The sequence below is a fragment of the Parambassis ranga genome, unplaced genomic scaffold, assembly GCF_900634625.1.
Source record: "Parambassis ranga unplaced genomic scaffold, fParRan2.1 scaffold_21_arrow_ctg1, whole genome shotgun sequence".
Taxonomy (NCBI): domain Eukaryota; kingdom Metazoa; phylum Chordata; class Actinopteri; family Ambassidae; genus Parambassis; species Parambassis ranga.
This window is the reverse complement of record NW_021144767.1, coordinates 5,432,660-5,504,748: the sequence shown is the minus strand read 5'-3', so window position 1 is coordinate 5,504,748 and position 72,089 is coordinate 5,432,660. Positions and strand designations below refer to the sequence as shown.

Here is a 72,089-nt window from a genome sequence, read left to right as displayed (position 1 = left end):
CACTGGAATCTCCAGAACTGACTTCTTGTTGTGGTTTCTTGGAAGGTGGAACTTTGGTTGCACCTCATGTTTGGCAGGGTATCTAGAGTCCTCTGTGGCTCTTGCGATGGAGATCATATCAGTCATAGTGTTTCTTATGAGTCGGCAAAAGAGCTCCTTGGATAAGGTCACATTGTGCTCAGTTCCCAGTCCTTTCTGCTCGAAGTAGGAGCGTCGCACCTGTTCAAGCTCACTGTCCGTGAACACCATGTATTCTGGGTTGGACATAGTCACAAATTTAGAAGTATTTGCCTCCTCTTTTGAAAGGTCACTGCCTCCAGTGGGGGGAGATTGATGAATTTCCGGAGCAGTATCCACCTAAAACACATTAACACAAACATTTATTGAGCATTTTTGTCATAGTCACATTATCATTTTGGGGAATGAAAAAAACACTTATAACTTTTGAAAAATGTATTTGAAACAGATAGTGATATTGAACCATGTGCTGTTTATCAGTCCTGTTATACTGTGACAGACAGATCTGACCTTTTCATTTTGATTCACTACAAGCCATATAGCCCGGCGCCTCCAGAAATGTTCAGGACCAGGAAAGAGGTCTTTAACGTCATCTCGGGAAAGCGATGGGATCAAGTCTTCTCCAATATTAGCAGCTGTAAAATAGAAAAGTTAGTCGGGGCCAAGAAACAGAGGTTATCATTAAATACCTTCAGATTTTTACATAGTAGGTGAGGATATTTTGTCAGCACCTGTTTCCACATTTTTTATTTCTTGCTACTTCTACTTCAAGAGTAGTATGTGAACTTAACATCATGTATTCATGTCTTACAAATGACCAGTTGTTGCTGTATTTTCAGTGTTTACAGTCCTTGACATTGAGAGAATGGCCCCACAGCTCAATGAGACATAAGCTATTACTAGATTAGCCCGTTTTATGTGTTTTAGCTGCTAAACTTTAGCCGCGAATCCACAACTTGTTAAGCTAGGCTAACTACATTAACTCACCATTAACACCAGCACAACATCAAAGTAACCCTTGTAGCATACCTCTGACTGTGGCAGGTGTAACCTCGTCCAGTTTGTCCATTTTATGAGTCTGACATCCACAGTTTGTTGAGAATTATGATTTCACAGCAGCAGCAGGTAACCTCTAGCTTAAAGTTTAGCTTCACGGACTCCAAGTGGAAAAAAACGCGACAGGTGGAATGTACCATATTCCAAGAGGGAGCGGGGAGGGGCTCTAAGCCTAAATACGTTTAATTTGCATTTGTACAAACTATATTTACGTAAATAAGGTCATATTGCTTCATAATATATCGGCATATCTGGATAATTGATAAATAGTAAGTGGTTTCTGTTGTTATAAGACATGGAATTGTGGTACGTACCTTCATCATGACGTGTCAGCAGGTCGGCTTCATGCAGAGCAGGCAGCTAGCTGCTAGCTAAGGCTAAAAACAGGGAATGATTTGGCGCTGTGTTATCTGCTTTGTGTTTGTAGCTCTCACTCTCAAGTCTTTACTGAGTCATATAAATACTGCTCATAGTCGTAGTCCGGACTTTGTTTGTGGAATTGATGGATGCACCAAAGAATATGGAGTCTACAACTCACTATGGTCACATTGGAAGAAACCACCGCGAACACCTTGAACATGGCAGCAACCATTCACAGGGAGAGAAGACAACAGCAGCTTCATCAGGTGAACAGAACCGTGTGGGCATACAGTCCAGCTGAGCGACGGGGGAAACCAGTGAGCGAACGGATGAAGCAGTGCTGGAAACAGGGGGTCATGTCTTCCTGTAGACTCTCTGCATCAAGTCAGTCAGAGGTGAGTCCTGTCCAGTTTAATAACAGCATCATGTTTTGTGTGGAGGAACAGTGATTTTCTTTTTAAGGAGGACATCAGGTGTAACCGTCTGACCAGACAAGCTACTGCTGTTATGTTGACTGCAAGAGAAAGCACCATCTTTCACAGGTCTGTCTACATACAACATTATTACATCTGTTTTGATTTGTGGCTCTGTTGATTATCTGCATGTCAAGGACAAGCCTAACTCTCACTGAATGGTGCACATCTGGGCTGATGCCTGCAATTGAAAACATTGTGTTTCAAATATTGTGTATATATATTGAAAATAAAAAATACATTTACAGTGACCCTATTAGTCAATGAGCTGCAGCATATGTCTCTATGAGATGTGATGTTTAATAATTCCTTGTATTTGCTCTCTGCTATCTAATTAGGATTTGAATGTACTTTGAATGCCTTAATAATGAGTTAAATAGCATCATTGTGTGGATGTTAATATAATACACTTTGTAATAGAGATTGCAGGCTAATAAATTAAAAACATGGACTGCTTGTATTTAATTTGCTCTTATTTCTTGTCTGTTCTGCAGAGGTGTGAATGATGTCTTGGCAGCAATGCAGCAATATCAAGCTCTGTTGGTGACTAGTCTGAGGAGTCAGCTACAAACTGTATTTCAACATCAGGGAAGTGAACTTGAAAAGGAAGCGTTGGCAGTATTGGACCGGATTGAGGATCCATTCACATCTGTTTGGACAGCATACAGGCAGGACAATGTGATTAAGAACAATGTCAAGTGTGTGGAGTCAGAGGAGCTTTCTGTTGGCTATACCGCCTGCTGCAGGAAAAAGGGACAAAAAGGGTTCTTGCCACAGTTCCTGAATGTTTTCATTACATACCTCTGATTACAAGTTCAGAACAGTTATTGTCCCATCCAAAAGTGTTAGAACTGACAGATGAGCCACCAAAATACAGAAGTGGCTCTCTCTATGACATCATAGATGGAGAGCTCATGAAATCACAGCCTTTATTTTCAGCCCCACCTTCTGCTTTACAGATCATTATTTGAAATCTGCAATGCACTTGGATCTCATGCTTCCCAGAATAAGTTGCTGATGTTTTATTATACATTAGGAAACATTCATCCAAAATATAGATCAAAACCTGCTGCAATCCGTCTACTGGCTGTTGCAAAGAAGAGTGAGTTGTCTGATTGTGGAGTGGATGGAATTTTGGGCAGGTTGTATGAGGACTTGAAAATGCTATATGATGGTGTTAATATTCAGACTGCAGCTGGTGAACGTGAAATATCTGGAGCATTAGTGTCGATATGTGGAGACACCTTAGCACAACACGAGCTTTGTGGATTTAAAGAGGCTGTTGGTTTCGCCTAGAGTAAGTGCCGGCAGTGTGAATGTTCATTTAAGGACACGCAAATGTATTTTGACCAAGACAACTTTGAACTAAGGACACTAGAAAGACATGTTCGGCAGTGCAGTGACATTGAGAAGCAAATACAGAGGATCTTAGGAACAGTTTAAAGACTACATTTGGCATCAACAGGAAGAGCAAGCTGGTAGAATTTCCAGCCTTTAACTTGATTGAACAAACACCTCAGGATATGATGCATGTAATTCTTGAAGTCATTGCTCCATTAGAAATAAAGTGTGTGTTAAACATTCAGTTCTTTTAGGTCAACTAGACTTGGATGCCCTCAATACTGCATTAACTGGATTTCCCTACTCTCTGCTTGATGTCAGAGACAAACCAAGCCCTATAGCTTACAGCACATTAGCTTCAAGTGACAGTAAACTGAAGCAATCCTCAGGCCCAATGACTGTTCATTTATTATTGATACAGCTACAGATACTGAGTACTACAAATTCATCCTTGAACTCATAGAAAGTGTTCAGATGGTGTTTGCTCCTGTCATTGGTCTACAGACAATTAGCAGGTTAAAGAGACTGAACAGCATTTAAAACATCTGAAATGTCTTTTCCCTGATAACAATATTTATATCTGATTCATGCTCCATCGCAGATAGAACTCCTGGGACCGATGGTCCGTCACATGTGCATGAGGTTTGAATCAATACATTGTTTTTTCAAACAGTGGGCTGCAAAGGTCTTTAGTAAGGCATAATCAAATGTATGAGTGTTGTCAAAATGTAAGTCATCCTGAACACCCAATGTTTTTCAATGAGTGTGCATCGGGACCAGATTCAGAAATACGCAGCATGTCATATTTGAAAGAAAAACAAGGGCTTTCCTCGGAGATGATGACACAAACAATGCAGTGTCTGTTGAATGGATTCATCTAAATGGTCATAAATATGTACGGAGAAGACATTACTTGTAACTGCTGTTAATTCCAGTGATTTACCTGAGTTTGGACTCGTGAGCAACATCTATGTAATTAACTGGTGGTTATATTGTTTTGAGCTGCAGCAGCATAATACTGTCTGCTAGGATAATAATAAAAAGTTCATTGTTCTTGTTTAGTTTTTCTTAAATTGAGGAGTTGTGTGAATGCTCTTACTCTTATAATAAGTCTTGTTGCTCCACTGGGATTTATTATGAAACATGTTTTCATCTGTTTCTGGTTCTTTTTACCTCTAAATTAGCTGAAATATCAAGAAAAACTTACCATACCTTCCTAAAATGAGATATAAAATCTAATGTAAAACAAGCTTGATGAGATTAATATTCTTTCTGGACAAACATTAAGACTCATTTCCTTGATACTTTCCTGAAATTCCTTTTTTGCAGTGTAAGAAGGTATATATATATATATATATATATATATATATATATATATATATATATATATATATATATATATATATATATATATATATATGGTATAGCTGTATATAGAACACAATATGGCTGCATGAATATGAGATTGGGACGACATTTTGCCACACAAGTGGCTGGCATAGATGTAAGTATTTACCATATCTGTCATGGTTTCAGCCAGGTCTTTTATTTTGTAGTTCATTTTCTGTTTGTATTAGTTTTAGTTTTACTAGTCACTTCCTGTTTTATTTTGAAACTCGATCTTCCCCCTGTGTTTCAGTTCTGTTTACTTCCCCTTCCTCATGTGTACTCCCTTCCCCCACCTGTGATTACCTGCTCCGCCCTAATGTGCTTCACCTGTGTCCAATTGTCTTCCCGCCCTCCTGTGTATAAAGCCTGCGTGTTTCCTGCCCCTTGTTGCCAGTTTGTCTTGTGAGTCTTCCATGCAACACAGCCGTCCAAGTAGCCTTTCTGCTCTTGTGATTATCCCTACGTGTTCTGGAGTAAGTTTTGGATTCTCTTGTGTGTGACTTGTTTTTTTGGATTTGACTACTGCTTTTTGCCTTTGCCTTTTTGGATACCTTTGCCACGTTGACTGATCACCCGTGTACCGAACCCTGGTTTATATTAAAGGAACTGAGTTTGTTTTCACCTCCGGCTAAGTCTGCATTTGTGTCCGCCATCTCACAACCCCTGACAATAACTCAATAACACGCTTCATACCGATGAAGTGTGATGGGCTCATTCCACACGGCACACCTGATGAAGGGTTCAGAGCTCCAGTGAACAGCTACCAAATGTAAATGTAGCACTCAGAACCACCTCCAGGACTTTGATCTGCTGGATTAGTCATGGAGGAACCAGGAACAGGACTCACCTGGACATGCAGCTGCTTGTCAGCCCTTTGTTCCATTATATATGAGCCAGCAGAAATGTGTGTGTATGAAAATGTCTACAGCTCCCGAATGGTTAATGCCACACTTTTGTCCAAACACTTGAATTAAAGCAGAAAGTCTGGACTTCACTCACATCTTGACTGTTTCATTTCAGCTTCAATCAGGAGGACTTCTCTGGCCTCCAGAGCTCAGCTCTGGTCCTCTGGTTCCAGCCTTGGTCCTCCACTCACTGTGATCCTTTGTTGTACCAGGTGTAGTTTTGGTGGCTACACATGTGTTCACAAACTGTTCTGTTGTAGCAGCTGAGCTTTACTCCAATCCACTGTCACCACAAACACTTTCCCCTCTCTGTTCTTCTTCTTCCTCTGCCTCTTCTTCTTCTTCTTCTGTGGTGTTTTCTGGCAGCTGACATCTACACAGTGACATTTCTGCCTCCTCCTGTCTTCAGTCAGACTGTTTCTCTCACAGTCTGTAGAGAGAAGCTGACATTGTTGCACTGATTAACCTCAACCACACACACCTGTGTGAGCCGCACCATCATTCTAACAGTTCCATTGTTACACTGAGTGACAGCAAAGCAGTGAGCCCCCTGCTGGTGATCAGCTGCATGTACCAGAAGCAGACAGAGATTTCTGATATGATGTTAAAGGTGTCACAGAGGAGGATCCGACTGTCTGACCTCTGATTCTTCTGTCAGCATCAGACACATCACAGTTTGATCAGTTTTCAGATCACACACAGCAGCATCAGTAACACTGAGCAGACATTACACACTCCATCAAACACACACACACACTGCTCACTTATAACAGGGATAATAAGTAAAGTTCTTTACAATAAATTCACATTCACATTTTATTATCACTTCACACATGGCACAGTATATATGGCAGAGAGTTAAAGGTGGAATATGTAGTCAGAGTTAATACCAAATATTGACACTAGGTGGCAGCACTTCAGCCTCCATCCACTGCTGCACTACCAGCACCACTCTCAGTGCTTTTTGTTTCCATTGACTGTACAACATGATTCAATCCATGTTATTTATATGACAAACTATGTGTAGTGTTTCTATGTGTGTAGCTGACATGTTGCTCAGCTTCCATTGGACACATATACTAGATGGAAGCTGCAGCAGGATTGGCTGATGACTGATCACAGGTGTGAACAATCAGCCGGTGACGAGTGGAGCAGGAGCAGCTGCCCATGCTGCAGAGACACAAACAGCAGCAGCACTCTGTGACCCATGTCCACTCTGTGTGTCCTCCAGACAGTCTTAAGATTAAGATTAAGAAACCTTTATTAGTCCCACAATGGGGAAATTGCATTTTTGCAACAGCAGGTACAGACAGCAAAGGATAAGTTAAGAAAAGATATATATGATAAAATAAACTACCAATAAAATATAGAATAGAATCATCAACAGTTTACATATGAACAGTTATTGCACAGGTGAGTGGAGGGAGAAGTGGTCTGTAAGAAAACTGTACATTAGTACAGTGGTTATTATACAGTCTGACACCAGCAGAGGTTGTGTGTAATGACGCGGCTCACCAGCAGAGGGCGTGTGACGGAGCAACAAGCAGAAACTACAGAGGAGAAGAGACACAACAAAGATCAGAACAGACACACTCAGCTCTTCTCTCTGAGACCATGATGATACCGTCACATATCATCACTGCACATGTTTTTGGCTGCACGTCTGGAAATGAGAGGAGACAGAACATTATCATACATGTTGCATAAGTAAAGTCACATGACATGCACCACTGTAAATAAAGGAAACCACATATTTTTAAGACACTTAGAGCATAGAGCCCAAGAAATAATATAATCTAAAGCTCACAAGACACAAGACGAACAGAACAGAACAGAACAAATACTTTATTTATCCCAAACTGGGAAATGTTTTCTATTGCAGCAGCAATGTACAGGGTCAGTATCATCCTATCTGCTGGTAAAAGTCTTTCTCCCCGTCGGGGAATCGAACCACGGTCTTCCGCGTGACAGGCGGAGATACTATCCACTATACTAACGAGGAATGCTGATGACCACCATCTGTCATAGCAGCAGCCACCTGGTGCGGTCATGTGTCAGCTGGGGTGTGACGGAGTGGCTACGTCAGTAACTGTGGGCAGACTGCAGGTGTGTGTGCACCCAGACACACACAGGTCCCAGCTGAGACAGCCGGACCTTCCTGTCCTCCTGTCCATCGCTGTCCAAGGTGAACCGACACCACCAGACCACAGGGCCATTATTTATTTAGCAGGAAAGAAGAAGATGCTCTGCAGCATTCAGGTGTGTTAACACAGTGCAGAGAGAGGAAGACATGAACAATGGTGTCAGAGCAGCAGCTGTTGCTGCATCAACCTGGAAATCAAACTGTTTATATATATGCACAAACTGTACGTTCATAAGTCACATGACATGCACACTGTAAATAAAAAGGAAACCACATATTTTTAAGACTCTTAGAACACAGACAGAAGTATGAATTATATATGGTTACAATCAAAAATAATTGAATGCAAATAAATGATTTTGTGAAATTTAAATCAAAACCTAAAAACACCAGAATCAGCAAATCACATGTTTGCATTACAGTGGTCCCTCCTATAACCAGTTCACCTCTCACCTTGTTTTTCTCTTACAGCTCATTGAGTTCTGGTCCGGATAGTCCGTAGACCAGTGTCAGTCCATCTCCAGAATGCAGAATGCTGCTGAAAACAGGTTTGATCTTTGGTTTCATTCTGTAATACTGGACTTATTTCCTACGAAGGTTTGAACTCTGACAGTGTTTAAACAGAGAGAACGGAGTTTAAAGTGTGCAGTGAGGGGTTCACAGCCTTAAAGCATCTAGAATAATCAAACATGGAGCTGACTACTTCCAGAGCTCCGCTGTCATGGCTCTGCAGGAGGCCAGCACCTGGTCGGCCTGTTCGAGGACACCAACCTGTGCGCCATCCACGCCAAGAGGCTCACCATCACGCCCAAAGACATCCAGCTGGCCCGCTGCATCCACGGAGAGAGAGCTTGAAGTGTCCGCGGCTCCTCAAACCGGTCAGTGGACAATGACTAGCAAGGCTATTACTATTGTAATATTATGCTATTCAAAATGTTTTTACAACTTCTACTAACAGTCTTTAATATAAACTGTCCTTCGATGAGCATAACTCATTCACTGTAATCACCATACTGCAAAGACCCATCAAACCAAGGTTAACAACTCTTTACTTAACTCTGTCTTACTCATATTCAACCCTAAACATTTTATTCACAACTCATTTGGCGAAACAACTCATAACCAAGTGGGAGCAAACTTATACGGAGCTCACTTGCACACACTGCGCGGAGGGATATGTGTGTGCCAAGCTAACAAAGTATCTCAGGCTCAGCCTGCTCGTCACGGAGCACAGCAACTAATTAAACCCATGTTTCTACAGAGCTATTTGGCCAACATAACTCACTCAACTCTTAAACACATTTTCACATCGTTTTATCCTTATTCTGTGTCATTTTACACATCACTAACCTGAAATTCAGGAAAGAAATGATGAGGCAGGACGACAGCGCGTCAGTTCACAGTGCGCTCTCTGCAGTAATGAGGAAAATCCACCTGTAGCGCAGAGAAACCCAGCACTCGACGCTGCCCCCTGCTGTTCTGGAGTGGTTATTACAGACCCATTTTTTTAAAGGAAAACCCTTACAAAACACACACTTTACGTTTCTCAAGTATATACCTATTCCAAAAACAAACAATACATTACAAACGTGTTATTCCCAAAACACAAATGTGACACTTTTGTGGCCGTCACAAATGCCATGGCAGATAAAATCACAGTCATTTACTTTTTGTAGGACCGTGTAAGGGCCAGTGTAACAAGCCTGCAGAACTGACCCTGGATACATGCTTGTACATAAAGTCTGCACTATATGCTTGAAAGGGAGTGGAAGGAAGTAGAACTGATCTGACTCCACCCGTCTCCATCATTCATAGAACATAACCTGTAGCTGCTTCCTGTCATACTGTAAGCACATACATAACAACAGCACAGGATGAATCTATGCATAGAAACAGAGAATCACACAATATACTATAATCATCCATAATTTAATATAACTGATTATTAGTATTAACCCTTTGACTCCACATACAGACACACAGACTCTTCCTGGTGCTTCTCACCATCAGGACTTTAAAGTTGCCATAACCTCTCAGACTGTTAGACTTCTCTCTCAGAGTGAAGAGTTTCTGGATGGTACCAGGTAAGAAGTTATTATATGCTTTAAACAGGATCTGTGCTGTGCAGAATGTAGCAAGAAGGACCTAATACTGACCCCTGGTGGACAGCACAAGCAATGCTAAGACACCTAGAAGCAAACTGCCATCTGCACATATTGTACTCTATCAGTTAAACCACTTTGACCCAGTTCCAGGCAGATTTCTTTATTGTGCAGCTCATTTGAGATTTCTTCTGCTGCATCAGTTGTTGCCATTGAGGTTGATCTTTTCAGTCTAGATCCATGTTGGCTTTCATTTAATAACTGATGTTCTTCAATAAATGTTTCTAAGCGATCATTAGTGTTTCAAGGACTTTAGAGAAGTGAGGCAGCAGTGAGGCTGGTCTGTAGTGTGTGAAGTTGTTAGGAATAAAACCCAAAATATCAGCTGTTCATCACTCAAGTGCTTTTATTCCTGCAGGAAGGAGCAGGTCCTGTTTTTATCTGATGTCTTGATGTGTGGCTCACCTGAACATCTGATAAGAGACTAAAACTATCAGGAGGACGCTGCCAAACCACCACAGACAGTCAGTCCTGCAGCAACAAGTGTTTGTCCTCACAAGTGTGTGAACTGCAGGAGAAGCACGCTCGTGATAAGCACTGCAAAACATGCCCCATGATCTGCATGAGCCTCTGACTTCTGTGACCGGGCCAGTGGTTTGCACTTTTGTCCACTAGGTGGAGCCACATGCTCAGACAGGCTCAGGTCTGCCTCCTTTCCCATCCACACAGCATGCTTTAAAAACATATGTATGTGTATAAATATGTATGAGTAGTAGTTTATAACACAACATGTGTGGGTGTGTGATGACACAGTTTTCAGTCTGGTTAGTAAAAAGTCATTAATAAGTCCAATTAGTCCAAACCCTCATCTCTCCTGTTCTCCAGCCTTCCTCACCACCACACACACACACACACAACAAACTGTGGTGACAGGATGATACCAGATATCATGGCACTATTCTTCATAAGAATTCTTTTCTTTTCTATTAGCAGTGATCAGTCTCATCTGAAGCTCCTCCTTAATGGTGTGGTTACAAACCACAGCACTCAGCAGTCTTATCTGGGGGCAGCAGGGGCTGATGGGAGTTTTGAGCAGCTCGTCCTCGTTTGGCCTCAGCTGCATCAGAGCGTCACTTCTCTGTGAGTTCACCAGAGGAAACATGCTTCTCCTGCCGGCTGCTGCTCTCTGCTGGCTGTGTTCAGGTGAGTGTTTCCAGCCAATCAGGCGCCGACGAGCCGCACCTGTAACAAACACTGACCTCCACCTGTCTCTGCAGCGCTGGTTTCCATGGCAGCAGATCTGACCCAGGACGATGCCTCGCTGACCAGGAGAGTCGGTGGACATGTGTCCTTCAGCTGTGGAGGGCTTCAACAGTGTAGTGACAGCTTTGTATTCTGGTACCAGAAGAAAGACCAGGACACATTCAGACTGATTCTCTATATTGATAATGATAATGGTGACATCTATGGAGGTTACAGTCATCCTCAGAAAGATGATTTCTCAGCTGTACAAACACAGAAGGGCTGGAGCTGGAGCTCAAGACAGTTAAAGAGGATCATTCAGCCACCTACTGCTCCTGTTGGTGGAGTGGAAGGTCCCACAGTGAGAGATTATGGGAGCAGCCTGAACAAAAACCAGCAGAGAACAGAAAACCACATCAGCTTCATGTTTCACCTCCATCTCAGACTCAAACACACGCAAAGAGCTCTGAAGCATCGAAAGCTGCACAAATGCATGTTTGATCCCAACAAAGGAAGGAATGAGTCCATGTGACCAGAGGGGGCGCTGACTGGGAGTCTTCCAGTCGGAGCTTCACATGTTAACAGAGGACGTTTAGAACCAGCAGGAAAAAGCTATGATGAGGACGCTGTGGTGCTTTTTACAAACATGGAGATTTTCAGTGTCTCTGTTTTACACAGACGTTCCTGCAACATGGAATTCTGACAGAATCCTGCCTCCTGATTGGATGCTTCACTCAGCAGGTTTTTGTATGAGCCTGTTTCACTGTGTGAGGATCTTTGGTCCTGGAACTAAACTGATAGTAACAGGTAAGAACTAACATTTGTTTTTACTGTTGGAATGTTGAAGCTGTTTAAAGTCACTTTCTTCATGGACTGTTTCTACTGAATCAAAATTATACAATATATAAAATACATATTTTGGTTTTAAAGTAAATGATGGTAAATAGACATCAATATGTAATAATTATAATATATAATAACTCATCATAATATGTTAAATGTGATCTGGTAAATATTTTATCTAGCATGTCCATCAATAATATTTCATGAACAGAAATGTATAATATTTGACATATCCACACATACTGCCCGTGTCTGTTAAATCAATATTTTTGTTATCATGACTATTATAGTAAAATATTGAGACATAACTTCAAATATGTAATATGAGGACTTGAATCATATTTCATACATAAATCTGACCAATTAAAACAGATTAAAACAGAAGTGATTAAATAACATGAATTATATGTGACAGATTCATTATAAAGCAGTTTGGTTATTTGTTACATGTGTGTAAACTTTATATATAACCTCATATTATAACAGTGTATTTTTCATAGTAACCAGTTGTAGGTCAGCTACAGTTTATAGTTCAATGTCAGAAGCTCTGTCATAAATTGATGTTTTATTTGCTTTTAGCTTCCTTAAAGTTCAGGATTTTTTATGTGCTTGTTCTTATATTTAGTCATCAGATGCGTCATGTGACATGTCCTCCAACATTCCAAGACGTGCATGTTAGGTTCATTGTCTTTGTCTTTCTGTGGCAGCCCTGTGATAGACTGGCCACCCATCAAGGCCTGTCTCCCACTGACAACTACTATAGACTCCAGCCAGAGGTGAGAAACCATTTTGAAACCAAACATGTGGCAAATGTTTTAGTCAAAATAACGATTTAACTGTTCACATCAGAACCCGTACAGGTGAGAAGCCTTTATCTAGCACAATATGAGGGAACTGTTTCAGTTGTTTTTAAAATTGAATTTGTCACATGAAGGATGCATAGATAAGAAGCCATGTTTGCCAAAGAGGAAAATGTTCTGAAACATCTGTGTGGAAAAGTTCCTTTGGGGAGTTTTGCTTGAGTCAATGATGTTATATCCAAATGTTTCTGAAACGGGTGAAAGGACAAAGAGACTAAACTGGACAGAGTAGCAAAGTTCAGTCTGCACACAGCTGACAAGAGAAAAACACTCTACAAGCGATCTCAGGAACAGGTGCAGTTTTGTGAGGAGTGTGAAAAGCGATGTCTGCAACGTAAGATGAGGTGGGAGATTGCTATGCATAAACGGGGATCTGCTCGTGCAGTTGATGGCTGTATGCACAGTTTTTGAACAAAATGAACCCGGAACCTCTCGCACCCAAACCGACAATGATTCCCCCACACCAGCATCCAGCTTTGTTCTCCGCCGCAAATGCTTTAATTGTGTTAAACATTTTAATCGGATTAATCATGATGATCACTTCAAATGTAACTTTGTATACAAATTTTGTGCAGTGAAAGTGAAAGTTTAATGTATTTTATTGTGTCAGCCTGAAACCATTCAACCATGTAGTGTAGTCAAACGAGACTGTGCGGCGATTCAAATCCCAAACAATCCATGAACCAATAACACGCACCACAGTTCATTTTATCCACCACTAGATGTCCTACTGGAGCACTGTGTCAATGAAGCCTCGAGTAATGAACCTTTTTCTTGAATCGTGTGTCGAAGCTTCAACACAGAACACTGTGCAGTGACACAGCTCCCCATCAGCTTCAAGTAATGTCCTCACTCTGAGCAGCAGCCAGGTTCAAAGTCTTTAATGCAGCCATAAAATGGTGGAAACCTGTGCAGTAACATGTTATCATCCATCACTGATTAACAAGCAGAGATCCAATGCAGCTGTAGAGATTGAGTTATGATGCACAGATGGTGTTCAGGAATCATAAGAACACTTCTAACAGCATTATGAGGCCGTCTCTTAAAATGAAGTGTTTCCAGAAGTGATGAGCTGCAGCAGAGAGCTGCATGTTTTCATGGATCTGTGAAAACTCTCAGCTGTTTTTTAAAGCTTGGAGAAAGATGGAGGTCCTGCTTATAAACAGTCCAAATGCACTTTTTGTGAATCCTACAAAAACATAGTTTTATAGATAAGTTACAATCCAATGTTTCAGACATCATATGAAATCTTTAATGTAAAATGCTTCTTCACTGTTTATCATGACGTTATTTCTAGACTCTCTGTACTCTGACCCATGTTTACTTTGTCTCCATCTGCTGGTAGAATCCAGAGTGACAGTGGTATTCAGTGGTGTAAGTGTTGGGGGGAGTGTTGTGTTTGTATGAAGGTGTGTGCTAGCAGGTCCCAGGTGTCTTTTTAGTCATTTCATTTTAGTCTTTTAGTCTTTAAAAACGTGAGGTCAGTCCTGATCCGGTCCTTTTGGGATGAAATGAAATAAATGATTAAACATTCCAGTCATTAAGTCACAGCATCTGCTCACATAAACAGCTGCAGCCATTTGAAATCATTTCAGTTATTTTTTGTACACACAGCACCCCATGTTGACAGAAAACATTTCTGCAGATTAAAACACAAAAAGTGAAAAATGATTCAGATGGTTCTAACCTTCATCTGAGTCCAGCTGTGTTTGGTGATGCTGATTGGACTTGATGAGGACAGACACACACCTGTCTGTATAAGACTTACAGCTCACAGTGCATGTTAGAGCACATGAGGAGCATGAGGTCAAAGGTCAAACTGACTCTGACTGTCTGTGGGACCCTTTGTATTTTTCATCAACAGAAAAATGATCCAACCAATTATTGTTTTAAACTGAGACTCACTGGCCCTGGCTCATTGACTGTGATGAACATATATCTGAACACATTTTCATTGACCCACACACACACATTTCTATTATATACAGGATGTTTGGGTCTACTGGACCCAGGCATATAAAAGTGTGAAAAGTGCAGTGTTGTACCCTCATACCTGGGCCTGCTGTTTGACAGTCCTAGGTAGTGAAAGTGATCTCAGTGAGTTGTTGGATCAAATAAATGTAATTATGTGCAGTTTCATTAACATTTGTGTGTTTGGTTTTAAAACCTAAACTTAAAATGTAAACTTGTTGAAGCAACACAAACTAACTAAGTCAATTCAACACAACATTGTTGAGTAAACTGAACGCTCACCAACCTGATACTTACACCTGACACCAGGTGGCAGCACTTGGCTGTGTGACATGCACAGTTCCCCTTTGATGAAGTTGTCCAATTTACTTAATATAGTTATGTCAACAAGTTCCACAGAACTTTGTTGTGTTCAATCGAAATAACTAAATTATGTGAAGCTAACAAGACTGTGTTAAGTCGTTTCAACATAATCTGACATTTATTACACTGACACAACTAACACCAACTAAACAGCTCACATTTCTACACTGAAATAAATGTGGATTGATATTTCCTTAAAGAGCTTGTCACGTTTTGCACTCAGAAAGTGCCTGTAATCTTTATTCAGGAGTTTAAATTAATGAGTAAACATTAAATTAGTACATGTTAATTAGTTCCTAAAATATGGACTTGAATTGTGCCTTTATTATGAGAATAAATATATAAATATTTATTTTCAAATGTATTTCTGTAGATTATTTATTGTGATCAGTGTTAATTTTGGCAGCAATTTCTAATTTAGTTTTTATTTTAGTGTTGTGACTAAAATGTCATTTTATTTTAGTCACATATTAGTCATCAACATTTTTTAAGTTTTAGTCTAGTTTTAGTCGACTAAAATTCTTTGATATATATTTTTGATGAAATATGAATGAAATAATTAAGGTTTTATTGTGCAATAACACAGGCACAGCTTTAACTTGTGTAATTTGAAACAAACACCTCTTTATTTAATTGCTATGACCTAAGAACCAGTGAACAGTGAGCTGCTCTCCCTGAATACACTGTTCAGTCATGACTTTCTTCATGAATACTCCATAACTACAGCAAAACACTTCAGTGACAACTTAGAAACGGTGCGCATGCCGTAAAACCATCAGCGCTGTTTTCATTTATAGATTTTGTCACGTGTATCTTTGAGCGGAAGTTAAGATGACTCGTCTGCAAACGTCGCTTCACGTTTGTTGTGTTTTTACCGCTGATAGTCGCTCCGCACGGTTTGAACCGTCCTGTTTGTCTTGACATCAAACGTGTCCGTGTGTGTGTTCTTCTCCTGTGTTGTGTTACCATGCATGAGTACGCCTTCTTCCAGCATCGCGGGGTAACGTCCTTACACAGAGAGATCACTTCTGATTGGCTCTCTGCCGCCGTCTCCTGATTCGTCCCTCCCTTCCACAAACAAAATTTGCTCTGATTGGATCTCGTCTCCATCAATAATTTCATCTCGTTTTTATTCGTTGACGAAAGTGTCAATACATTTCGTCTTCGTTTTTGGCACCGTGCGTTAGTTTTTATTTAGTTATCGTCTCATTTTTATCAGCAAAAAAAGGTCGTTAACGAAAACTATGACGAAAATGATTCGTCAACAAAATTAACACTGATTGTGATACTATATTTGAAAGATGTCAGCAAGAAAAACACACGAGGAGCAGGAAAAAACAGGACACAGGTGAGACACATTAGGGCCAGCAGGTGATCAGCAGAGGAGACACAAGGAAGTGAAGACACCTGAAACGAGAGGCATGTTAGAACTACATGAAGCTGCTTGGAGGAGCAGTGAAACCTCTTCAGACAACTCTATAACTCTGCAGGTTCTACACTTGTTCACAGCTACTTCACTTGCAGCTAGTTCAAACTTTGAAGGTCCAGCCACTGTCACTGACGGTGTCTCCTCTGTTTCAGCTGAAGACACAGCTGGACTGATGGCAAAGCCCGCTGACCGTGAGTACAGTCTTCTCTCTGTACACCACACACACCTCAGTGCGAGTATTTGGGTTTTTACTGACCTGACCTTTGACCTCTCTGACCTCACAAAGAGGGCAGAGTCCAAAGGTCAGCACCAGTTCCTCTTGAACACACCATAAACCAGCTGATAGACTGATGATCTTTATTCTTTGATTGATCCCAAACTGGGAAATGTCAGGCACTCAGCGTTCTATACACCCTGAAGCCCATCAGTCCTCACAGGACAGAGGGCAGGGGTTCCTGAACGCACCACAGAGGTCATCATCTTTCTCTGCTCTCCTCTCAGACATACACTTTGTGGATGAACACAGAGCCGACCTGATCCAGAGAATCAGCAACATCGACCCCATCCTGGACCAGCTCTTGGGCTCGGTCATCCAGCAGGAAGCATATGATCGGATCAGAGCTCAGCCCACCAGCCAGGACAAGGTCAGGGAGCTCTACACGTTCCTGCAAGCTGGAACAGAGGCCAAAGATAAATTCTACCACATCCTCCAGACGCAGGAGCAGCTGCTCATCGATGACCTCAATAAGACGTAAGCTCTGTGAGGACACCCAGGCCTGAACACCAGTGTCATCATGAGGGAACAATATATATTCTATATTTTACTCGTGTTACCTTTACTTTTCCCTTCGTTTACATATAAACAGAGTTTTCGGCTCTGAAAGATCTTGAACCCAGGGATCCACATAAAGAAAAGGGACCCGGCCTGTATAGGCCAAAATAGGGTTACAATAATATTCTCATAACAGAATATGTCTTTACATATAGATACGGACATATAAACACATGTATACACAACCATGTACCATGTAAAACATGGCCTCTCAATGGTCATTATAAATATTCTCATTATCAGCTTAACTGATTATAAATATCAACATTAACATGAGACAATTTGGCTGGACCATTACTTTCCATACTAGAACTACTCATCTCCCATTTTCTTTTTTTTAAACCACTCACTCTCAAAAAAACAGAGAGGAAAATGTATTTTAACATCGTAATATGAACAATATTTTTAAGCACAACACATGAACTGAACGCCTCCTTACTCCATATTATCATTAGCAAATGCTTCATCTTCCCTGGTTTCTTTGTGAACATATGTAAGATGGTTTTAGTCAGAAATACTATGAGTGTCCTGTTTTCTAAAGGAGACCTTAAGAGGACTGTTAGGACTATTATGCAGCGATTAGCCTGTTAGATGCCATGCATCAGTTATTATTATGATGAACTAATTTCATTAGTGAACTTTACATGACTGACAGGTTTCATTACAGAATAGCTCCTTATATAGACGTTCTTTTTGGCTGCCATCTCTTGTGTCTCGAACTCACTGTCTCACATGTGTTTTGATGCTGCCAACCAACGTAGCTACACACATGACAGCCTTTGATATAACACAGTCAGAATGTGTTTCTTCCTGCAGGGTGGACCATGGTGGAGAGCAGAGGTTAAAACCTGATGTGAGGAAGGGTAAGTTTGACTCAGTCTTTCCTCATGTTATTGTGCATGAGTCAGTGTTCTATCAGTCCATCAGAAGTCCTGTCTTTAATGGACATTTGTCTCTTGTATTCAGTCACAGTGTCATTGCACACTTACTGGATCCTTATTGTTCTGACCCACATATGCAACAAGAAAAAGGCTTTTGTCCATCAAACGTCTGGATGTGATGTCATTGGAGTGAATATGGACTGTGACCTGCTAGCATGTCCCAGGTGTCTTTTTAGTCTCATGTCCTCCTCACTTCCACTCTCACATGAGCCAGATGATTTGTGTGTCTTTAGTCTGTGTCTGAGTACCTGTTGTGTTGATGTGTTTGTGTAGCTGGAGTCCATCTTGCTTTTGGATCAGTCATTGTCATTTGTAAGTAGCTCTGTATATATTGTCATGTGTAGCTGCAGCTTGTAGGAGGGAGACGCCCTTTTTCTTTGTTCTGTTTTTGGGTCAGGAGTTTTAGGTTCCAGCTTTGTCATTTTTTTCTTTTGTTAGGGAACCTTAGTGTGTTTTAGTGTCTTTTTGTTTGTTGATTTGGGCACTGCTCCCCTCTGAGTTCATGACCTACAGCCTAACACTGAATCCAGCCTGTGTACCAAACACTGCAGTGTTTAAGGTGCTCTAATCACTTGCTTTGTCTGTCAGACTTACCATGCAATATTCAGATTTTCGACTGCTTTCTTTATGTGTCCACACTATAAAGTGTTAAATTAAAACTTGAAAGTGTACATTTTAACACCTGTTGAGAGTTATTTCAACTCTGACAGGTGTTAGAAAGTAACACTGGCTGACAATAGTGTTAAAACTCTACACTAGTGTCAGTGTTGCAAAAACAAAACTACCACATTACACTCACACTAATACTGACACTTGATTGTCCATTTAAACTCATATGTTTTAATGTGTTTCGTTATTTTAACATAGAAGCTCAAGTTAAGTTTATTTATTAGTTGTTTGTACCATGAGTGAAGGTGGTTAGGGGGAGCAGTGAAATGTTTACAGAAAACAACAAAGACCATCCATGTGTTCAGTTGCCTTGATTTACTCTCTTAGCCATAGCATTGCCAAGATGAATTTGTTTTTTTGGATGATAATGGATCTGTTTTGCTTTGTAGGAACACACTGAACTACCTGGGAAAGTTAGTTAAGACAGACAAGGTCTGCCTATATGTGTAAACACACACTAACACTACTCACTGTCTTTGACAGATGGGATGGTTCCAGTACCGGAGCCACGCCACATCACATATTACCAAAGAATTCTTCAATCAAACTTCAAGGGCAAGATTCTGTATACACGATAAAAAGCGTCTGGTTGATATCTACACAGAGCTGTACATCACAGCCGGCCCTGACATACACATCAACACACAGCATGAGGTCCAACAGATCCAGAAAGCCTGGAGGCCCAGAGACACTGAGACATCTGTCAAACCCAGAGACATGTTCCAACATCCTTCTGGAGAATACATACCTGTAAAAACAGTGCTGACCAACGGAATCGCAGGAATTGGAAAGACCTTCCTGGTGCAAAAGTTTATGCTGGACTGGGCTGAAGGAACAGCCAATCAAGATGTGCATCTCATTTTCCCCTTCTCCTTCCGCCAGCTGAATCCACGGATGGGAAAACAGTTCAGTTTGGCAAACCTCATTCATAAATGTATCCCAGAGGCTAAGGGCATCAAAGAGAAGGCTCTTAATTACATCTTTACTGCTTTAGAATCATCAGGAAACAGCAACTACGACGACAGCGAATTCAAGCTTCTCTTTGTGTTTGATGGACTGGATGAGAGCCGCCTTCATCTGGACCTTCATGTTGATGATAGTCACTCTGTTGATGTAACTGAGTCCACCACCACCGATATCTTGGTGAAAAACCTCATCAATAGAAAACTGCTTCCCTCTGCTCGCATATGGATAACCACACGGCCTGCAGCAGCCAAACAGATCCCCACTGACTGTGTGGATGTGGTGACAGAGGTCAGAGGGTTCACTGACCCACAGAAGGAGGAGTACTTCAGGAAGAGGTTCAGAGAGGAGGAGCAGGCCAGCAGGATCATCTCCCACATCAAGACATCACGAAGCCTCCACATCATGTGCCACATCCCAGTCTTCTGCTGGATCACTGCCACAGTTCTGGAGGACATGTTGGAAACCAGAGACCTGCCCAAGTCCCTGACTGAGATGTATGCAGAGTTTCTGATGTTTCAGGTAAATCAGTCCAAAAAGAAATGTGACCCTGAACAACTGTCCAGGCAGTGCATTTTTTCACTAGCAAAACTGGCTCTTCAGCAGCTGGAAAAGGGCAACATGATCTTCTATGAAAAGGATCTGAAAGAGTGTGGCATCGATTTCAGTGACGCCTCAGTGTACTCAGGAGTGTTCACAGAGATCTTCAAAGAAGAGAAGAAAAAGAAACAGGAATTCACAACATTCTGCTTTGTTCACCTGAGCGTTCAGGAGTTTCTGGCTGCTTTCCACCTCATACGCTGTTTCATTGATGGGGACGATGAAGAGCTGGTGAACTTCCTGGGAGAGAAAAGTTGGTCATCTCTGGATGACATCCTGGACAGAGTCATGGAGAAATCTCTGAACAGTGAAACTGGCCACCTGGACCTGATGGTTCGCTTCCTTCATGGTCTCTCCCTGCAGTCAAATCAGAGACTCTTAGGAGACCTGCTGGGTCAGACAGAGATCAGTTCAGAGGCCATCCAGAGAGCCATCAACAACCTGAAACGGAGAAACACTTATAATGTGTCTCCTGACAGAAGCATCAACATCTTCCACTGTCTGATGGAGATGAACGACCTCTCAGTGCATCAGGAGATCCAAGAGTTCCTGCAGTCAGAGACCAGATCAGAGAAGAAACTCTCTGAGATCCACTGCTCAGCTCTGGCCTACATGCTGCAGATGTCAGAGGAGGTTCTCGATGAGCTAGACCTGATGAAGTACAACACAACAACAGAAGGACGATTGAGACTGCTTCCAGCTGTGAGGAACTGCAGAAAGTTCAGGTGAGTCCAGATGTGACCAATCAGTGTAGATTACTGGTTTAGTTCTTAGACACATTCACACTGTGTGTTTCTCTCTAACAGAGCTCCTTGTGTTCATTGACACATCACATCAGCTGTGTTTTTGTCTCAGATGTTCTTCTACTGTGAAAACATTGTTTTGTATGTTTCTGTTTGAAGCTGTCAAATGAATGGACAATAAATGTGTCTTTATTTGTAGTTAAAACAGCTGCATGTGGCCAAAGAGCTGCACAAACTACATAGATACAAAGACTGCAAAAACTGCAGCACAACATCATGGTATGCAAACATGCAGACACATACCATTACACAAACAGTTCAATCAGGATGTCACACAACAGAATAACTCTTAAAAGTCTCTGAATGAAAGACAAGAATTTATCTTTCAGCAATATCAGCTGGAAGAACCTACAACAGAGGAATAAAGTGAAATACACTGTCAAAATGAGACGATGAGAATGATCAGAACTATTGTTACATGTCAAACAGTCAGATCAAATGAGATCACTGCTACTACTTAAAGTGTCCCTTTCATAATGTTCTGATATTTCTGTCATCACAGACTTTCTGACTGTAACCTCTCAGAGACTCACTGGGAAGTTGTGGCCTCAGCTCTGAAGTCCGACCCCTCCCATCTGACAGAGCTCGACATGAACCGGAACAGGCTGCAGGATTCAGGACTGAAGCAGCTATGTGCTGGACTGGACAGTCCTCACTGCATACTGCAGGTTCTCAGGTCAGTTAATGTTATTATTAGGCTGAGGTCCAGTTTTTAAATCATCTGTCAGGACTGACAGACAGAAAAGGACCACAGACATGTGTATCTTCAGTCACTGTTGCTCTGATGACAAATCAGATCTACTCATATGTTCAAATGTTGCTCAGTAATTCAGTGAATAATTATTATTTTCTTCCCTCCCAGTAACAGTAAGCTGTATGTTTTAATGTTATCCCATATTATTAGATGATCAGTGGTATCAATGGCTCTATCAATGTCTTGTATTGTTTTATTAGGTTGTGTGGCTGTGGTTTGTCAGAGATCAGCTCTCTGGGATCAGCTCTGAAGGCTAACCCCTCCCAGCTGAGATATCTGGACCTCAGTGGGAACCACCTGCAGGATGTGGAGCAGCTACGTGGTTTTCTGGAGAGTTGTGGACTGCAGACTCTGAGGTCAGTCTCAATAGTTTTATGTGTTGTGATGTAAAGTTTGTGGTGGGGTGAGCTCTGAAGTCCCAAGACTGCAGATCCTCGGGTCAGGGTAAATCTGGGTGTTGATCCAGTCTTCACATTTCATTGTTGTATATCAACATGAGTTGTAGATATAACTAGTACAAATGAGTTCCAAAATAAAATTGTTGGAACTTTCTGGTGTAAAATATTTCAGACAAACATGTGTGAACATAGAAAACACTTCAACAACATGTAGCGCTCCCCTCTGTAGTCATATTGATGATGTTATGTGCGATCACAGACGGAGATCCAGAAGCAGGTACATTTACTCACTTTAATAGAGAAAACAAAAAACTACCACTGAGGCGAAAACTGAGCTGAGTCCAAAATATAACCAAAAACAACCACAAGGGCGAACTACGAGGTAACTTGAAGGAGGAACGAAAAACAACCACGAGGGCGAAGCACAACTCAGGTCCAGGGCGAGAAACAACCGGGTGGCGTGGCTGGAGGCCTAGGCAAAAAACAAGGTAAGTCACTGGTCACTTAGAACGGACAGAAAGGTGGCTGGTTGCTTAGTACGAAAATAGCAGTGAAGAACTGGCGCCGAGGAGAAGGGAGGCGGCGCTTAAGTAGCCGGCGGAATGACGGGAAACGGAACCCAGGTGAGAAGAAGCCACGACTCCACCCAGCTGGACCATCGCGCCTGGAAAGAACAAAAACAAGGAAACGAGCAAGAAATGAAAAACACAGGAAGTGCCAGAGGAGCAACTCTCACCACATTACAGATGAGGGCAGGCTTTTAGGTTCTTTTAAAGTATTTATCCAATGTTTCTTAACCCTGATTAACTCAGTTTTAATTATTATCTTGGATGTCCCTTTAATACACACAAGTGCAGTGTTTGACCCATCAATCAAATGGCCATCTTTAAATTATATTTTTAATGAAGATCTTAACTACGTCTGCATATGTCTCTGCAATTGAATCACTGCCCTTTCTCAGGTGAGTAATAAGTAACACAACACAAGGTTTTAGAAAAATAATTCTCAGTTATTTAAGAAAAGGTTAATGCTGGTGAACTAAGAACATGAAAATAAAATTAGAATATTGTTTTGGAGCCTTAAACATAAAATGTCACTTTTTTAAAGAAAAACACTCCAGCTGTTTGGAGGCAAAAACACAATATAACCTTTTTTCTTAACCCTCTAATGAATTCAGAAACTCAGTTTACCAACCTCAAGGTCACTTAAACAAAAGTTGTGGCCCCCACACCTTAATACACTCTATAAAGCAGCAACTTAAATGATTACAGACTGACATATACCGCAGCAGGCGAAAGTCTTCCCGCCTCTCAGTATGCTGCTAGACTTCTTCTCACAGATTGTCCTGTCAACAACCTTAAGACACAAGTTACACACCGTTTTGTGCACTGCTAACTTAGAAATGAAGACAGAAAATCTCTGTGTTACACATGTTTCTCCGACACACCTCTCCTAGTCTGTGTCACACTGTGCTCACGGTCCTGTCACTTGTTATTAACCCCATCTATGCTGGTGGGAACATCTTTCAGCAACATTCTTTAACATAACACAACAAACATGTAACACTTTTTACCCTTTTAAATCACATTTTAAATGCTTACACATTTAAACTTGAACTGAAATGATCAACACTCATTAAAACATGTGGGGATTTTAAACTGGGTTACAAACAAAACACATTTAGGAATGAAACCTTCTAGATGTAGGCTTCACTCAAGAGATTAAATGATGATGGATTGTGCAAGTACATCTATAACATTAAACTGCAACTCATTAAACAAGACGAAAATATGAATTGACACACTATGAACACAAAGTTAACTAGAAAGCATTTCCTGCAGAAAATGTGAGTTTGGTTGCTGCAGCTGAAGCATTGCTCTGAATGATGTGAAGGATTGCTCTGAATTGCTGGAGAATCTGCAGTCTGAATTTAAGTTGCTGAAACACTTTGAATAGATGAAGCTGTTTTATTGTGAAAAGTAGAAAACCTTTGAACATTAGGAAGTTATGAAACAGAAACTGCTGAAGATGAACAATATGAAGTCACTGACCTTAAAGAATAGCCTGGAAATACACCATAAAGGTCTGAGGCTGGAATCATATCTAAAGCTAATAAGGACAGGCTGTATGGTTTTAATGTGGAAAAGTATCAGAGTTACCTCCCCCAGAACATTTTGGATGAAGTAGAAGCCATTTCCTGCATTCTGGTGGATTTCAACAGCTATTATACTGACAGAAGTAAAGGGTTAACTCAACAACTATCACTGAGAGATTCAATAACTCCTTATTTATTTTAAGCCATGATGACAAATATAAAACCAACTGAAAATGAAACAGTTCTGTCAGCCTCATGGTGGCACTACACTAACAGGTTATTAGAACAAAATGTTTACATCTGTTACTGTCTACCTCTGTGCCACCATGACTTTAACCACAAAAACCACATTTCTGTTTCACTGTATTCCCAATGAGGCCATCAGCTGCACTGTCAGGTTTTAGAGACTTCACAGAACAGATCAGATTAAACAGATTAGAAACAGATTACCCAAAGCCTCCAAAAAAAGCTGCACAACAGGTAACTTAGTTCACATGAATCTGTGCTGATGTGTCTGCTTGTGTTGATCAGCACACAATCAGTTCACATGAAGTGACTGAAACACAGAGGGAGGATCAATATAGAAGGAAACCCGCTCCCTGTCTCTCACTCCTGGCCTGCCCTATATGCCATAACGTCTGCTGCACGGTGTGCTTGCAGCTGAATCTCAGACCTCACCTGGCAACAATACATTTTTTTCTGATTGGCTGATTCCTGTTCTCTGCCATAGAAATGACAGATGATTAATAATAAAAAATGTACAAACATAATTCACAAATTATAACCACTGACATTACTAAGCTTAGACAATAGTGTCCTTTCATGTTGTAGAATTGTTTTTTTTCATTGCACTGCTCTACTTCTTACAATTATTCAGTATTGTTAAATGTACACATTTCATTTCTTTCAGGCTGAGCAGCTGTAACCTCTCAGAGAGAAGCTGTGAAGCTCTGTCCTCAGTCCTCAGCTCCCAGTCCTCAAGTCTGAGAGAGCTGGATCTGGATAATAACGACCTGCAGGATTCAGGAGTGAAGCAGCTGTCTCACGGATTAGGGGGTCCAGACTGCAGACTGGAGACTCTCAGGTCAGGATCCAGCTTGTTGATCATCAGTTAAATTCTGCTTCATGTTCATGTTGAAGATCTGTTGGATTTTCCTTCTTTCTTCTTGAGTTCATGACATGTTTTGTTCCTCCAGTCTGTCAGGTTGTCTGATCACACAGGAGGGCTGTGCTTCTCTGGCCTCGGCTCTGACCTCCAACCCCTCCTATCTGAGAGAGCTGGACCTGAGCTACAATCATCCAGGAGACTCAGGAGTGAAGCTGCTGTCTGCTTTACTCAACAGTCCAGATTGTAGTCTGAAGACTCTCAGGTACACAGAGACCACAGAGCATGAGTCCTCCTCAGTCTGTCAGTTTAGCTCATATATCCACAGCTGTTGATGGATGGACTGAAACTGCAGAGAAGAAATAATCACTGATCCCTGATGTTCATCTTCCTCCATCATTAAGTGTCCATCATGTTAACTTCACTTTTCTTTATACACGTTCTTCATGTCAAAATACAAACAGACTGATTTTCAGTCACACTTAGTGCAGATCAAATACAAAATGATGCCCTACTTATTAATGTCCTCAGCTGTAAGAACCACTGAATTATTTCCACAAACAAATGTTCCTGAAACAATCCATATGTGAAGCTTCAGAGGAGACAACAACACAATGGTAGAAGGAGGAGTTCCTTCAGTCAGAGACAGAGAGCAGGGAGACACTACAATATTATCACTGTAACAACTACACACAGACATGAGTGAATGTATTTATTTGAAGTGTGTCAGAAACTCTTCCATCCATGACACATGTGAACCAGGCTTGTGTTTGCATATAGAGTGAAAGGAACAAACAGTCAGAGACAGTGTGGCTTGTTTGCTGCTTTGGATAAATGCACAATGCTGAGATCAAACCTACACTGTTGCTGCATGAAGAGGATTTTACAGTAAAGCACTGACAGAGAGCAATATTTCACAGAATGGAGGACATGAATAAACACAGAGCAGATCAGGAGAGACTCTTCTGGAGTCGACACAGATGAGTTTCAGTCTGTTTGTGTGTCTCTGACAAACTGAGGAACTCTGCTTCATGTTGATCAGCAGTTTGGACTCATGTTGGTTAGAAAATCATTCTGACTGTGTTTCTTCCTGCAGGGTGGAGCATGGTGGAGAGCAGAGGTTAAAACCTGGGCTGAGGAAGTGTAAGTTTGACTCAGTCTTTCCTCATGTTATTGTGCATGAGTCAGTGTTCTATCAGTCCATCAGAGCTGTTGTAGCGCAGCCTCGGCGGTTGGATTTCTTTGGTGTTTACTGGAGTTTATTACTCCCCAGCAGGAGTTTTAGGTTCCAGCTTTGTCATTGGTTTTCCTTTTTTCTCTTGTTAGGGAGCTTTAGTGTGTTGTAGTGTCTCTGTGTTTGTTTGGGCACTGCTCAGCTCTGAGTTCATGAACTGCAGCCTAACACTGAAACCAGCCTGTGTAGCTGCCGATCTGAGAGTGGGGACGAGTGGGGAGGTGCAGACATGCTGTGTGTGGGTTTCCCCTCAGCCTGGGACATAACAGAGACAACCAAAGCAGACAAAAGACAAAATCCAATAAGAGACCACAAAGGGTTGAAAAGGTCCAAACACAGGAAGAAACAGCTCCACAGTCCAAAAGCAGGCAGGACTCAGACACAAAGAATCTCATCCAAAGGGTCAGACTGGACTGATGGACTGAAGAGTGAAGACACTGAGACACTGAGCTGTGAGCAGCATTATTAGGGTTAGGGTTAGGGCGAGAAACGCCACTGTTTAAGAAAACGAGTTACCACCAAAATAAGTTTCACACGGGGTCTCTGTTTAAAGTTTTTAATCAATTAGTAACAAAACACGTTATCCGCCATGTTTCCCTGCACCGCTTCTTCCCTTTTTTCCCAATCTGCTACAAACGCCCTGATTTTCAGCACAATGCAGCATTTCCATTCAACCAATCACGGGGCAGCTTTCCAACTGTCATGGCGGCGCCCTGTCAGTAGATAGAAAGTATGTCCAGTCGTCTTTTAAATGAGTGTTTTAGCTATGTGAATAACTTTGACAGTATCCATGAGGCAGTCCTCTTTTCTTCCATGGGAAAAAAGCGGAAGCCTTCCATACAGAATCCCGAAACTCAGCTGGAGGGAAAATACCGGCCACTTCCTGTTCACATACTAAAGAGAAAAACTTTTGTCATTTCTCTTCATTTGTTAGGCGGGACAGCCGAAACCAGTTAAACAAGCTTTTACTGACAGCTCTGAACAGACCACATTAACTTATCATTCATCTTAGTGCAGCCGCCACAACTTCCATTTCACAAACCATTGTTTAATCTTCAGTTATTATATTTCCTTTTATTTTGCTTTGTGCTTTGGTTTCATTCTGTAACACTGGACTTATTTTTATGAAGGTTTGAACTCTGACAGTGTTTGAACAGGAGAGAAAGGAGTATAGAGTGTGTAGTGAGGGCTTCACAGCCTTAAAGCATCTAGAATAACTGTAAAAAATAAAGCCCATCACTTCACGGATTTCACCTTTTGCGGGTTATTTTTGGAACGTAACCCCGCAATTAACGAGGGACCTCTGATGAGAAGGAAGAGACTGGGCTCTCAGCTGCAGTAAAGGGGGCAGGTCTGGCTCCAACACAGGTTTCAATGTGCAAGATGTCTTGCCCTCACATTCTTCTTCCATTTCCACTTGTCCTGAAACTTCGGCCTTCGCTGTCAACCTTCCTTTTCTTACTCACACTTGCCATTTTAGAAATGGGCAATAAAAAAAAAAACACAGATCACTGGCAAAACAGGGTGAGAGTTTGACCATGTTTGCTGCCATCTTGTGGTGAAATGTTAAATATATATAAATAATAATCATTTTTAAATGTGTGATTTCATCCTGTGGACAACAGTACTGGTGGCATATTATGACATTATTGATTTTATGACAGAGGCTTCGGCCCAGTGAACATATGAACTGGACTTTTGGTCTGTTCTACAGGAAAAACCCTCAATGATAATGCACCAACAATCCCAACCAAAGAAAGGAACATAAGGACAGAAGAACCAAACAGGAAAGAAAATAGAAATAACTATTGTTTATATAACCTAGAAAATTTCACAAGACATTTTGAGTGGGCCAATGCGCGCTCACCCACACTCTGCTGCCGGTCCGCCCCATTATATACCACCAAACCTCATTCCTGATCACCGGCAGATGTGAAAGATGCCACTGATGACATTTCATGCTTTTACAGTGTTTCTGATTGGTTTTATATAAGGTTTAATAGGCCCCAAGCTTCTCCATTCATTCTGAATGGAGGAATCCTAAAGATGTGGATGTGACTTTGGCTGCTATTTTATGAAGTTTGGTAAAAGACATGAACATGAGGACTCAGTATGATAAAGTCCAACTCCTTATGAGCAGTTTGCAGTTGAAATGAATGTTCTGTGTAGAGGCATGCCAGACTGATAGGCTTCCAAAGTTAGCTGGGTTTTGTCAGGGATCTCACCAGTTTCCCATTATTTCCTATGAGGGGGGTTAGGTCAGCTTAAGTGGCTTGCCTGTCAAAACAAAAAGTGGCACAGACATGGGGACTCTATAGGTCAGAGGTCTAATGTTTATCTACATTTTACATTTTGAATGAAGGTTCTGTGTGAAAGCATGCCCAAACGCCATGCCTTCAAAGTTTTGACAGTGATTTGATGCCTGTGGGGAGGGTCGATCGCAGTTTTTCTGGATTTTTTCAAACACCGTTTATCCGATCGCTACCAAACCTCAGAGGGTAGTAGTCCTGACCGAGCCGGTCGATTTGATGTATAATTTGTAGGGGTGGCTAGCGCTAGTTAGCTGTGTAATGAATTAGAGGCTTTTATTTTGAAAATCAGTGTGTGTCTGTGTAAGTGTGTATGTGTGTGTGTGTCTGTGTAAGTGTGTGTGTGTGTGTGTGGGGGGGGGTGGGGGGGGGGTTGGGGACACTCCCTAATGCATGTTAAAACATGTTTAAGTGTTTTATTTTGAAAATCTACACGTCAGCCATATCCTGTTATTGTGCAGGGTCTTTTATTTTGAAAATCCATGTTTGTGTGTCTGTGTGTTGGCAGGTGTGTATAGTGTGTGTCTGCATATTTCTGGGTGGCTTGTGTGTAGTTTACCAGGCCTAGTAAGGTGTGTAATGATTTGGAGGCTTTTATTTTGAAAATCTGTGTGTGTGTGTGTGTGTGTGTGTGTGTGTGTGTGTGTGTGTGTGTGTGTGTGTGTGTGTGTGTGTGTGTGTGTTTGTGTGTGTTCCTGTATGGGGCTTTTGGATGATGCTCTTTATCCAATGATACAGTTGATGCTGCTGTTCTTCTCATGTTCTAAATGTGTCGTCTGTCTTTACTCACATTGCTGCAAATATCCAGTTTGTGTTTGAACACAAAGCTGATAGTTGTGTGTTTGTTCATTCAAACATTAGTGACAAAAAGTCTGATGATAAACTTTGTATGAATGAACAACACATCAGTCAGTAAAGACAGAATGAAGCCATCAGATGTGTCAGATGATAAACTGCAGCTGTGTCTTTTTCTCTCCATCAGATTTCTGTCAACTTGAAGTCGACACAAACTCAGTGCACACAAAGCTCAAACTGTCTGACAACAACAGGAAGGTGACATGTGTGGAGGAGGAGCAGCCATATCCTGATCATCCAGACAGATTTGACTGGTGGCCTCAGCTGCTGTGTAGAAATGTTCTGACTGGTCGCTGTTACTGGGAGGTCGAGTGGAGAGGAAGGGTTGAAATATCAGTGAGTTACAGAAGAATCAGAAGGAAAGGAGACAGTGATGACTGCAGGTTTGGAGGAAACAATCAGTCCTGGAGTCTGAGCTGCTCTGATCGTCGTTACTCTGTCCGTCACAATAACAGAGTAACATCCATCTCCTCCTCCTCTGTCTCTGACAGAGCAGCAGTGTATGTGGACTGTCCTGCTGGCACTCTGTCCTTCTACAGAGTCTCCTCTGACACACTGATCCACCTCCACACCTTCAGCACCACATTCACTCAGCCTCTACATGCTGGGTTCAGGTTCTGGTCTCGTGGTTCCTCAGTGAGTCTGTGCTGTGTGTAGAAGCAGAGTGTGTGGAAGTGACAGCAGCTTCAACTTTGTGCTTTAAATGTTGATGATGTTTCACTTTCATTTGAATCACTGACTGTGATTTCAGGTCAGAACATGTTTTTGTCTTAGAAGCAGTGAAATGAAGAATGTGAAGCTGAATTTATGATCATGAACTTTGACATGTCCTCACAAATGAAACCCTTACATTAAGAAATTCATGATTCCATGTTGTTATGGCTCTGATATTAAAATGTAGTATTATAATAGGAGTTAATGGACCTAAGTGGAAAACACCATTTAAAACTGCTGCAATACAAACACTAATAACTCCAACTCAATATTTTGGATAAACTTTGACATGACAGATATAAAATAATGCCTGAGCCTCCCAACTTGTAACATAACTTGTTTTGTGCATGTTTACATGAAATATTTGCATCATGCAATCTACCTGGCATTTAAAGCGTTAAACTCCTCCAATGATGTCATGTTTGGTAGTTCTGAGCAGTCCTGAAGTTGTTCCACATATTGATGCAGAAAAATATGAATCTGTTCAGTTTTTAGAGCAGTTTTTAGAAGCGGACATTTTTGTCCCTGATGACACAAAGGGTAGTAAATGTGTTTCCCAGTGTTCTGGTGATGGATCAGAAACATTTACATTTGAATTCTAAAATTTGTGTTGAACTGCCCGATTGCCCTTTTTCTCCTCAACCTGTGACGTCGGCGGAACTGCGATCACTCACCTGCTCCTGCCCGGGACGTTAAAAAGAAGCAAAGACACAGAGAAAGACTCAGAGAGACGCTGCAGCGCTACCACGCAGCTGTGGACCTTTCTGAACCAACCCTGAAGCACAGCCGGTCAGAGCGCGCTACGATCGCTGCGTTTAACTGCGCTAAATCTTTGTGGCGCTGTCGCGGTGCGTTCAATGACGCTCCGTAAATGTGCGCTTTTACACGTTTATTTTGTGTTTAGTTATTTTGATAAGATCGATTTTAAACATGTGGTAAAAGCATAAATTATTAGTAAAATACTGCTTCAAACTAAAGCTGTGGAATCCAAACATGTTCAGGGACATTAGTGGCAGATGTAGCCAGGTATAAAAAGACCATAAGACCATAAGTGTTATTGAAACACTGCTCACATGAACAGTAGTGAATGTTTGAGCACTTTAATGCCAAGTTCTCAGAAATGATATACTTAGATGTACTGAATGTTGTACAACTGAAAGTTAGATTAGAGATTTGAATAGAGATTAAGATTAATGTCAGAGTTACATGGAAAGACTTATGTTTCTGACATTTGATGTCCTGAATGATGCATCTGAGAATTCATGGTGTTGAATGTCATTTTCTGACCTGGTCTGTAGGTCAGGGTTTTTTTGAGGACGGATGTTGTCCAGGACCAACATCTGTGCTGAAACCGATGGCGAGCCAAGTCCCCTGAAGAGATTCCAGCACCGAGTAGATATCCACGTATACACACCCATTCACACTTACATCACAGAACAAGCATCCTTGGAACAAGGTGAACTGCCGTAACTCTACAACCCATATACCTGAGACCATTGTGATTTTGGTTTAAGGGCCCCAACGGGAAATCTGTCATTTTTATAGTGTGCACACTATTTCTTTTTCTTTTCCTAACTCTTTGAGTTATTTGATATTTTTGTACAAACCAGACAAATGATCTTGTCATTTGTAATAATATAAGAGTGGCTGCTCAACTGTTCCTCTTGTGTCTGCCTCATTATTGCTGCTCAGCACAGTGGCTCCTGTCCAATTTGGTTTCTTCTGGTTCTGGTCCAGATTTCATCATTATTATACTGTAATTCACTTTTATACTGTTAGAACTGGTTACACAAACTGTCTGTTCAAATACAGTCCTTCATTTAAAGTGCACTTACCTGCATAGCGTGCTAAGCTAGCTGCTAAAATATGCACTGTCACTTTCATCTTTCAATTCTGAACATTTGTTTGTATGTTTTTTTGAGGTTTTTCACCTGATCTGATCTGATCTGAACCTGATTCTGACACTACAAGATTCAATAAAGCAAAGCAGAAATAAAGCGATGACTGAGTGGAGTCCAGCTGACCTTCAGTCACAAAGAGTCATCCTTTCAAGTGGAAACACTGCAAAACCATATAACACTGGACAATGTGTCTAGAGAGAGTCTCTGTTACACAAACTGTGCCATATGCACCAACACAGATACAATGGTGCCGGGTAAAGAGGCAAAAATACCCACTGGACAAAGAAGTCCACAGTGACCTGAGGGTTAAGTGCATCCAAAACCTGCTCACACTGCAAGATCTGTGTTCAGGTGTGTACAGTGAGTTGCTGTTAAACTCTTCTTAAGGTGACAGCTGCATTTGCAAACTGAGTAAAAGCACATTCAGGGATTTTTCTACTAAATATTTGATGTGTACAAATGATTATTTTCTACCTACATTTCTCACTGTTAATGTCATTTTAAAACATGTTCTGGTCATCTGGAGTATTGTTGCTTCCACCAACACTAAACACATTTATTGTAAATATGTAGCTCATGATAGGACCAACAAGGCAAAGTTTAAATGTTGCTGTGTTAGACATTTACAAGCAGATCACAGTGAAGATGAGTCTGATGGCGGACTGCAGGAGTCACCGCCTGTACCGTTCCTGGAGCAGCAGAGTTTTTTAGTGTTATCATTCCATAGGTCATCATGCTTTTACACATAATAAACCTATACTTATTAAAGCTATTTATAAATGATATTATGTATTTATTGTAAAACATTTATTATAGTTTCCTGTTAAATATTCCTCGGTGTCAGTTTGATATTACATCCTTGAACCAACCAATAAATAAATGTCCCTGAGACGGACCATTATTCATCTTGAAGAGTTCAACATGTGTATTATTACACTGCATCTTACAAAAGATAAAAGATGATATTTATTTCAGAAGAGACTGATTATTCTGTGCATCAGACAGAGTGATGAGCAGCAGAGGCAGAGGATGAGGAGCCGCTCTTTAGAGGACACTGAGGTGGCTCTTAAAGAGCCGCTGTGGTTTGAGGAGCCGCGGACACTTCAAGCTCTCTCTCCGTGGATGCAGCGGGCCAGCTGGATGTCTTTGGGCGTGATGGTGAGCCTCTTGGCATGGATGGCGCACAGGTTGGTGTCCTCGAACATGCCGACCAGGTGCTGGCCTCCTGCAGAGCCATGACAGCGGAGCTCTGGAAGTAGTCAGCTCCATGTTTGATTATTCTAGATGCTTTAAGGCTGTGAACCCCTCACTGCACACTTTAAACTCCGTTCTCTCTGTTTAAACACTGTCAGAGTTCAAACCTTCGTAGGAAATAAGTCCAGTATTACAGAATGAAACCAAAGATCAAACCTGTTTTCAGCAGCATTCTGCATTCTGGAGATGGACTGACACTGGTCTACGGACTATCCGGACCAGAACTCAATGAGCTGTAAGAGAAAAACAAGGTGAGAGGTGAACTGGTTATAGGAGGGACCACTGTAATGCAAACATGTGATTTGCTGATTCTGGTGTTTTTAGGTTTTGATTTAAATTCCACAAAATCATTTATTTGCATTCAGTTATTTTTGATTGTAACCATATATAATTCATACTTCTGTCTGTGTTCTAAGAGTCTTAAAAATATGTGGTTTCCTTTTTATTTACAGTGTGCATGTCATGTGACTTATGAACGTACAGTTTGTGCATATATATAAACAGTTTGATTTCCAGGTTGATGCAGCAACAGCTGCTGCTCTGACACCATTGTTCATGTCTTCCTCTCTCTGCACTGTGTTAACACACCTGAATGCTGCAGAGCATCTTCTTCTTTCCTGCTAAATAAATAATGGCCCTGTGGTCTGGTGGTGTCGGTTCACCTTGGACAGCGATGGACAGGGGGACAGGAAGGTCCGGCTGCTCTCAGCTGGGACCTGTGTGTGTCTGGGTGCACACACACCTGCAGTCTGCCCACAGTTACTGACGTAGCCACTCCGTCACACCCCAGCTGACACATGACCGCACCAGGTGGCTGCTGCTATGACAGATAGTGTTTGTCAGCATTCCTCGTTAGTATAGTGGATAGTATCTCCGCCTGTCTCGCGGAAGACCGGGGTTCGATTCCCCGACGGGGAGAAAGACTTTTACCACCAGATAGGATGATACTGACCCTGTACATTATTTATTTAGTTTCTGATGCACTATGTACAGTTTTCTTACAGACCACTTCTCCCTCCACTCACCTGTGCAATAACTGTTCATGTGTAAACTGTTGATGATTCTATTCTATATTTTATTGGTAGTTTATTTTATCATATATATCTTTTCTTAACTTATCCTTTGCTGTCTGTATCTGCTGTTGCAAAAATGCAATTTCCCCATTGTGGGACTAATAAAGGTTTCTTAATCTTAATCTTAAGACTGTCTGGAGGACACACAGAGTGGACATGGGTCACAGAGTGCTGCTGCTGTTTGTGTCTCTGCAGCATGGGCAGCTGCTCCTGCTCCACTCGTCACCGGCTGATTGTTCACACCTGTGATCAGTCATCAGCCAATCCTGCTGCAGCTTCCATCTAGTATATGTGTCCAATGGAAGCTGAGCAACATGTCAGCTACACACATAGAAACACTACACATAGTTTGTCATATAAATAACATGGATTGAATCATGTTGTACAGTCAATGGAAACAAAAAGCACTGAGAGTGGTGCTGGTAGTGCAGCAGTGGATGGAGGCTGAAGTGCTGCCCCCTAGTGTCAATATTTGGTATTAACTCCGACTACATATTCCACCTTTAACTCTCTGCCATATATACTGTGCCATGTGTGAAGTGATAATAACATGTGAATGTGAATTTATTGTAAAGAACTTTACTTATTATCCCTGTTATAAGTGAGCAGTGTGTGTGTGTGTTTGATGGAGTGTGTAATGTCTGCTCAGTGTTACTGATGCTGCTGTGTGTGATCTGAAAACTGATCAAACTGTGATGTGTCTGATGCTGACAGAAGAATCAGAGGTCAGACAGTCGGATCCTCCTCTGTGACACCTTTAACATCATATCAGAAATCTCTGTCTGCTTCTGGTACATGCAGCTGATCACCAGCAGGGGGCTCACTGCTTTGCTGTCACTCAGTGTAACAATGGAACTGTTAGAATGATGGTGCGGCTCACACAGGTGTGTGTGGTTGAGGTTAATCAGTGCAACAATAGCTGTGTCTCATTTCAGGGTCTGCATCCTTCGGAGGACGCAGCCTACACGGTCGCGTCCTCCTGAGGATCCTCCGGAGGATCCTCAACCGTTGGTAAATGGGACGGTCTGGCCTTCAAAGCACTTCCTGATTGTGGCGCGACGTCATAAATTTTGCCCCAGGAAAAACAAAAGCAGCGACAGCGACACAACACGGACTACACAACAAGCGGGACAACAGTGTGGATTTAGAAATTTGGAATTTTTTAATATATTTATTTGTTGTTGGAGGAAGAGGAGAGGCGGCTCCAGCAGCAGCTAAACCAGTGACGGCTCATTTTCTTCAGGCTGGGAGAGCGCAGTGGGGAGGTGACGGTAAGCTGCTGTTTAACCATATTATTAATCATAATTAATATACCAGTTACTGAGCAAACACTAGATATATAACCAGTAGATAGACAAATATGATTAAATGTAATTTATATTTGATTCAATCGTAAGACTTGATACAGGGTCTGTTTGTAATTTTAATACTTTAAATTAAATAGCTACATGTGTAAGAACCCTGCAAATAACCCTGAAAGCACTGCTTTAATGTGTCATTAAGCATCAGGTCTGTCACTGCACCAGAGAATTACTGCTGGGTGGAGGAGAGTGGGGCTCCCTGCAGGACCAGCTGTCTGTCCTGGAGGAGGTGTACTGACCATCATCACCTTTGGAGGGTGAGGATACATATTTTATAGCTTTTCATATTTTAAGCTGCTTTGGAAGCCGCTCTGTGGAAGTTATTATTTTTATTTTTGCCCTTTTTAAAAACATCTTTAGTAACATGGCAGCCGCCGATCGTCAGCTCTGCAAACCCTGATGGACGATGTGGTGGACAGAGGAGACAGACACCCCCCTCCCCCAGATGTCCCACTCACAGCCAGAGGACTCCAAGGTCTTCACCGTGACATCATCCAGTCCAGCAGCACCAAGGACTCCTGCTCAGCCAAACATTTATATATATGTTCTTTGTGAATAGTATTTTCTGCTGATCTTTATAAATAATAAACTGTACATTTTCATAATGCCCACTGGTAAATAGTTAGAAATGTTCAAACTGTGTCTTTGTAAATATTGTACATAACAGAACAATAAATGATTTACTGTGGTCACTGAGAAGTTGTTCAAAAGTTTACTTCAATTATAAATAGGTGATGAAACACATGATGTAACAAGGTTAGAAGAGTTTAAGAACACAGAGACAAGAACGATTTAATATACAATTTAATAAGTAACATTTAAATAACACAGAACATAAAAATCCTCTCTCTCTCTCTCTCCTCACTCTGGCTCCCTCTGGTGGACCATTTGTATATTACTACAGGTTTCATAGTTTTTTTATGTTTTTTATTTTATATGTTTTTTTCATACTTCTTGATACCACTTAGTATTTCGTGAGAATTACTTACTCTGATTACTCTTATTACTCTATACTGGCCACTATTTACTTTGACAGCAAGGGAGAATATTTTTTCCAACTGACTAATAATTCAAAAGTAACATTTTCACACACACACATTTTCACACCAAGAACAAGCAGCAGGTGCATTCTCACAGCTTTAGTCTGTCCCTCAGCCACATTACACACTTACTATAAACACCAGTCTGTCAACCTGATTTAAATCATATAAACTGCCAGTGATGAAAGAGTGAAGCACACATTTGCATCAGAAGCAGCAGAACAACACGCAACACACACAAGAACTACATCTGTCAATTAGTAAAAAGGCTGTCCCACATATTAATGCTACCAAGGTGATGACAGTGTGCTTTAACACAGCACTCATCATCTATGGCCTCTCCTTATTACACTTTCAGTCACAACACACTGCACTAACCACAGTAACCAAACATGGCAGACCACAGTCATTTACCCAGTCACAGCTGCACTGATGCTTTTACACTGTCCCACACAACTTCATTCATTGAGAGCATTATAGCACCAAAGCAGCACATTAATATGAAACCACACATGATTAGGACTCACTGACCCTGTTAGCCTTTCACATGCAGCAAAATACACTAACTACTTTAATAATTTAAATTAAGTTTAATTAATTTAATTTAATATTAGCAATATGCAGAGAGAAGACAGCATGAAACTGCCACATCATTACAGAGCTTCAGCAATATTAAGCAATGCTTATATTCTCAGTTCACTGTTAAAATGAATGAGCCCTGCTCCATTTAGCACCTGCTGATTAACATAAGCCACAGTACTTTTCCATTAGCAGGCTAGCAGCCACAGGCTAGCAGCCACCCGCTAGCAGCCACGCCTGTCTGTACAAACCAGCACGGCACAGACCGTTTGTAAAACACACCATAACCTCCAAAAAGCTTTAAGAGACATTTCTTCCAGAACATTCCATCAACAGAGCTCAGCACATTTGAAACAGCAGCACATGTTAAACAGGCCAACCATTACACTCACAGCAGAGCAGGTTATTGGACAAATACACACAGCACATCATTATCTCCACACTGCACAATAACACCAATGTATGACACGTTTTTAAACATGTAGCAACATTATCAGCATGGATATGTTAAGCTAGGAAGCTAACAACAAGCAGGAGGAGCAAACCGCGTCTTACCTCTCATAAGCTGATGAAGGAGGGTCTGACCGTCGTTTGCGTCACACGGTTTTTATATCAGGGCCAAGGGTCCAATCAGATGTCCCCTTCAGTGACCGTGCACCTGGCTGTCATAGGACGGACTGTCTGTCAGTCAGTCAAATGTCAGCCATGTTGGTCAGTTTGTAACTGGTATCTTTATTGGTTAAGAAAAGGCCGGTCATTATTCAAAATAATAAGTGTACTCAGTAACGAATTGTGATGTTAAAAATAGCGAAGTACATTATTTTGTTACATTTGTACTTAAGTACAAGTAAAAGTACTGGCTTAAAAATAAAGTACAAGTACCCAGAAAAACTACTTAATTACAGTAACTTGAGTATTTGTAATCAGTTACTGCCACCCTTGGATATATGCAGTGCTTCCCCGGGATATTTGCAGTCCACCCCTGGACACATGCAGTCCACCCCTGGACACATGCAGTCAGTCCACCCCTGGACACATGCAGTCCACCCCTGGATATATGCAGTGCAGTGCAGTGAGGAATGCTCTGATCTGTACAATGGAGAAACCAAACAACTACTCCAAAAACTGGCCTTCAAAGTTTGTCAAGATGCTTATGTTTAAGGCAAAAGCTGTGACCTTGTTCAAGTTTTGCAGCATATTTTCACTCGAAGCCGTGAACATATGTTAATCAAACAGACGAGGTGGCCGAGTGGTTAAGGCGATGGACTGCTAATCCATTGTGCTCTGCACGCGTGGGTTCGAATCCCATCCTCGTCGTTTCATAATTTAAGGTCAACGTCCTGACACAGGATCATCACTTGATGGTGTCATAAATATTCCAATTTAAGACTAGTGGTTAATGCCTTTACATGTCTCTGGTTCTCTTCCAGGCAGTTTTACACATAGTGGAGGTTCCATGATGTAATGGTTAGCACTCTGGACTCTGACTCCAGCAATCTGAGTTCAAATCTCAGTGGAACCTTTTGTTTGGACAGTAATCCTGGTGTTCTGTCTACACAGATCACTCTATGGAGAAGTCCACAGTCTGTTCATTGGTCCAGCTGTAGTCATTAATTACTGAAATAAATCAACCTTTTGATAATATTCTACTTTCAAGTGTTTATTTCTTTTAGTTTTGATGGTTATAACTGACAACCAATGAAAACCCACATTCAGTAGGTCAGGAAATGAGAATATGTGAAAAGGTTCAACATTGAAGACACCTGGAGCCACTCTAACCAGATAATGAACTCAAAACACCTGCAAAGGCCTTTAAATGGTCTCAGTCTAGTTCTGTAGGCTGCACAACCACAGGAAGACTGCTGACTTGACAGTTGCCCAAAAGACGACCATTGACACCTTGCACAAGGAGGGCAAGACACAAAGAGGCTGGCTGTTCACAGAGCTCTGTCCAAGCACATTAACAGAGAGGGAAGGGGTGTACAAGCAAGAGGGAGTACAAAGTGTTCTGCCCAAACAGGGACTTGAACCCTGGACCCTCAGATTAAAAGTCTGATGCTTCCAATAGTTCACTAGTACACTTCATGTAGTGCAGTGAGTCCTGATTGACTTGCAATTGATCCTTTGTACAAGGGGGATTAGCTAAAATGGTAGAGTGCTTGCTTAGCATGTGAGAGGTAGCGGGATCGATGCCCGCATCCTCCAGCCTGCATTTTAACAGGGAGGGTGTAGCTGGATGGATGAGGATGGATGGATAATGTAGTGGACTCACACCCAGCAGATCAAGTCCCAGAGGTTACAGCATCATTTATTAGCTTCCCCTCAGGGAAGCTGCTGTTTACAAGCTGTTTACAGAGAGAAGCAAGAAAACAACAGTCAGCATCATCTTCCATAAAAACACATGACAATAACATGTGAGACAGAGAGTTTATGATCAGTGCTCCCCCTGCTGGTTAGGACATATGATGACATTTTAAATGTACCAGTCAAAAGTCACTCAGTGGTTTGTCTTTGTTTTTATGACTTTCTACATTGTAGATTCATCCTGAAGACATCAGAGCTATGAAGGAACACATGTGGAATGATGCAGTGAACAAACAAACAAGTGTTAAACCAAGCAGAATATGTTTGATGTTTGACATTCTTCCAAGCAGCCAGCTTTTGCTTTGATGACAGCTTTGCACACTCTTTGCATTCTCTCAATCTGAACTGAACCACCAATGCTGTGCAATGCTGACATCTAGTGGTGGAATCCCAGGCTGCAGCTTCCTCATTCCAAAATCAATCCCTCCTCCACATAAAGTCAGAAGTTCTAAATGTGAGTCATTAAATGAGAGGTTCCAGCAGAAACGTCCAAACATCTGAAGAGAAGCTGAGAAGCCTGAGATACAGGGGCTGCAAGCTGAGCTTCAACTGTTCCTGTTTAGACAATAAGAACAGATCATCACTGTCTTTTAAAATGTTCTGATCAAATCACATTAGTTTGTATATTTATATTACACACAGAGCTGTTGTTTCAGTCACATTCATTTGTTATGTGTACAGTGGGTGCAGGAAGTATTCAGACCCCCTTAAATGTTTCACTTTGTTATATTGCAGCCATTTGCTAAAATCATTGAAGTTCATTTTTCCTCATTCATGTCCACACAGCTCCCCATACTGACAGAAACACACAGAGCTGTTGACATGTTTGCAGATGTATTAAAAAGACAAAGTGAAATATGACATGGTCCTAAGTATCAGAGCCTTTGCTGTGACTCTCATATATTGAACTCAGGTGCGTCCATTTCTTCTGATCGTCCTTCAGATGGTTCTACACCTTCATCTGAGTCCAGCTGTCTTTGATGATACTGATTGGACTTGATGAGGAAAGACACACACCTGTCTGTATAAGACCTTACAGCTCACAGTGCAGGTCACATACTGGGTGATGACGTCCTCCTGCAGGTGTTACTGTGGAACAACTGCTCTGGATTGGGATGAGTCTGAATAGAACTTTGTTAGCTTTGTAAAGCTGTGTGGTAGTTAGAGAGGAACTGAAAAGAGTCAACAACAAGGAGTTGGTCTCCAACAGAATACAGTTACACATCAGGGCTCGTCCGGGATTTGAACCCGGGACCTCTCGCACCCTAAGCAAGAATCATACCCCTAGACCAACGAGCCATGTGTGACCTCTTATTTTTCATGATTCAGTCGGTGGAAGAACAACACAAAGCACATGTTCTTCTTAGTTTGACATTGGTAAAGATATGAACAAAGATTTCTTCTAACTGTGTCAACAAAGATTGAACACTTTGCATATCACTGTCCTCCATGAGGAGACTGTCCTCCATGAGGAGACTGTCCTCCATGTCTAGATATGTCTTTTTGTGGCTGTGGCATTAGCTCAACATTGAATCATAAAGTGTATTTGTTGCATAACAGGAAGTGGTCTTGTATTAGGGTGTGACCCTCCTGAGAAGCAGAACCTCTCCTTTATAGGGGCTGTCTTGATAACTGCCTCTCATTTCCACCTGTTGTCTGTTCCATTTGCACAACAGCAGCTGAAACTGATTCACAATCAGTGTTGATCCGAACTGGACAGGCTGCTGCTGCTATTTTCTGAAAATGAAACTTTAATGTGATGTTAATGATTAATGATTGTTTAATGTAGTGTAGTGGTTATCATATATCAACAGATATTACATTGATGTTTCATTATATTAGCTCAACATTGGACATAAATGAAAACTGTGTTTGGATAACTACTACTAACTGAGCTACTACTGACTGAGCTATCCGGGCTCCACATGTTGTTATAGAGAATAATTCTGTGCAAACAGGTTAACTGAAACAGAGAGCATTGATTAAGACTTCCTGTGTGTGCAGACAGTGGAGGTGGTTTCAGGTGTTATAAATTGGCATCCCCATGGTTCAGATGAAGAAGTGGTTCCAGTTCCTCACATTACAGTTACTGTTGCTGTGGCCTTGATGGTATCAGTCTCTATCAGTATCTGCTAGTCCACAGAGGACAGTGGTCCTATACACATAAAGAATACATACTTAATGAATTTATGTGTTTTTATAGAGGACTTATTATATACATATTGTCCGAACCTGAGGGGGGGGGGGTCCTGTTCATATCACCTGACGGGACCGATTCTGGTGTAAGCACAAGTGAAATTGTTATTTGTTGCATAAGTCATACATTACAGGACAATGTGGACCTCATGTCAGTGTTGTATGGAATGCCAGTTCAGCATTTGTTACATTTCTTAATATTAAATATTTTTTCTTGCACTAGTAAGGCAAAACATTGCACTAGTTAACTAGTGAATGCATTTAGACCTGGTTAGCTAATTAGTTCTTACATGTTCATGTTCTTATCTGTCCTTCAAGGAGTGCAGATGTGTTTCTGACTGCTCCCGCTCTGCTCTGCTCAGCTCTGTTCTCTCTTGTCCTGTCCTGTGATTTTTGTGACTTTTTATTCCCTGAACACCCTGCTTTGCTATCCTTGGGATGATTTTTTTGACATGGAGCTAATAAATTGGTCGCTCAGTGCATTGGAAAACATTTTTCTCACAAAGAAAGACATCACCGGGAGAACCCCTCTGCCCTAAAGGGACATTTGCTGGTGGATATGTCCGTGATTCCTGGGAAACCTTGCGTCTGGTATGTCTCCAGCCACTGACCCTAGAAGATGTGGAGGATCTATTCATCTATTGGATATTGGTAGTAGGCATACTTCTGAATTGCGTGGGAGCTGTCCTGCTGTACCGAAAAGTTGGAAAAGCCGCTGCTGGCAAATTGGCACTACCACTAAGCGTGGACACAAAACAAGACCCTGGGCTCATGGGACCTCGGATCTCAGAATTACATCAGAAGATGGACCGGATGGAAGGGCTGATCTGCAACATCTCAGCCCGCTCCGGAGAGGGCTGGAAGCAGGTGGACAACATCGGAAGACAGTCCGACCATTTGAAGATCTCAATGGAAGGAATATCTGTCAAGCTGGAAGAGATGTCGAAGGATCTCTATGCACCTGCAAGGGACGAATGCTCACTGAGGCCGGACTGACCTATCGATTACTGATCTGGGCAAATTAATTACAGATCGAAAATTGTTGTTATGATTTTGGTTGATTTTCTGTCTTCTTTTACTGTGTCTTATATTTCAAGCTGCTCACTTAGAGACAAATAAAATTTTTTGAATCTGAATCTGAATCTGAACAATATGTGAGAGCCCAGAACTGTGGGTCTTCAGAAACAACACTGACGGCTGTGTGCTGCAGAAGTTCTCTAACAACACTGCGATTGTTGGTTTCATCACTGACAACGACGACACAGAGTACAGAGGACTGACGCAGAACTTTGTGGACTGGTATCAGCGAAACCACCTCCTGATCAATGCAGGACTTCCTGTGCGTTTTAGAGGATACCTCCAAGAGACTTTTTTTCTCGTCTAGAGGTGATACGTATGTGTACCAATTTTCATGTCTGTAGGTCAAACGGGGACTCAGATCTCATTCCAGGGGGCGCTGCTGAGCCAGATGATTTGGGGGTTTTAAAAGGTGCACAGGGGCTGATGTCATGATAGAGTAAGAGGCAGGTAGGATGAACAAATCAAGAAACACAGCAGCTTTCTCTATGGTGGCGAAGGGTCAACTTCATGACGTTGCCCCGCCCACACGGTGTAACATGCATTTATGCTTGCATTTCAGAATCAGAATCAGAAATACTTTATTGATCCTAGGGGGAAATTGCTTTCATTCCAGGTGCTCCATGTATACTCAAAAAACAGGTTACAAATATAAAAAAAGGTAAAGTAGTAAGCGTAAACTAAAAATAAAACCTAATAAATTCTAAACATTAATAAACATTCAGTTTAAATCCAGGCTCTCGCACGTTTCGTGCTTGGGCCCTAATAAAGTAAAATAAAATCTTAATCACAGCTTCCTTAATACGAGCTGAACTTCATAGCTATAGCTTCATAGCTGTAGTTTCAGAAGCCAGTTTAATACCGTTCATGTCTATATTTGATATAACAGACACGATGACCATCCTTTAATGCTTTTGTTGCTTTATTACTTGAACTTTTGTCGCTGAGCTCCGATGCTTTTTGATGAAGCATTTTAGCAACAGACTGTTGCACTGTGTCCGTCTTTATTGTGATGACAGCTCCTATTTCTTCACACTTTAGATGTTCCTAAAAGTAGAGTGTGCATCACACACTGTACAGTATTTATCAAGTATTATTGTTCCTCCAGTGCACCATTTCTTCTGTATAATTATTATTAGCAGTTATTACTGAAGATCGATGCCCCTACAAATATTCAAACTTACTGTAAATTCAGTTGTAGGCTGATTCATCACTGTCATTTCTCCATTGTTGTTGATGGATAACCAACTTTAGATATTTTTAATGAACAATAAATGCCCTGAAGCTCTGAAGTGTATTGTTTTTACACTGCACACCTGGTTTGGATCTTACAATGGTAACCTAAACATCATAGGAACTATACAAGAACAACCTCATGGAGGCTTCAGTGGTGTTTGTAATAAAACACTATCCTTCTTTTTTCACAAACAGTACAATACAGCACATGTGACTCCACAATGAGCAAAGCAGAGACCGCAGACCACGTAACACGGCGTTACTATGCTGGAAAAAACGTGTCTGCCTGTGAGCTTCTGTTATGTACTGTAGCATCCTAACTTCCATCCTTACAAACCACCTGTCCTCTGTTTAAAATGTGGACATTATTGTCCTCAAAAGACTGACTGTCCTTTCTCTTTGAGGTGAAGATGGACTGCTGAGTGTTGTCCTGTGGATGTGTCTCTTCTGTCCTGTGCTCTTTACCTGTGGGGTGGCTGTGGGTTTTTATTGACTAATAACATATCAGTTCTAGAATGATGTGTGTGTGTTTGATGTGATTTGATGTGTGTGTTTATCTGGTTTTAGGGGTCAGTGTGTTCATCCATACGCGGCCGCCTGTGTGTGTTGATGTAAATGTGTGTGTCCTGTCAGCCATGATCATGCTGAGACAGAATAATGCTGGAAAAAGCTCCCAGCTGTTAGACCTGAAGGTAAAGCTGCATGCTGTTGTGGTTTCTCTGAGTGTAGGATCACAAGACTTCTGCTGTTTTATGTTGTGTGTGTTGATCACGATCAGTGATCAATTCAGAAGTTAAAAGAAAAAGGCGTGGTGGCCAAGTGGTAAGGCGTTGGTCTTGTAAACCAAAGATCATGGGTTCAATTCCCATTCATGCCTTCAAAGATCTGTAGGAGGTTCCTTTTAAAGAAAGACAAAACCCATTGAGTGAGATGTCACCCATTTGTTTCTGAAGAGCCGTTCTGAGGCTCGTGGGAGCCGCCATGTTGGAAGCATCACGTCCGCCAAAAACTCCAAATACGTACAAAGAGGGGGAGCACGAGTGGAGTTTGGGGGCGGGCCATCGTGAAAGCAGGAAACTCGTGCTGTTATACGTCAGCCTTCTGCTGCTCAAGTGGCAATGCCTATAATTATGCAGAATTTTAAGTCCGAATATAATTAAAACGAGTAAGTTATATAAAAAAAAATCACCCCCATACAATTGACACTAGAAGAGAACCTATCATCTGAGACCAGAATTTTTTTGTACCAGGCTGTAAACATGTTCATTCCTGCTGTGAAGTCGGACATTTTAACATGGGAGTCTATGGGAAATGACTCGCTTTTGGAGCCAGCCCCCAGTGGTTGCGGCATGAATTACAAGTTTTGACACTTCCGCATGGGCTTCAAGTTTGAAACCCGAAGGTTGCCGTCTGACAACACCACACAAAACAAAGATGTGTTAAACTGTGTGATCGTTGGCTGGAAGCACTGCTTCATGAACCTGTGTTTATTGTTCATTAAGCTTAGAGAAGTTTCAGGAGTATGTTTGAGGAGTAAACTGATGCAAGTCCTCACAACAAGTGTATTTCACTGCACAAACACACACTCAGCTGATGTGTCCCAGGAAATGTCTTTTTGTCTGACGTATTAGAAGATTCTAGATTCTAGATTCAACAACTAGACAATTAACCCCTGCTGAGACCCCCACAGGGTTTCTGTGGCTGTATCTCCCTCATTCTTCATCCTATGTGGATGAAACCTTACAGTCATGCTGAACATTTGACTCTGCACAGCTGATATGCTGAAATGCTACAGACACTGCGCCACCTACTGGCCAGAGGACCTGTCTTTTGTTTAGGGGCCTTAAACAATTTCCCTCTGGGATTACTAAAGTACCTAAAATAAAAAAAAATGTAAAAAAATTTCCCAGAATGCATAATTTAATCCAAGTCTTCAAAATGGTGGAACAAACATTTCACACATTTCATTTCAGATCCTTTATTGTTCTGGAAAGAAAACCAAAACAAAGTCCTGACGTCCCATTACAAATATCATGGCAGCTGTTCATCCCTCTCCTGACGGTTCTCTTCCACCTCCAGCTTGTCCACACTTTCCGAGCTTTCCGAGCACATGTGACACGCGTGGTAGATAGGTCGCTAATTCCAGACAGCTATAGCGCACAGTAGTCTTTTATTCATTTACATTTCAGTTTCAGCTGCTGACACATGAAGATCAGAGGGCACACATGGCTCGTTGGTCTAGGGGTATGATTCTCGCTTAGGGTGCGAGAGGTCCCGGGTTCAAGTCCCGGACGAGCCCTGATGTTTAACTGTATTCCTTGTAGTTGACTCTTTTCAGTTCCTCTCTAACTACCACACAGCTTTACAAAGCTAACAAAGTTCTATTCAGACTCATCCCAATCCAGAGCAGTTGTTCCACAGTAACACCTGCAGGAGGACGTCATCACCCAGTATGTGACCTGCACTGTGAGCTGTAAGGTCTTATACAGACAGGTGTGTGTCTGTCCTCATCAAGTCCAATCAGTATCATCAAAGACAGCTGGACTCAGATGAAGGTGTAGAACCATCTGAAGGACGATCAGAAGAAATGGACGCACCTGAGTTCAATATATGAGAGTCACAGCAAAGGCTCTGATACTTAGGACCATGTCATATTTCACTTTGTCTTTTTAATACATCTGCAAACATGTCAACAACTCTGTGTGTTTCTGTCAGTATGGGGAGCTGTGTGGACATTAATGAGGAAAAATGAACTTCAATGATTTTAGCAAATGGCTGCAATATAACAAAGTGAAACATTTAAGGGGGTCTGAATACTTCCTGCACCCACTGTACACATAACAACTGAATGTGACTGAAACAACAGCTCTGTGTGTAATATAAATATACAAACTAATGTGATTTGATCAGAACATTTTAAAAGACAGTGATGATCTGTTCTTATTGTCTAAACAGGAACAGTTGAAGCACAGCTTGCAGCCCCTGTATCTCAGGCTTCTCAGCTTCTCTTCAGCTGTCGTTCCATGTCAGCCATTTTGTCTCTGTTAAAACAGTGGGTGTTGTGGCTAACAAAATCTAAACCTGTAGATAATTAGCTGCCCCTTTGTAATAATAGTGACACTTTTTCTGCTAATAGCATTATGTAATTGTTGATCACAATGAGAGGTTAACAGGAGTACAGGATTACTAATGAATTTTGAGTTCATTCGATTAGCTTAAATCTGTTGTTGGTAATGTTTGCTGACAGTCCTAGTATCTGGATCATGGCTGTTTCAGGCTGTTCACTTTAATGAAGATGTGTTATTAGCTTCCAGCGCGGCCTCGCGGTAGCAGCCAGCCAGAGAAGCTCCGCACACCGCGGTGTATTAAGTTGTTTTTCGTAATTTATTTCTACTCTAAACACTCTACTTCGTACTAAATCAAGTATAAGCGGTCAGGCACTTCAATAATGCGTCTTTTTCGGACTTTCTTCGTGGTCTTCATCGCTTTTGGAGCACTTTTATCATGCCGCGTCTCGGCCGTGACGGAAACACGCCAGGGCTCCATTGTTTACACCAGGGATCAGCTGATGAGTCTCCAGCACAGCGGGATGTATGGCCAGCGACACGAAATCCCCAAAGAACTAAGAAGGAAACAACGCGGAAGCAGAGGGGGCAAAAGAAGACAGCTGAGGAAAAGAAGATACAAGCCGTATCTTCCTTCTATCGTCATGGGTGATGTCAGATCACTGGGTAATAAGATGGAAGAGTTAACATCTCTCACAAAGAGCGAGTGTGTGTTTCGTGAGGCATCTGTAATGTGCTTTACAGAGACGTGGCTGCACGCAAACATACCGGACTCTACCGTGAGTTTAGCCGGCTTTCAGTTGGTACGGGCGGACAGGAACTGCACCGAGAGCGGCAGGAAGAAAGGAGGGGGACTTGCGCTCTACGTGAACAACCGGTGGTGCAGCCCGGGACACGTTACGGTAAAGGAGCGTGTGTGCAGCCCGGACATTGAACTGCTAGCGGTGAGTCTACGTCCGTATTATTTGCCCAGAGAGTTCTCTCACGCCATTGTACTCGTTGTATACATTGCTCCCTCGGCTGAGGCGTCGCGGGCTACTGACGTCATCAGCTCTGTGACCGCGAGGCTTCAGACCCAGCACCCTAATGCCTTCATAGCGATTTCTGGCGATTTTAACCATGTTAATCTGAAATCAACTCTGCCCACTTTCAAGCAGTTTGTGGACTGTAAAACAAGAGAAAATAAAACTCTAGATTTACTGTATGCTAATGTTAAAGAGGCATACAGCTCCATAGCTCTCCCTCCCTTGGGCAGATCAGACCATAGCCTAGTCCACCTCAAACCCCAGTATATACCAGCAGTACAGCGGCAGCCGGTGACCACCAAAACTGTACGGAGGTGGACACCGGAAGCCCTGGAGACCCTGCAGGGATGTTTTGAGGTGACTGACTGGGATGTGTTCTGTGACACTCAGGGTGAGGATGTAGACACACTCACAGACTGTATCACAGAATATGTTAATTTTTGCACAGATTCTCTAATCCCCACCAGGTCAATACGCTGCTTTCCAAACAATAAACCATGGGTGACAAAGGACATCAAGGCATCACTCAACAGAAAGAAGACAGCCTTCTTGAGTGGAGACAGAGAGGAGATGAGGAGGGCCCAGGCAGAGGTGAAGGAGAAGATTGGAGAGGGCAAGGAGAGCTACAGGAGGAAGCTGGAGAGCCAACTTGCCCGGAACAACTTGAGGGAGGTATGGAGTGGCATGCGAACCATCACCGGCCACAATAGGATCTCCGACCAGCTGATGGATGGAGATCTGCAGGAGGCCAACCAGCTGAACCTGTTTTTCAACAGGTTTGATAGTCCACTCCCTGACCACCCTCCCCCTCCCCCTCCCTGTGATGCACCATTAACACCTGTCAATAACAACAATGTACCTCCTCCTCCCCCTCCCCCTAACCATACTAACCAGTTTCACCTTCCCATCAATAACATCACCCTGCCCCCCTTACCCCAACTTCCATTAACAACCCCCCACCCTCCCCCATCAGATCTCTCTCTCTGCTCTTCTGTGTCCACAGTTGCCATCACCACAGAAGATGTGAGGAGGGAGTTCAGTCGCCTACGACCGGGAAAAGCTGCAGGACCGGACGGACTCAGCCCCAGAGTACTCAGGGACTGCGCCACACAGCTGTGTGGGGTCTTCCAGCACATCTTCTCCCTGAGTCTGAGCCTGATGACTGTCCCTGCCCTGTGGAAGACAACATGCCTTGTTCCTGTGCCCAAGACCAAACATCCAAGCACACACAGCGACTACAGACCAGTTGCTCTGACTTCACATGTGATGAAGTCTCTGGAGAGGCTGGTCCTGAAACACCTGCGTGCTGTTGTGGAACCATCGCTGGACCCCCTGCAGTTTGCTTACCAGCCCCGTATTGGAGTGGAGGACGCCATCATCTACCTGCTGCACAGAGCACACACCTACTTGGAGGAGGCAGGTAACACTGTTAGAATCATGTTCTTTGATTTTTCCAGTGCGTTTAACACCGTGCAGCCTGCCCTTTTGAATAGGAAGCTCCTGGACATGCAGGTAGAGACCCCACTGGTCACCTGGATCACTAACTATCTTACAGGTCGACCACAATTTGTGAGGCTGAGGAACATCGTCTCGGACACGATAGTGAGCAGCACGGGGGCACCCCAGGGCACAGTACTGTCTCCATTCCTGTTCACACTCTATACATCGGACTTCAGACACTGCTCACAGTCCTGCCACCTGCAGAAGTTCTCGGATGACTCTGCCATTGTGGGCTGTACCAGCAGAGGTCGGGAGGCGGAGTATAGGAGTGTGGTGGACAGCTTTGTGGAGTGGTGCGGACAGAACCACCTGCAGCTGAATGTCACAAAGACAAGAGAGCTGGTGGTGGACTTCAGGAAGCACCAGACACTCCCTAACCCGGTCAGCATCAAGGGTACCAACGTGGACATTGTGGACAGCTACAAATACCTGGGTGTCCACATTGACCACAAACTGGACTGGTCCACAAACGCAGAGGCAATATACAGGAAGGGACAGAGTCGCCTGTATCTACTGAGGAGACTCAGGTCCTTTAACGTCTGCCAGACCATGCTGCAGATGTTTTACCACTCGGTGGTCTCCAGCGTCATCTTCTACGCTGTAGTGTGCTGGGGCAGCAGGATGAAGGCGGCCGACACCAACAGACTCAACAAGCTCATTAGGAAGGCTGGCTCGGTGCTGGGAGTGGAGCTGGAGTCTGTGGTGGAGGTGACGGAGAGGAGGATACTGAGGAACCTCCTCAGTATTCGTAACAACACGTCTCACCCCCTGCACGACACACTGCTGTCCTACAGGAGCACATTCAGTGGTAGACTGAGACTACCGAGGAGCAGCACAGAACGCCACAGGAGGTCCTTCCTGCCAGTGGCCATCAGACTGTATAACTCCTCCCCTTTCTGTAGGGAGAAGCGCTAGATAATCATGTCAGGCATCACTGTCATTCCTATATTATGTTTACTTAGCACCTTACATCTCCATATTGTATCCATGTATCATATATTGTGCTCATACCGCGTACTGTACTCTTTTTGGATTATAGTGACACTTATACTCTTATACTCTGTACTTAACTGCATTTAATGTAACTTAATACCTCTGGCACAAGAATTTCCTTCGGGATTAATAAAGTTTTATCTTATCTTATCTTATCTTATCTTAAAGCACCAGAGCTGCTGAACTCCTTGTGTGTGAGAGCCTGTTTGGTTTATGTCATTTGAAATTGAACATGATCAAAGTGTTGTGCGTTCACATTAACTTTATTAATACCCATGGAGTCATTGGGTTGTGTTAGCAGCATATACAACAACTGACAGTAAACACAATGCATGTGTTGATGATTTTCTGTGTCCTCTTCACAGATACTGTGTGTTGATACCCCAGTATTTTCTGAGCCAGTCATCTACAAAGTGAGTTACTAACACAGCCACAACTGTTATGTTGTGTTATTTTAAATGATACAATGATTCTGTACATGGTTTGTAAACCTTCAGCTGTAATGGAAACAGTAGTGCTTTTTATATTGTTTGAATGGAAATGTAACCGTGCCCTGACAGATTTGTTTTCTTCTTTTCTTCTTCTTAGAATTCTTTTCTTCTTTCGCATTAAAAAGAAGAAAATGAATCATAATATTAATTAATAATAATTAAGAAGGAGAGGTTGGTGTCTTTAGATAAGCATGTGTTTCAGAGATTCAGTGTAGTTTTGAGTGTGAGTACCAGTATGTGTTTGGCTTGGTGTGCTGCTGATTTTGATTGAGCTTTGTATTCTTTCAGGTCTTGTATACATTCAAAATGAGTACTGTGATTAAGTTTGTGCGGCATTATTATCAATACGTAGGGAGTGGCAGAGATGCCTGATTGTCAGGGCTCCTTGTACAAACAGAGCACAGTGTTGAGTAATAGGGCATAGAAACTTCAAGGTCCGCCAAAGAAACTGTTATTACTAACAGCAGCGTTACAGTGAGGAAACATACAATAATTATTCTATAACCCTATTCCCAGTTTGTTTGGGTGTTGTCAGAGCTTATTGCCTTTGATTAGGTGGTTGTTGTTGCAAAGAGCGTAAGGGAACCACACAGCCTCTGCTCTCTTGTTTCTGTGGTCCTGTAATACCTTTCATTCTGCTCTGTAGCCACTTAAGGTTTATATCCATTTTGATGTTGTTGTTGTCACATACACACTGTCACAAATGTTTAATTGAACGCTGGCTATCATACACAGGAAGAGGGATGCGATAGACGTGTATCCAGTGATTAGCCTGGCTGCCTCTCTAAACCCCTCTGGAAATGGTAAAAGCATTTTTGTAACTTCTATACAGATCCACAGTTTACTAAACATCGCAGATTGACACTAAGAGGCAAGAGATGGTGTAAACTAGCACACAGAAAGATGTTTTATATAGGCTACTATGAATGAGCTGAGACACTCCATAAATCACGTGTACAGGTGTACCTGAAGGGGCGGATGAAAGCTACAGACAGCAGGTCATCAGCACTAACAGAAGAGACGACTCAACAAAAAGGCACGAGACGTCGTACAATATGTGGTCTTAATAATACAGTTACATTGTTCTAAGTGTTTTGTTGTTGGATTTCAGTTACCACCCCCATGTACGTTGGTATCAGACGGTCAACTGTGCAGTTGCAAGAGTGATCTTGGTGAACCCAGAAAGTCAGCGCTGTGATTTCTTCTCTGACAGAGTCATCTACAGGTCTGTCAGGACCAGACCACCAGTGTTTGCTCACTCACTTTCATCACATCCAACATTCAGTGGAACTTTCTGTCCAGAGCATTTTACACTGGTGGTAGTGGGTACATGTTCGGCATGCCAGTCTGTAAACTAGACAAACAAACGGTGTCACACAGTTCCGGGTTACAGTTTAATGTAAAGGGCATCTCATTCAGTCACTTTCCTTTGGTGCTACTGTGATTGTTCTGTATTCTGTTGTTTCTGAATAATACAGCTGTCTCATAATTGGATTTAAAGGAAATCTACATTTAATTTGTGATTACATTATCATGAAATTTGATTGGCCTAACATTATACTAATTTAGCAAAGATATCTTTACTCTGCTGCAGTTACATTCATTCATGTCAGGGAACAAACTTCTTTGTTTGCACAGACTCAATATACCCGCCCTCATTTGTGTCAGATTTTCATTGTATACATTACATAACAGTAGAATAAAGCTTGCCCATCTGATTCCTAAGACCTTCTATCAGCAGCAAATATGTAACTTGGTTGTTGGTGCATTTCTTGACTGTCAGTATACATGATTCCTTGTGGTTGCTCACCTGTGGGAAGCTTCCAAGGAATTATAGTGGTTTATTGGTTCACCCTGACAAAGAATGAGGAGGGATATAGGGGGAGATTATAGAGTTTGAGAGATGTTCATGAAACAATGTAGAATATTAATGTTCCCTTTTGTGTTTTTGCAAATTGAAATCGTAAATTGCCTTAAATGCTTCAGAATTGCAAACAAGTGACCTGGTATGGAGGAAACTTGGAGTGTGTTGATGCCCTCTTTTTGTTCTGCAGTGGCAGAGTGAATGGTCGTCAGTACAGAGCCGACCTGGAGCTTTACCAGAATATTGTTGCTGAACAGTGCTGCTGGGAAATGAAGTCCAACCAACCCGTTCTCAAACTAGTCAAACAGCAGCAGGGACACTGGGAAAGACTTGTCAGGACTAAGGTACTCAACTTGTGTTCAGTCTACAGCAGAATTATAGAATTTTTCCACATCATCTTTTGATTGATTTCAAAGGTGATTTATCTTTCTAGAATATTTTTGTGAGTCACGACATGGATCACCTTGACGACGAGGAAGAAACACCAAACGGTAAGCTGCTGGAGACTGACTTAATTTTTGTGATAATACCTACTTTCAGTGAGAATGATTCGCCCTCTTGTGGTTTTGTGGTTTATAGGGAACACAGGAGAGGACAACTGCTATGTGAATTCAGAGAGCGGTAGTGAAAGTGACTGAACATCTAGCTGTGCATGCATTCATACTTATTCATCATAGGATCACAGGACTGTTATAAAGTTTACACAGTTAAGTGATCTGATTTATACTATAGAAAGAGATTTTTGCTCTGAGATGCAGAGAGCCGTTTGTGTTTCATGCAAATATTTTACATCAGACAATGTTACTTTTGAATTATTAGTCTGTTGGAAAAAAATATTCTCCCTTGCTGTCATCAAAGTAAATAGTGTTCAGTACAGAGTAAGTAATAAGAGTAATCAGAGTAATTAATTCTCACCAAGTGGCATCAAAAAGTATGGAAAAAAATCATATAAAACAAATAACATAAAAAAACTATGAAACCTGTAGTAATATACAAATGCTCCACCATAGTATAAAGTATAGTTCACGTGAGGAGCAATATTGTGGTTATTATATCAAACGGTCATTCTGCCTGTTGGCATTTTGGAGAGAGAGAGAGAGAGAGAGAGACACAGTTTGAACATTTCTAACTATTTACCAGTGGGCATTATGAAAATGTACAGTTTATTATTTATAAAAGATCAGCAGAAAATACTATTCTGACTGCACACACACACACACACACACACACACACACTCTGACTGCACACACACACACTCTGTCTGCTCTCTGACTGCAGACACGCACACGCGCACACTCTGACTGCAGACACGCACACGCGCACACTCTGACTGCAGACACGCACACGTGCACACTCCGACTGCTCGCACACACACGCACGCACGCACTCCCGACTGCTCTCTGACTGCACACACACACTCCCGACTGCACGCACACACACACTGACTGCACTCCCGACTGCACGCACACACACTGACTGCACTCCGACTGCACACACACACTCTGACTGCTCTCTGACTGCAGACGCACACACACACTCTGACTGCACACACACACACACACACACAGACTACACACACACACTCTGACTGCACACACACACACACACTCTGACTACACACACACACTCTGACTGCACACACACACACACACTCTGACTACACACACACACTCTGACTGCACACACACACACACTCTGACTGCACTCTGACTGCAGACACATGCACACACACACGCTGACTGCTCACTGACACACACACACTCACTGACACACAGACACACGCACACTCTGACCTCCTGACGGACTGTGACTAACCCGTCACCTTCTCTCTCTCTGTGTGTTCAGAGTCGGATCCTGTCCATGTTGCTCTGCTTGTCATCTTCCTCTTCATCCTCCCAGGTACAGCTGGACTTGCAGGTCCTGGTCTGGGGTCCATGTAGAGTCAGTGACTGTTCACACCTGGGATTAGCGTGTGAGGTGACCACATCACATGGCACAGCTGTGATTGGATCACATGCTACAGGCAACCTTGCCTGTTTGACCTTTGACCTCTGTGCAGCTCTGTCACTCTGTCTCTGCTTCCTGTTTTCTCTCCTGTCAGGTTCATGACAGACCTGCTCCTCCCACTAAGCCACTCCCCCCTGATCCCGCTCTAAAACCTCAGCCACAGGTAACCTTGCCTGCCGGTGTCCATGTGCTGTTTCCGTGTTAATGTGTGATTATTAGAATAATTAGGTAATAGTGTATCATTTATGAAGTCCTCTCTATCTACACACTGCCACCATCAGGGCAGACTGAGAGCTACAGCACTGGCCTGTGGCAGATCAGTAAAGATGGAGAATTCTGTGATGTCACTCTCTTTCCTGGTCATCACTGCCCCCCGACCCCCCCACCCCCGGCGGTTTTCTTTGTTGAGTGTTTGTCTGCAGTTCATGTACAGATCAGATCAGGCTGCAGCTCCACCTGCTGGTTGGAGGAGAAACAGCATTAAATATGATGTGGAATATAAAAGTACTGTAAAAGTCATAGGACATCTTCTGTTCGTACAGTAGGGGGCGTCACACTTCTGTCTGCATGCTGTGATCACTTAACAGAATTTCACAATATAGCTCAGTACACAGCATCCCATTGCTAAGGCTCTACTCTTCCTCTTCTGCTCTTCTTCATCACTAACCTCTCAGCTGCTAGCGAGTCAACCAGCTCCACCCAACAAGCCACTCCCCCCTGACCCCTGCACAACTGGACAGGTACGACCTGCCTCTGGCTGCAGCCTCTGATAGTGCTGAGTAGAGAAGCCGCTTGATTGATCAGTGTAATGTGATCAGGTGGTTGATCACTGTGATTATTGAACTCACCTGAAATCTGGTGTAAGCTGATTGGTCAGGGACACAGGTGAGCGTCAGGTCCTGGATTTATGTAGATTCTGATAACATTCCCTGAACTACAAATTCTCAGGGTTAGTTCGACCCATTTAATCAATCAACAAAACTAATCAGCTATTTGAACGACTAATCATGGTTGATGACATTTGATGAAGATTCCACTTTAGATATAGCGTAAACATATAAATTCTTCAGGTATCAGGTTCCACTCAGACCGGTGCTGCCCAAGAAGCCTCCCCCGGCCTGCTACCCCGACCTCCTACAGCCCCCCGACTACGCCTCCGACATCAAACCCCAGCGGCACAGAAGTGTTGCACCAGCTGCCTCTCCTAACAGGTACAGTGGTTCATTCCAGACCAGGAGAGAAAGACGTTTTAAAGCTCAAACTGTAACTGTGTGTCTCTGCAGACGGCCTCCTCTTCCTCCCATTCCACCGTCTAGCGCCTAAGATGGAGGCCATGAAGATGAAGATGATGCTTGGTCATTGGATTTAATCCTCCTCAACGCTGCTCTGTAAACAATGGTGCCTTGCTAAGCAGCCCCTCAGCACTGATCATGTCACTTCAAAGCCTGGAGCTACGCCTCGGGTCAGTGCCTTGCTCACAGATGGAGTCATGTGATGACTCACAGAGAGCTGCCCACACTCTCTGAAGACGGACTAGAACTTGAGGGACAAAGTCCTTCAGATCGTAATCAGATTACTTTACAGACTGAGTCTTCATCAGATTGTAATCAGATTATTATTTCTATGGTTCAGGCTGAAAGGTGAAAAATCTTTAGTCTGAAGTTTTGATTTTAGAATGAATGGGAGAAGTTGAGCTGCTGAAATGAATAGACGTTATTGAAAGTGAGATGTTTTAGATGTTTTCTTTTTCTCTGAGCCTTTTCAGTTAGAAGGACCTTTCCCCACCTTTGCTGAGGTGGCCAGTGAGTTTGTGGAAGCTGACACACTTCCTGGATCTGTGCTGGACTCTGAAGTTAACTGAAAGCCTTACCAGCAGCACCTCTCTCTCTGTGTCTCTACAGTCTTCATCTGTCTAATGTGTCTTCAGCTGCCAGAATGTACTCAGTGAGTTGTCTGCTGTTGTATTGTTATGCCAAAGAGGATCAATCATTCTGAATTAAAATATTGATCTGTTGAGAGCAGAAATCACTGAGAATGCTGTTTCAGCCATGATTCTTCATCTGAGTTCTGCTAAAGTTATGTGAGGCAGAGCACTGATATCTGAACAAAACCTGGTCTGAAAAGGTCTCACGCGGTTTGGTCTTCAAAGAGGACCAGGAGTAAATCAACTCTGCTGGGTCAGCTTTAAATCACACAATCGGTCCTTTTGTCAACACCTGCCCAGCAGCTTTCACCCCATCCAAACCCTAACACAATGGGGCCGTCAACTAGTCCTGCACAGTGTCTGGTCCTTAACTGACCATTAACCAACAACAGGGATCTTAGTCATGTGAGTCAAGATCCCCCCACAGAGGTCCTGAACACATAAAAACTCAGATTCCACACCAGAACAGCAGCAGGACCGAAGAAGCGACGCGGGGGACGAAACGTCTTCAAAACACCATCCTTGAGTCCAGCTGCCGCCATCAGACTCCTGGACACAGCGGCTCTGTTCCACCTTCACTCAAACCAAGTGTGATGTGAAATAGGAGCAGCCAGGTAGCCGTTCTTAGCTAACCTGCACAAAGGGGAGGGACGGAACTTTTGTAACAGTTTGTCTCAGCTCAGTGTGAGAGAGCGGCCTCATCACTCGGTCGTCAACACAGAAATATGAAACAATGGAAACACTCATGTCACATCTTTGACTTCAAGCCACAGAACAGTGACTCACTTCCTCTGAGTCTGAACGTTCTACTAGTCTTCTTACAGATATCAGATCTATCATCTGATACCATCAGTTCATTGTTCACTGACACTGATTGAGACAGTTTGGTTCTGTAAAGAAAATGTATCCTGTCCACTCAGCTGAGTCAGCTGATCACATGCTCTCACATCTCTTTTCTCTGTATTCTGACCACATGACACTTCCTTTCATCACTTCCTGTATTTCAGACCCATCGTTTGTCGGCTCGTCTCTGGACCAAGCCGAGAAGAAACTCTACTTCTTCTTTAGTGAAATTGGGAAAGAGTTTAACTTCCTGGACGAACTGCAGATCTCCCGTGTGTCTCAAGTCTGCAAGGTAACATAAAAAGTGACAGCAGGATGTGATGTCATCTGATGCTACAGTCTGATGCCTGTGTGTGCAATTACAGGATGATGTGGGAGGACAGAGGACTCTGCAGAGGAAGTGGACGTCCTTTGCCAAAGCAAAGTCCCCCAAACAGCTTCCCTTCAACATCCTCCAGGATGTGTTCACACATGGTGGCTGTCTCCTTCCTGCTGGTGCTCTGCATCTGCGCCCTGATGATTGCTGCACTTTACGTGTGGCAACAAAGACAAGCCGACCGCAAATCACACCGTCTGGTCTGTCCAGAGGAGGGCAGCAAAAACAACAACTGTCTAGAGATCTGCTCTCTGAGCAGCCCAGAGGACCCTGGACCAGACCTGAAGGTGGTCGAGTGAAAACGTGTTGGTCCATACACCTCTCCTCTTCCTCCCAACCTGTGTGGCCTTACACTCTGTGTAATGTGCAAAGTGGACTTTAGCCTGTAGTTGTTGAACACACTGTTCTGCTTCGTTTTCACAGACGACGGGATTATTGTTTGATTGTAATGATGGCTGGGAGATCAGTTATCAAGTGATCAATATTTGCACATTTGTAATGTTAGTTTAATTGATTGTGTACAGAGCTGTTGTGTTTGTTTACAATAATGCAGGGATTGATTGTTTATTGTTTTGAATTGATCTCTGACCTCATGTGAATCTGCAGCTTTAATAAATCTTCCTCAACAGCTGGTCTCCTGTTGGTGGAAACACTGCCACCAAAATTTATGACGTCGCGCCACAATCAGGAAGTGCTTTGAAGGCCAGACCGTCCCATTTACCAACGGTTGAGGATCCTCCAGTTTTCCTGGTTACCAAAGTGCTGCAATACCGTTACTATAGTAACAGACCTAACAAAGCCAGTGGTTTCTTCGGGCGAGCGTAAAACACAGTGAAGAGAACCGTCGGTGCTGGTCGAAGCTGGAGGAGGTAACGTCAGTGTCATCCCACAAAGTCCAGCTCATGCTGAAGCCTTACTGCTTTGTCACATGGCCCCAGGTGACGTTAGGTTGATGTTAAAGAAACTTAGAAAAGTTGGGAGGAAGCTGCTGTTTACTTTCAGTTACAGTAGACGGTTTTATGTGTCTGATGACATGTTGTTGCCTTTTCTGCTCCCTCCCCACACACAATGGACATGAGGAGATTCTAACAAAGACACGGAGAGTTAGAGTTGTTTTCAGCATTAACCCATATTGTAATAAAGCCAGGTTAGCTCCTGTTAGCCTGCTAGCTTAAGCCTCGCCTAGCCAGTGCACATAGCCACCTGCTCCTATTCTTATCTGCAAGAATAAAACACATGTGATGGACCGTCAGGACACAGTGGAGCATTATATGAACAGGGAAACACTGATGTAGCAGATGAGGCAGGGCATCATTATAAACACATCCACAAGGTTTGTTGTGAATTCAGCAGTTTTATAAGCAAATAAAGATAAAGACATGCATCTTTTTGTAAGTTAGTATTTTTAGTGTTTCAGTATTATCTGCATTAAGCAGAGTTTGGTTCATGGTCCAACAACTTTTTGAAACTCAGATGAAGAGAACTGTGTTAAATCAACATGCTGATGTTATTTCATTGATGATATATATATTTAAAGCTCACTTATATTGGTTGTTAATTCAAAAGTATGCTTGCTGAGGTGAGTGATGACGGGGAAACTCTATCAGGTGGACATGAGGGAGATTTGCCAGTGTTTTGTCTCTGTAAATGAGAGAAGGCCTCAGATATGGAGGTTTTGTATCATCTGTTAGTGTAGTGCCACCAGTGTGTTTGACAAAACTGTTGTTTCACTTGGAATTAGTTTCTGTCACCGTGTTTTAAAATCAATGAGTGTTTATTGAATCTGTCTCTGAAATAGTCATTAAGTGTTTACTTCTGTAGCTAAAATAGTTTAACAACTATCTCAACTACTTCATATTATTATATTTCATAATATACTAATGTACCTTTTTTCACCACCAACCCACAGAAGGTGTCCCCCCCGTAATGAAGGGCCTCTTCATTACTGTTAGCAGTGGTTGCTAGCACAGTTAATCTTTTTTTAGTTCACCTTTAACCCATGTAGGGAGCATGATTTCTGTTTGTGTAGTGGCAGTGGGATGATTGATAAAATAAAAACACAGCAACATGGAGTAATTATTTATTGTTGTAATCGCTTGGTGGGATCGGGTGTGTTCAGGGATATGACTATATATCAATATATAGTAATAGATCAATCAGTTAGATGGTGAAATATATTAGATACATTGATACATTTATCAGTTTGAGATTCTTTAAATATGAGTTAAATATATTACTTGGATGCAAATGATGCACATTTATTTTTTATTATTTATATCTAAGAATTTCATAGCATTAAACGCAGTTAATCGCAATTTGTCATTGTGTACATTTTAGTAGAAGAAAAGTTATTGATCACGTTTCTCTGGCATGTGTGTGTGTGGAGGACCTCTTGCTGATTCGCGTATCATAAGTTTTGAACCCGGACCCTCTCGCACCCAAACCGACGATGATCCCCCTACACCACCATCCAGCTTTGTTCTCTGCCGCAAATGCTTTAATTGTGTTAAACATTTTAATCGGATTAATCATGATGTTTGATTAGCCCTAATTATTATGTATCCACTTCAAATGTAACTTTGTAACAATTGCGTGCAGTGAAAGTGAAAGTTTAATGTATTTTATTGTGTCAGCCATGTAGTGTAGTCGAACGAGGCTGCACGGATATTCAAATGCCAAATGATCCATGAACCAATAACACACACCGCAATGCATTTTATTCACCACTAGATGTCCTACTCGAGCACTGTGTCATTGAAGCCTCGAGTAATGAACCTTTTTCTTGAATCAGGTGTCGAAGCTTCAACAAAGCCTTGAAAACCCATCACTAGCTGTAGGTATTATCTGTAAGACACAAGAAACAGATGCTGAATTAACTATACAATGATCGGATTGTGGGTTTTTAATGATTGTTTATTGTTAATGTGTGATGGTGTGTGAGCTCTTACCTTGTGTTGTGGCCAGGGGTGACAGTCAAAAGAGTCCCTCTTGGAACAAGCAGGCATTTATGGTTCCGGACCAGTCCACTCAGGAAATAGGTTCAGGGGGAAGGACAATTTTAGTTATGAGTTTTAAACCAGCTTTTAGCTTTTAATAAAAAGGAATTCCATGTATTTATTGTACATATGTGTTGTATTTGGTGTGAGGTGTATGGTGGGGTAAGTGTAATGGAGGGAGAAGGAGATCACCTATCTGGGGATGGGAGAGGACTCCAGGTGTGGCAGCAGCTATTTAAAGCGGCCATTTTGTACGTGTGGTGGTTTTTCTGTTGTGTGCTGTCAGGACCACATGCTGCCTGTGGTTCCCAGCATGTGGGTACATTTATTGATGTTTGTTATGTGCTTGCTAAAAAACATCTACATAGATGGTACATCCAACTCTGTCTCCTTCTTGTGAAGTTGAGCTGCTACATGGCCATCCTAGAACTGTGTCACAGGAGAACAAAGCTTTCCACCTGAACAGGGACTTGAACCCTGGACCCTCAGATTAAAAGTCTGATGCTCTACCGACTGAGCTATCCAGGCTCTACATGTTGTGTCAGAGACTAATTCTGTGTGGACAGGTTAACTGAAACAGAGAGCATTGATTAAGGGTGAACTTCCTGTGTGTGCAGACAGTGGAGGGGGTGGAGGAGGAAGTCCTGTTCATATCAGCTGACAGGACCAATTCTGGTGTAAACACATGTTGCTTTAATCTACAAAGTGAAATTGTTATTTGTTACATGTCAGTTTTCTCTTCCAAGGACTCAGTTTAGCATGACATGATCAGCTTGATGTTCATATATGTGTTACACATTATTACTAGATGAGCTGCAGTGAAACATCCAAGCGACCACGTCCCAGCACATGTCAGAGATGCAGAACAGATGGAACAGTCTTATGGAGTGATGGAGGCCATGAAGCCTCCTAAAGCTTTGAATGGAGCTGAAGTCATGATGCACGGGTCTTTCTTATATAATGTCTCATAAGTATTTGTTATAATATTGTGTCATTGAGCACTTTGCATATCACTGTCCTCCATGAGGAGACTGTCCTCCATGTCTAGATAAGGCTTGCTGTCTAGCAACTATTGCCCTGCACACTGGCTCCCAACAATGCCCAGCTTCAGCCTTGCTTCAGTAGTCTCTATGAATATGACCTGGATGACATGTAAACATACAGTGTGCTCTTTGTAATCTGTATTCTGGCTCTAAAACAAGTGCCCCTTGTGAGAGTTGAAGTCACAATCTTCAGATTATGAGGCTGACTCGCTGCCTACTGCACTAACGAGGCTCAGAAAGAGGTGAAACATGGTCTTTTCTCTTTTTCTTCTTTAAATAAAGACATCTACAGTGCTCATGCTGGCTACTGCACCAACAAACATTCTTAATTTAAATCAAATGAGTGTGTTCTATAAAAAGGCTCTAAAGGTAAAACATCACAGTAATTCTTCCTGGGACACCTTCACTACCAGTGATGGTAAGTGCTCTTGTTTCAAATGTGATGTGCACTGTACCACTGAAGCTCGTCTGTGAAGTGTAGTGCCTCTGTGTGTATGTCACAGTGATGTTAACAGAAGTCAGATAGGTCTGTTAACACATATAAAAACAACATGCTGAACAACAGCATAGATGTGAAGGTGAATATATGTCCCCTCACATGTTCCTCAGTTAAAAGTGTCATTGCATTGGCCGGGAATCGAACCCAGGCCTCCCGCGTGGCAGGCGAGAATTCTACCACTGAACCACCAATGCTGTGGAAAGCTGACATCTAGTGGTGCCATCGCAGGTTGCAGCCTCCTCATTCCAAAATCAATCCCTCCTCCACATAAAGTCAAAAGTTATAAATTCACCTCATTACATGAGCGGTTGTGTGTAATGACGCGGCTCACCAGCAGAGGGCGTGTGACGGAGCAACAAGCAGGAAACTACAGGGGAGAAGAGACACAAGCATCCACAGATCAGAACAGACACTCAGCTCTTCTCTCTGAGACCATGATGATACCGTCACATATCATCACTGCACATGTTTTTGGCTGCACGTCTGGAAATGAGAGGAGACAGAACATTATCATACATGTTGCATAAGTAAAGTCACATGACATGCACCACTGTAAATAAAGGAAACCACATATTCTCAGACTCTTAGAACACAGAGCTGAAGGATGGATGTAAGACAGCAGTTTGTTGCTCTCTGACTTTTCTGCCATGTTCAGTTCGTAGCTGCAACACAAGCACAGTCAGAGTGTAGTTATGATCAGCAGACATGAATAAACTCCATGAACTCCACAGTCCTCCTGAACAGATGTGTGTTATCTTAAGAATAACATGCAAAGAATATTGGAGAATACAGACCATAAATCCACAATATAGAAGTAATATATACAGTGAAATAAAAGAAGACTGAGCCATCTGAGGCTGTACTGCAGCGCCACCTGCTGGCAGAGCGCGGTCACAGCAGGGACACAGTTAGTGACATAAAAGCTGTTTTTATGTCACAGTTCTTTACACGTGATGAACACAATAAATGAAACAAGTGTACAAAACAGTTACATCACACTTAAATTGTTCTGATCTATAAACATTGATCATGAATAGGTACAGATCAAACAAACTGTCCGCTCCAATCAGATTCATGTTTCTGTTCTGGCACATCGTTGACACATTCAAATCCTTCACGATCATTTATTGTCAAATCGCACATCCCTAGTTAGAGAGAGCAGACTCAATCTCATCCTCTCCATACTTGGACCAGAGATTGTGCTGGACTGTCCTTTTGACTTCCTCCAGTCTGGTTTCACAATCTTTCATTGTCTTTCCCAGGTCTGCCTGCAACTGCGCGCTCAGCTTAGCTTCTTTATCCACCCCTTCAGCCTCTGTGATGTCCGCCAACAGTCCGGTCCAGTAGTCATCATTACTCACTGACTTTCCTGGCATGAAGGGTAAGTGTTTTGAACTCCTCTTGTAGCTCAGTCTTTGTCATGTTCCCAGCAGCCCAGCTCAGGTAGTTTGCTTGTTTGGTGAAGGCACTTTTCAACTGACAACTCAAAGCTCTTCTTTTCCTTTTATTGCAAGTTGGTATGATGACATTAAGTTGCAGTGGCAATGGTGATTGCTTGGTTTGGTTTGATTAGAATCACTTAACCGCCTAGAATCGCCTAGGTTGATAACCTTAAAGACAAATTAAACCTGGTGTTAAACACTTTTCAAGATAACACAATAAACTTAACTAAAGCATAACATTGTAGCTATTTTTGCTAACTTCAACTTAAATTGTTCATGAACACAAGTAGTACATTTGTCTATTTACAAAGTCCAGTCTTTACCATTTGTCTTTGTGTCTTGCCTTAAGCTGAGAGTTCCATGGTGCTGAGGCTTACTGACTGTAAGGTGTGTGATCCATGCTGCTTCTGCTCTGCTCCATGTGCTGATCTGCAGTTCATTGATTGCTGAGCTCCATCTAGTGGACAGACAGTAGAAGTGAATCAGGAAATGTCTTTCAGACACTTGTTGGACCGGTTTCACCGTCACTGACGTGTTCAGACTGTGAGGCTGTGAGGAAGTGACGGCGTCCTCAGATCAGATTGTGTCAGACAGCAGGACTGAGGAGGACCAGGAGCAGCTTCTTCTCCACACAGGAAGCTGGAAAGTGTCTGTAAGTCCATCTGAACTGATCCAGCAGGTGAGAGTCCTTCCAGAGAAATCTCTCCGTGTCTGATCACACTGTGCTGCATCACTGACTGATGGTACAGTACAGATGTTTCTGCTGCTGATTGGCTGCTTTCTCTTTGCTCTTTGATGACTTTTATAGCAGATGAACAGCTGTTTCAGAACAAGTTGTTACTTGTAGTGTTTTTCTGTTCGAGTCACAGCAGACTGTAGAACACAGCTCTCAGGTCACATGATCAGTGAGAAATGCAATCAGAACCGGTCTGACAGCTTTCTGAGTTTTTGTGTTCACTGAGCTGTGTGGAGTTACTGTAATTCAATTCATGTCAGACAGACAAACAACAAGCGTCTCTGTTGATCGTTCTCTCTGTAAAGTTCAGCAGCTTCATTTGCTCTGAAACTCAGATCGACTCGTTCAAAGCTTCAAGCGGAGAAAAGGTCGCTTTATTCTGACTTTATCAGATCAGTCTGTTTCAGGTTTAACACGCCTGTGCTGCGTTTTATTTTTCATGAATTCATATCGATGATTGAAACTCATCAGAAGAAACATTTTCTCTTCAAGGGTTCATAAATATGTGAATCTAATATTGCCATGAGGAGAAGTGTGTCAGTCCTCAGAGCTCAGACAGTAGCTGCTCATGTGTTTGTCCTTTCTATAGAAAACAGTCCACAGACTGTTACAGAGGAAGGTCTCAGTGCTTCACTCAGTCTGTTCACACTGTGACAGAAACACACATGAACACATGTTCATTTATTCACATGTTCACACATGGAGAGAAGTGACAGAATTCTGAAGCAAACACTGAATGTGTGTGTGCACTGTTCCACTTACAGCATGTGACATCAATAATAACAGCATCAGAGATGTTGGTGTGTTTACAGACTCACCAAAATAAAAGCCTGAGAACCAAACCTGGTCTGAGGCTCTGATGCTAAGCTAACAGCATGATTAGCCTGTTAGCATCTACATGAAGGATCAATAACAACATGCTGACTGTGTGTTTCTGTGTCATGTTGCTGTGTTTGTGTGAAGGTGTGAGCTCTGCTATGAGTCAGTGTGAGGACAGAGAGGAGGGAGTCCCTCCCTCTAAAAGCCCTCTGTGTGGGGACCATGAGAGCCGGACCAAAGCTCAGAGGTAAGAGGACCGTCTCTGACTGTCCATGACTCTTCTCCATGTCAGAGCTCACACTCACATTATTCACACATCTGTGTGTTCAAGAACAAAGCAGCAGCACACTGCACACTCTGCTGGACCTGGACCTGGACCTGGACCTGGGCCTGGACCTGGAGCTGCCAGCTGTGTGTCCATGAAGAGTGATTGGTCAAAGGATCACCCCCCTTATTTCAAAGATGTTGATCCATCTGAGGGTCAAAGGTCAGAGTTAATGTCACAGCTGCAGTTTGTTTCCATCATTATTAAACATTTAAAGTGTAACATGATGTTCAGCATCATTTTTCCAGAAGAAGCTCAGAGTCAGTGTTTGTGATTCTATCAGGATCCAGGATGTGAGAGCAGACTCTGCTGGACCTGGACCCAGCTGTGTGTCCATGAAAAGTGATCGGTCGATGGGTAAGCCCATTGAATTCAAAGCTGATCAGCCATCTGATGATCAAAGGTAAGAATCACTCTGGAAGTGTCTCCATGCTGTGATGAGCTCTGCTGGACTCTTGGCGTTGTATGTGTCTGTTTGCAGGTGGTTGATGGTTTGGAGCATCTGTAGCACAGAGTAATGCATATTTACAGTGCTGCTTCAAAGTGTATGAATCATTTAAAATCTTCTATATGTCTGCATAAACATGACTTAAACATCTGCCTCACTGTACTAGAAAGGCAGCCCACTGAAACAAAGTATGGAAAGACATTTCAGTAATAAAACATTTAAATAAATGATAGATTCATACACTGTATGTAAATATTATACTAACAGACAATGCTCCGCTAGTACATTAGGCTAATACAGCAATACTGTGTATTTGAACTCTTAAAACTAGCTGACGGCGAGTAAAGGATCCATACTTCAGTTCAATGTGAATCAGTCTGTCATTAATAGATTCATGTTAGCAGACCGTAGCTAAAACTGACATCATGACTGACACACAGCATGCAGCACGACACCTTCACTCTTCATCTCCATCTGGACTCGTCTGAACCACATGCAGTCCAGCAGTAAAGTTTATTTGTCGGCCTGCAGAATTCAGCATTGATCGTGTTTCGGGTCATATTTATGCAGAAATATAGAAAGTTTGACCAACTTCCCAAAACGACTGTAGCTGTCAGCCTATATGTAGCTAGGAGCTAGTCTCCTCCTCAGATTCCCAGGGTCCTGGTTTGGATTTTTGCACGTACCTCACACTGCTGATTATTCTGACTTGAACACAGCCTGTGCAGAACTTTAAGGTGGCTTCTGTTCTTCGGTGTTTTTGGTTGAATTTGGTCAAATTGTGATCAAATAAATTGTGTGATAACAGTTTTTCAGTCTCTTGTAGTGGCCATCATGGACACTGATCCAGCTCTGTGTCCATGAAAAGTGAACATTTCAAAAACGTTGATACCACTTTAAGTCCTGTTTCTGTAACTTAGCAGAGTTCTTCAATGATCATGTGGGTCTGCTTGGCTCTGTAAAAGACCCATAAGCAGGTCTGTGTTTGTAGATGTATAATAGAAAGTATCAGTATGTATTTATGTTGTCATGTTATCATCTCATGGTGGTTTCTGAAGGCTTTAAGTAAAGGAAATAACAAAGGTCTGCAGTGTGATGATATAGAGTCTATATCATCACACTGCAGACCTTTGTTATTTCCTTTACTGCAACATTGTCTGACTGCGATTCATTACAAACCCATCCTGCTGCACATCGTTTAATGTTAAAGAAAGAGAAACATGATGAGTGGAAGATTTAACTGAACTCTTACAGCTGTGCTGGCAGCCATTAAAGCAGAGTATGTGAAGAAGAACAAATTACAAACCTGCTGGATGCAGCTGAACAGTGTGGAGTCAGGATAGTTTTCAGTTTTAATACACACATTTTGTGTATTAATTAATTTTCTTCACCAGTCCATTGACTGTTGCACTTTGTATTTATTTCAGTCTGAGGTTTCAGTTTTCTTTCATCTGAAATAAAGGCCTTCAATGTATTTGCCTGGGACTACTTTTATTCATGGTAACAGAGCTAGCTGTGCCCCAGGTGAACATTTCCTGCATTGAAAACTGACAATAGATATTACTGAAACATATGAACATGTGGACATAGGGGAAGCTAATAAGACACAAGCTAGACATCAGCTCAGACCTTTGACTTGGAGCAAATGTGAACAGCTGGACCTCAGGGACTTTAATTGAACCCCCCTGGTCTAAATCAATGTGAACATATGATGACAGTGGAAGTGGAATGGAACTCTTAAAGCTGTGCTTCAGTCATTAAAGCAGCAGCAACAGGTTCAACATGAGCTGGACGTGTGGAGTTGGGATAGTTTTCATTTTTTAATACAACAATGCTTGTTTGTCACCAGTCTGTTGACTGTTGTGTATCTGTTTAAAGTGAAAACACATCAAAACACTTAGTGACGTGATTGTGTTGTTAAATGCTGATGTTTCTGTCACAGACTGCAGCAACCCAGTGTTCAGACTCCTGCTCAGGACGCCATATTTATGGTGAGTACAAACAGCTTCTAACTACAACACAACAGTCCTGGTGCTCTACAGAGACCCAGAGCCTGACCCCTGAGCAAGCATTCACAGAGACAGAACTGTGGTAGTAATACTTATAACTACAGCAGCTGTGCATACACAACACTTCATATCTAATGTTGTAGATTCAAGTAATACATGTATGAACATAAGCTGTAATATCATGAAACACTAAACTGTTATTCTGCTCCTCAAAGTCTGAGAGTTTATACTCTGTTGTTCTGTTCCAGCTGCTGGAGGAGAACATTGTCAGGTTTGTGAAGGACGAGCTGAAGAAGATCCAGAAGCTCCTGAGTCCAGATTACCCAGAATGCTCAGAGAGTCAGAGGGAGGATGAGGAGGATGAAGAGCAGAGGAGCAGCAGAGAGTCATTAGTGCAGATCACAGTGCACTTCCTGAGGAGGATGAAGCAGGAGGAGCTGGCTGAGCGTCTGCAGAGCAGTAAGAGGATTTGAAGAGCTTTAACATGATGGAAAGAGGAAATGAAGTTTACATTTACACACTCTGCTGTTAATATGATGCAGACATCTGTGAATTCTTCTGACTGAAAACACAAACTGTTTGTCTACAACTGATGAACAGATTTCATGGAGACAGAAAATATTTATTTGACACATTTATTGTAGCGTTCACTTATTAATGACATTTATTGTTTGTTCAGGAACTCCTGCTGCAGAGTGTGGACGTAAACTCAAGTCTAACCTGAGGAAGAAGTTCCAGTGTGTGTTTGAGGGGATCGCTAAAGCAGGAGAGCCGACCCTTCTGAACCAGATCTACACAGAGCTCTACATCACAGAGGGAGGGACTGCAGCGGTCAATGAGGAACATGAGGTCAGACAGATTGAAGCAGCATCCAGGAAAGCACACAGACCAGAAACAAGCATCAGACCAGAAGGCATCTTTAAAGGCTCACCTGGAAGACAGGAACCAATCAGAACAGTGATGACAAAGGGAGTGGCTGGCATCGGGAAAACAGTCCTAACACAGAAGTTCACTCTGGACTGGGCTGAAGACAAAGCCAACCAGGACATCCAGTTCACATTTCCATTCACTTTCAGAGAGCTGAATGTGCTGAGAGAGAGAAAGTTCAGCTTGGTGGAACTTGTTCATCACTTCTTCACTGAAACCAAAGAGGCAGGAATCTGCAGCTTTCAGCACCTCCAAGTGGTCTTCATCTTTGATGGTCTGGATGAGTGTCGACTTCCTCTGGACTTCCAGAACACTGAGACCCTGACTGATGTCACAGAGTCCACCTCAGTGGATGTGCTGCTGACAAACCTCATCAGGGGGAAGCTGCTTCCCTCTGCTCGCCTCTGGATCACCACACGACCTGCAGCAGCCAATCAGATCCCTCCTGACTGTGTGGACGTGGTGACAGAGGTCAGAGGGTTCACTGACCCACAGAAGGAGGAGTACTTCAGGAAGAGGTTCAGAGAGGAGGAGCAGGCCAGCAGGATCATCTCCCACATCAAGACATCACGAAGCCTCCACATCATGTGCCACATCCCAGTCTTCTGCTGGATCACTGCTACAGTTCTGGAGGACATGCTGGAAACCAGAGAGGGAGGACAGCTGCCCAAGACCCTGACTGAGATGTACATCCACTTCCTGGTGGTTCAGACCAAAGTGAAGATGATCAAGTATGATGGAGGAGCTGAAACAGATCCACAGTGGAGTCCAGAGAGCAGGAAGATGATCCAGTCTCTGGGAAAACTGGCTTTTGATCAGCTGCAGAAAGGAAACCTGATCTTCTATGAGTCAGACCTGACAGAGTGTGGCATCGATATCAGAGCAGCCTCAGTGTACTCAGGAGTGTTCACACAGGTCTTCAAAGAGGAGAGAGGTCTGTACCAGGACAAGGTGTTCTGCTTCATCCATCTGAGCGTTCAGGAGTTTCTGGCTGCTCTTCATGTCCATCTGACCTTCATCAGCTCTGCTGTCAACCTGCTGGAACAACAAAGAATACCTGTGAGATCTAAAGTCTTTAGAGACAAACCTAAATTAAAACATCTCCACCAAAGTGCTGTGGACAAGTCCTTACAGAGTCCAACTGGGCACCTGGACTTGTTCCTCCGCTTCCTCCTGGGTCTTTCACTGGAGACCAATCAGACTCTTCTACGGGGCCTGCTGACACAGACAGGAAGTAGCTCACAGACCAATCAGGAAACAGTCCAGTACATCAAGGAGAAGATCAGTGAGAATGTGTCTGCAGAGAGAAGCATCAATCTGTTCCACTGTCTGAATGAACTGAATGATCGTTCTCTAGTGGAGGAGATCCAACGGGCCCTGAGATCAGGACGTCTCTCCACAGATAAACTGTCTCCTGCTCAGTGGTCAGCTCTGGTCTTCATCTTACTGTCATCAGAAGAAGATCTGGAGGTGTTTGACCTGAAGAAATACTCTGCTTCAGAGGAGGCTCTTCTGAGGCTGCTGCCAGTGGTCAAAGCCTCCAACAAAGTTCTGTAGGTGGATTTATGAACCATTTCAAACATGGTTGATTTTTATATGAACAACAAAACATTGACTTTGTGTTCAATCTTTTTTTTCTCAGGCTGAGCAGCTGTAACCTCTCAGAGAGAAGCTGTGAAGCTCTGTCCTCAGTCCTCAGCTCCCAGTCCTCTAGTCTGAGAGAGCTGGATCTGGATAATAACGACCTGCAGGATTCAGGAGTGAAGCTTCTTTGTGATGGACTGGAGAGTGCTGACTGTGGTCTGGAATCACTGAGGTCAGGATCTGGTTGTTGATCATTTAAATGCATACCTTAACATTATGTTTGAAGCTTTTCTACATGCAGTTCATGTGTTGACATGTGGAGGC

The 72,089-nt window shown here is 42.5% G+C and overlaps 1 protein-coding gene, 1 long non-coding RNA gene and 5 other non-coding genes across 7 annotated transcripts; 5 read left to right on the top strand and 2 right to left on the bottom strand.

Moving 5' to 3' along the window:
- Positions 1 to 25,476: 25,476 nt before the first annotated feature.
- LOC114429721 (neoverrucotoxin subunit beta-like) lies at positions 25,477 to 30,659 on the top strand (the record flags this gene model as incomplete). Its single annotated transcript, XM_028398367.1, has 4 exons — positions 25,477 to 25,634; positions 25,747 to 25,920; positions 26,752 to 26,798; positions 30,181 to 30,659. Coding segments are annotated over 4 exons (858 nt in total), but the record flags the coding sequence as incomplete, so codon positions are not given.
- Positions 30,660 to 39,210: 8,551 nt separating this feature from the next.
- On the top strand, positions 39,211 to 39,292 carry trnas-gcu (transfer RNA serine (anticodon GCU)). The gene has a single exon. It is a non-coding gene; the product is annotated as a tRNA-Ser (tRNA).
- Positions 39,293 to 41,566: 2,274 nt separating this feature from the next.
- trnap-agg (transfer RNA proline (anticodon AGG)) lies at positions 41,567 to 41,638 on the bottom strand. Its single transcript has one exon. It is a non-coding gene; the product is annotated as a tRNA-Pro (tRNA).
- A 4,015-nt stretch (positions 41,639 to 45,653) lies between these two features.
- trnat-ugu (transfer RNA threonine (anticodon UGU)) lies at positions 45,654 to 45,725 on the top strand. The gene has a single exon. It is a non-coding gene; the product is annotated as a tRNA-Thr (tRNA).
- A 1,350-nt stretch (positions 45,726 to 47,075) lies between these two features.
- trnap-agg (transfer RNA proline (anticodon AGG)) lies at positions 47,076 to 47,147 on the top strand. The gene has a single exon. It is a non-coding gene; the product is annotated as a tRNA-Pro (tRNA).
- Positions 47,148 to 54,070: 6,923 nt separating this feature from the next.
- On the top strand, positions 54,071 to 55,924 carry LOC114429765 (uncharacterized). The gene is made up of 3 exons (XR_003669924.1): positions 54,071 to 54,130; positions 54,220 to 54,277; positions 55,633 to 55,924. It is a non-coding gene; the product is annotated as an uncharacterized LOC114429765 (long non-coding RNA).
- A 6,464-nt stretch (positions 55,925 to 62,388) lies between these two features.
- On the bottom strand, positions 62,389 to 62,461 carry trnak-uuu (transfer RNA lysine (anticodon UUU)). The gene has a single exon. It is a non-coding gene; the product is annotated as a tRNA-Lys (tRNA).
- Positions 62,462 to 72,089: the final 9,628 nt, after the last annotated feature.